Raw genomic sequence first — 60948 nt, forward strand, 5'->3', positions numbered from 1 at the left:
CCCCCTGTTCCCAACCTTGTCGGGAAGAGCTGACCTTACCCCTAAGAACAGGAATCCCCAGGAGTGAGGTGGTTGCACCCGTCCTGAGGCTTGATCTGAACACCAGAGTCTCCCCAGACCAGGGACCTGCATCCTCAGACACACAAGGCCAGCCTGACCTTTAAAATCCCTTCCACTCCAGCCTCTGCATCTATGGCCAGAAACAGCCAGGATGCCTCAAGTGCAGCCCTCCCCAGGGCAGGCAGGACTGGGCTTGGTAAGGCTGGACAGATCATGATTTCTGTCAGAAGGTGTCTGCTACAAAAAAGATTTTTCATAAGTTTCCAGTAGATGCCAGGCTGCTTGCTCACCTTACCTCTTTTGAACTTCTTCATCATCCTGTGAGATATCCCCACAATGGTGTAGATAGCCATGTGTTTACAGACACCCCCCAAAATCTATAGATAAGGACCGTGTCTCATCCATCTTTGTATCTCACAAACCGCACCCAGGGTCTGGCCTGTAAAATCTGCTCAATAAATACTGCTGAGTAGACTCCAGTAGCAGAGTCGGACTCCAAACTCAGTCTGAGGTCAGAGCTCAGGCGTTCCCCAAGCTGCTTCTTCATGTGCTTCTTTCTCTGCCCTACTTGGTCAGCTGAGAAGTGATGTATCATCTTCTCCTCTCATATAATTGAACTTTATTGCTGGACCATCTCTCCCACTTCACTGACCCCAACCTTCTCTTTGGTTAAGCATCTTTACCACAGAGTGAACTGGACAAAATTCAGGATGGTCCCAGACATTTTGACCAGAGGCAACAGTCCCTTTTCTCTTGGAGCTCTGGGGAAATCGAGGCAGAAGCCCAAGGCTTGTTGGCCTCCACCAGTGCTGCCCTGACTGAGGTTTTGCCTGTATCCCTCCCCACCCTGCTAACAGGGCAGCCTGGGCACAGCCCAGCCAAAGGCTCCATGGTAAGGACCCTTCACCTCCAGCCTAGAACTTGAATCAGTCGTCCTTACCCTCAGGTGTGGAATCAGAGCCACAGACTTCAGTCAGGGTGGAAGTAGGAGGCGATGGCGCAGCCTCAGCAGCTCGGTACTCATGGGGACAAGCAGCCCCCGCCCCACCGCCGTCCCTTCCCATTGGCCAGCACAGTGAGAGCCAGAGACCAATGGGTAGACACGTGCCCCTGGCAGCTCCTTTGGCTTGCCACCCCAGGGAACCTGGTGCAACCCAATTCGGGCTTGGGATGCCAAGTAGAGCTGCAGTCATCATACTTATGTCTCCAGGCTTTGGCCTTTATCTTTGCCTCTTACAACAGCGACAGAAGACGGGACCAAGGGTCAAGATCAGAAGCAGGAAAACAAAGTATTTCTTCATGTAAAATGAATTGCCTGGTGGTCTGGGGCACCAGTTACCACCATCAGCTCCCACTCGCTCTACATGACAGGGAACTGCAGTATAGCAAGAAATACAATACATCCTTTCCTCTCTGGCCTGAACCCCAGACTGGGGAAAGATTTTGCATGCTAATTTTGAGGACTGAGGTGAGGGAACATTTCTGGGGTGGTGTGAGGCAGAGCCAGATTAAGATTATTAAAGGCCTTGGGTTCCAAATGATTTTGAAGCTCCAACCTGTATGTGATTCAAATTCAATATATCAGAAAATAAACACTAACTAGGAGAGATTGGGCTTCTCAGGTGGTACAAGTGGTATAGAACCACTTTATGCCAATACAGAAGACACAAGAGACGTGGGCTCAATCCCTGGGTCAGGAAGATCTCCAGGAGGAGGGCATGGCAATTCACCCCATTATTCTTGACAGTAGAATCCCACAGACAGAAGAGCCTGGTGGGCTACAGTTCATAGGGTCGCGAAGAGTACGACACAACTGAAGCAATTTAGCACATACAGAGGATGCTAAATTGCTAAAGATTTAATTAGCAATTAATTTAAATTAAATTAATTTAATCACTAAAGATTGCTTTAGCTTTAATATGCTAAAGATGCACATATACATGCATCTTTCATGGATTTTCTGGTTCCAAAATTCTGGGTAAGCTTTTGAAAACTAACTTTTCACATGCGTGTGAGTCCCCATTTTGCCAGAGCCTGAGCCTGTACCCACCTAACTGGGGAACCCTCCCCTGGGTTAGGAGCAGCCTGGAGTGGTGCTAAGGCACACAGGTATTCCTAGAAGGCTTAGATTTAAAGTGGCAGTGTTCATCACCTTGAACTCTGTCTTGGCAAAGCCACATTCTGTTTTTGAAGGACAGGATCAGCGCCACTTCCTGCAAGCCACAAATTCTGATACATTAAATTCCGACCCCAGCAAGGGCTCAGGATCCCAGCAATAATTTCTGCAGACATTCAGAAACAGAATGTCCTCAGGCAGAGGGTGGGCAAGTATTTGCCTGCCCCTAAATACCACCTCTGCTGACCACTCAGAGCCTAAAAGCCCCCAGCAAAGTAAAATAAAAGTCGGATCTAAGTCTTGTGCTGTGTTGTGCTCAGTCACTTCAGTTCAGTTCAGTTCAGTCGCTCAGTCATGTTCGACTCTTTGCGGCCTCATGAACTGCAGCACCCAAGGCCTCCCTGTCCATCACCGTCTCCTGGAGTTCACTCAGACTCACATCCATCGAGTCAGTGATGCCATCCAGCCATCTCATCCTCTGTTGTCCCCTTCTCCTCCTGCCCCCAATCCCTCCTAGCATCAGAGTCTTTTCCAATGAGTCAACTCTTTGCATGAGGTGGCCAAAGTACTGGAGTCTCAGCTTTAGCATCATTCCTTCCAAAGAAATCCCAGGGCTGATCTCCTTCAGAATGGACTGGTTGGATCTCCTTTCAGTCCAAGGGACTCTCAAGAGTCTTCTACCTCACCACAGTTCAAAAGCATCAATTCTTCAGCGCTCAGCTTTCTTCACAGTCCAACTCTCACATCCATACATGACTACTGGAAAAACCATAGCCTTGACTAGACGGACCTTTGTTGGCAAAGTAATGTCTCTGCTTTTCAATATGCTGTCTAGGTTGGTCATAACTTTTCTTCTAAGGAGTAAGTGTCTTTTAATTTCATGGCTGCAGTCACCATCTGCAGTGATTTTGGAGCCCAGAAAAATAAAGTCTGACACTGTTTCCACTGTTTCCCTATCTATTTCCCATGAAGTGATGGGACCAGATGCCATGATCTTAGTTTTCTGAATGTTGAGCTTTAAGCCAACTTGTTCACTCTCCTCTTTCATCTTCATCAAGAGGCTTTTTAGTTCCTCTTCACTTTCTGCCATAAGGGTGGTATCATGTGCATATCTGAGGTTATTCATATTTCTCCCGGCAATCTTGATTCCAGTTTGTGCTTCTTCCAGCCCAGCGTTTCTCATGATGTACTCTGCATATAAGTTAAATAAGCAGGGTGACAATATACAGCCTTGACGTATTCCTTTTCCTATTTGGAACCAGTCTGTTGTTCCATGTACAGTTCTAACTGTTGCTTCCTGACCTGCATACAAATTTCTCAAGAAGCAGTCTGGCATTCCCACCTCTTTAAGAATTTTCCAGTTTGTGGTGATCCACACAGTCAAAGGCTTTGGCGTAGTCAATAAAGCAGGAATAGATGTTTTTCTGGAACTCTCTTGCTTTTTGACCTAAATCAAATCCCTTATGATTATACAGTGGAAGTGAGAAATAGATTTAAGGGACTAGATCTGATAGATAGAGTGCCTGATGAACTATGGACTGAGGTTCGTGACATTGTACAGGACACAGGGATCAAGACCATCCCCATGGAAAAGAAATGCAAAAAAGCAAAATGGCTGTCTGGGGAGGCCTTACAAATAGCTGTGAAAAGAAGAGAAGCGAAAAGCAAAGGGGAAAAGGAAAGATATAAGCATCTGAATGCAGAGTTCCAAAGAATAGCAAGAAGAGATAAGAAAGCCTTCCTCAGCGATCAATGCAAAGAAATAGAGGAAAACAACAGAATGGGAAAGACTAGAGATCTCTTCAAGAAAATTAGAGATACCAAGGGAACATTTCATGCAAAGATGGGCTCGATAAAGGACAGAAATGGTATGGACCTAACAGAAGAAGAAGATATTAAGAAGAGGTGGCAAGAATACACAGAAGAACTGTACAAAAAAGATCTTCATGACCAAGATAATAACGATGGTATGATCACTCACCTAGAGCCAGACATCCTGGAATGTGAAGTCAAGTGGGCCTTAGAAAGCATCACTGTGAACAAAGCTAGTGGAGGTTTCCAGTTGAGCTATTTCAAATCCTGAAAGATGATGCTGTGAAAGTGCTGCAGTCAATATGCCAGCAAATTTGGAAAACTCAGCAGTGGCCACAGGACTGGAAAAGGTCAGTTTTCATTCCAATCCCAAAGAAAGGCAATGCCAAAGAATGCTCAAACTACCGCACAATTGCACTCATCTCACAGGCTAGTAAGGCAATGGCACCCCACTCCAGTATTCTTGCCTGGAAAATCCCATGGACGGAGGGCCCGTTGGGCTGTAGTCCATGGGGCCGCTAAGAGTCGGACATGACTGGGCGACTTCACTTTCACTTTTCACTTTCATGCATTGGAGAAGGAAATGGCAACCCACTCCAGTATTCTTGCCTGGAGAATCCCAGAGATGGGGGAGCCTTGTGGGTTGCCGTCTATGGGGTTGCACAGAGTCAGACATGACTGAAGCGACTTAGCAGCAGCAGCAGCACACGCTAGTAAAGTAATGCTCAAAATTCTCCAAGCCAGGCTTCAGCAGTACGTGAACTGTGAACTTCCAGATGTTCAAGCTGGTTTTAGAAAAGGCAGAGGAACCAGAGATCCAATTGCCAACATCAGCTGTATCTAAAGCCTAGCCTCCTACTAATATGCAAATATTTTGAGAGGAGTCACATCGGGCCTTTGAGATTAGAGTCATGAGTGTCTCTCCCCAAAGGCCTACTGGCTTAGGTAAGAGGCTTATGAAAATGAGGTTCCAGTTTACTTGAGAAGCAGGACTGAGGAGAAAACATAGAACAACTGCAGCAACGCTCAATTACGCCAATATTTTATTTTTATTGTGGCATCTCTGATTTATTTTGGGTTTGTATGACTATCTGTCTCTCCATACTAGACTGTAGACTTCATGAAAGCAGCTGCCTTGCCTGTTCAATGTTTTACCCTCAAACTCCAAGAATAAGACCTGGTATAAGATGGGCAATGATAAATGCTGAATGGAAAATCAGGGAATGATTCTATTTAATCTTCCCCTTGGAGATAACTCTGTCTCCTAGTTTACAAATCAAGTGTCTGCAGTTCAGTGAGTTTAAGCGATTTGTCCAGATTTGTACTATCTTGGACAGATCCAAGACTGGAACTCAGTCTATCTGGCTTCAAAACTCATATGCTTTCCAGGACCTGCTCTCACTCCTCCTGATGGACTATACGATACTAAGACTCATGCACTTACTTCAGGGTAGCTTTGAGTTTGGCATAAAAAATACTTTCTTCCAATCTTATGGGAATACAGCTGTTTACAGCAAGGTTAAATGATTGCACAACATGGAATGCGACGTGGAATGACTTTAGTCCCCAAATCGCATGGCTACTGTGCTTACCTGGCTGTCAGACAGGAACATTGTGCAAGCCTATCTTTTGAGGCCTCAGGGAAATCTGCCATTCACTACACAAGGGCCAACATGTGGAAAGACACAATTCTGTGGCATACTGGTTTAGAGACTGAGACTGAAAAACATTCAGTCAGAGATGCCTCAAGGCTAGCCTTTTTCCCAGGATTGAACTGTTACTACTAAAGTAAAATAATCAAATACATGTGAGCCTTTCCTCCAGCGTGTGTCATGGTTATCATTCAGTCCCCTGTCAGCGTGGGGACTAGGGTATTGAAAATAGCAGGTCATGTGATCTCTCTCTCCCATAAGTATGTTTAAGTATTGTATATATTTTTGCTTAATTGTGATTTTTTAAAAAATAATCTTAATTAAAATAAGTCAGTATAATCAAGACACAAAAGAAACACACCCTGTGGCCTTCCTCCCACTCCATCCCCCAATTCCTAGAAATGACCAAAAAAAGTTTTCATTCCTTTATCTCTTCCAAAGACTTGACTACAATTGCACTTTATCCAAGACAAACTCAGATACAAATATAAGACTCTTGTTTTGTCATTCATTCTTTGGACTAACAGCAACCTACTTTTACCAGCAAGGAGGCCAGTTCAAATAAGCAACCCTCGGTTCATATGTTTGAGAGCCTGTATCCTTGGACCACTCCTCACACCAAAATTCTCTGTTAGTTGAAAGGAGGATGAAGTCCTAAGACAGTCCTTGGTGAGAGTTCTTTTAGGGTGAGATTTTCTAGTTCTGGCAGGGTGAGATTTTCGAGAGTTGGGGAAACTTTCTGATTGACTTTCAAGTACATCTGGCAGTCTCTAACTGGTCCATTATTTACGTGTACATAGTGGGGGCTTTCCAGGCTGAGCAGGGTCATATGGGTTATCTTGCTTCATCTGAAAGAAAAACTGATGCTCAGCTTCAGAGTACTGCATTAGCAACTCATGTTTTAAAAAATAAGGTAAAATCTAGCTTTTTTTTTTTGCATTCTTAGTGTACCCGGCACCCATTTTAATACATATTTGTCTTTTACATTCTAATGTTAAATGTTTTTTTTTTTTTCATATAGTCAGTTTTCAAATGCATGGAGGGGATATTTCAGGATTCTCTGTACTGATCATTGTGTGTGTTTATTCTTCATCAGGAGAAAGTATCCTCTTGGCCAATGAAAATAGCATGATGCAAAGCTCTAAGATATAAGTATTAAGGTCATATCTGAAAGTTTATCTACTTATAAAGCTTGATATTTGAGTAAACATGTAATTGGGAGATTTTATTTAAAAAAACTTTCCAACCCCATATTCTGACATGGAACTCGGCATACAAGAGGACTCCATATACGTTGGCTGAGTCCAGAATTGCTACTGTGGCAATGAGGACTCTGGACCTGGAGTTGGGAAACCTGAATTCCAGTCTCTGCTTCACTACAGGCTGGTTGGATGACCATGCTATGTATTAATGGCCTAGTAGCTGGGAAATGGCCTCCATTATTAGGGACTATAATTCCTGTTGCTGCTGCTGCTAAGTCGCTTCAGTCATGTCCGACTCTGTGCGACCCCATAAACGGCAGCCCACCAGGCTCCCCCGTCCCTGGGATTCTCCAGGCAAGAACACTGGAGTGGGTTTCCATTTCCTTCTCCAATGCATGAAAGTGAAAAAATAAAGTGAAGTCGCTCAGTTGTGTCCGACTCCTACTATAATTCCTACTACCTCTTAAAGCTAGGAGTTAGCCTATGACAAAATTTTCACCCATAGTATATTAGAGACTCAGCTACTCCTGGCTGAATCTTAAAATATTACATCTGTGATTCTTCAATTTCTTCACTAACAGTGAACAGGAGTGCAGATATGCCTGTGACCCAGTTTTTTGAGGGTTTGTTTGTTTTTTTTAGAATTACCTATCACTTTTCCCCCAAGTTTATTGAGGAATTATTGAAAAATATGATCATATATATTTAAAGTATACAATCTGATGATTTGATATATGTATGCACTGTGAAATGGTTATCAAGATAATTAACACCTCATTCACCAGAGTTAACTATTTTTTTGTGTGCCTGGTGAAAATGTTTAAGACCTACTCTCAGCAACTTCCAAGTACACAACACGTATTATTAACTAGAGGCCCATGACCCAGTTTTGATCATACAGGCAAAGATGATGTTCTAGGGGATGGTGGAAAAACCAGAGGAAAGAAACCTGGGAGTCCCGAATGACCGTGTGGAACAGAATAGTCTTCCTACCTGCCCTGGACTGTTACCTGAGATAGAAATAAACCTATCAAGTCATTATATTGTTGGGTTGTTGTTGCAGCAGCTTACTATTCTACTTGGCCTATGATATCGCACAAAGAAAACTGTTTGCAAAGAGTCTGGGAAATAAAGGGTGTACTAAAAGTATGCAGGTTTCCCTTCTATAGGACTTCTCTGCACCTGGATAAACGTTTCCTTTTCTCCTGTATACTGCAACTTGAGCAAAAAAACTGCTGATCTCTTGTATTCTCTTACTGTTTCTGAAAAACACATCTGGAAAATGCTGACTTAGATGATTTCTATTTCCTCTAAATATTGCGTGTTAGTAGGAATTCAGAACACTACCAAATTTTCCAGAATCAAGGCTGCCTTTAGTCTAACTACTTTAGTCAGGGTATGTTATCTCTAGGGACAACAGGAAACATTATAAAATCATAAAGAATATTAATAATTTTTTCAACAGCTTTAGGGGAAAAAAAGGTTTAGGAGATTTTGATCTCATTGTTCTGTAATCTTTCTTACCTAATCAAATGGAAAGATGACAGAAGTTTTACCCGCAGAGGAGTATCTTTTTTGTTGTTGTGTTTGGTCTTACTTTCAAAGGGCTTGAAAAAGGTTCTGCAACCAATTCATTCAGTAGCCTGGGTGACCTGGAAGGCTACTGTGTATAAGCCCCTGGAAAAGAGTACGCAGGGCGCATGGGGATCAGTGGGAGGACAGAATGGCCCTGTTCCAGAGCACCTGAGGGCAGCATCCTGGGGACGTCAGCAGTGGTGATGGGATTGAAACGGTTCCTCTGGCAGCCGGTCTGGGACAGATTTGTGGAGAGGGTCTTCCTGAAAGGACTGGGAGGTTTGAGCACTTTGCATTCTTCCAGTGCCATCAAGTGTGGCCATTTTTGTAGATTCATAAAACGGCTGAGGTCCAAATGAGAGTTTCGGGCTGTTTCCATAGTGGGCAACTAGCCAACAGACGGTCGAAAGTTTTTCAGGGAATCCAAGTGATGTGTTTGGGCTTCCCAGGTGGCTCAGTGGCAAAGAATCTGCGGGCCAGTACAAGAGACACAGGAGACGCGGGTTTGATGCCTGGGTCAGGAAGATCCCCTGGAGGATGAAACGGCAACCCACTCCAGTATTCATGCCTGGGAAACCCCATGGACAAGAGGAGCTTGGGGGGCTACAGTCCATGGTGTCAGAAAGAGTCAGACACAACTGAGAGACCGAGCATGCATGCATGCAAGCAATGTGTTTTCTGAGGCTAGTAGTCAGAATCCTGAGGATTCCTCCGTCCAAATGTAGTTCTTACATATTCTTACTGAGAAATGTATTAGTGTGATTGACAAGATAATTGGAGAGACGAAAGCAGAGAAGTCCGCTGGGAAATCTGTATATTCAAGACTGACTATGTGAATGTATGTTATAAAAAATGTGAAAATATGCCATTGTAGATTATGCTAGACTACACTTTCTTTTGGCCTGGTAGATTGACTTGGTAGCTTATACATGTCCAATGTTGTTAATGCAGCAATGGGCTCTGACTGCTTAGAAAAACCCCAATCTGTTGACCCACAAACTTGAATTGGATCTAAAACAGGTTTTTCCCCCTCCCTTTAGGGAAGGAATCTGCGCAACCTTTCAAGGGTTTCTGAATGCAGGTGGAGGATGTTAGGATTGGTTTGCCAAGATCCCACTCCCATCACCTTGGTCTGCAGAACTCCCCTGAGAAATCCAGCTGCAGAGTTCCTTTGCTCTGCTCTGCTTCCTCTCCAACTTCACAGCTGGCTGGCCTAACCATCCTTCTTCCCTGAAGTTTACAAAGCAGCAATCAGAAGGTGGAGGGGGAAGGACTCACCTCCAAGGGTTAAGTAGGAAGGAGTGAAAGGATCAGGGACACAGCCAGGAAGAGGCTGGAGAATTCCAGACATGGCAAGTCAGATGGTCTTCTAAACCGTGGTTGGAACAGTCATGTCAGGAAGAGCACTGACTGCTGGTGTTGCTTCCTAGCTTCATGCACACTGGCTGTGGGGACCAAAGGAGGCCATGTCTGTCAAGCACCAGGGCCAGCCTTTAATGGCAGTGCCTTTCTGAACCCTATGGCCCAATGGTCTCGGCCAATACATCCTCCCTGCTGTGTATACATTGCTCCTCTGTGCCTGTGCACAGATGTCCTTCTCTTTCCTCTCCACTTGGAGAAAATGCTTACTCCAGAAGACCCAGCTCACCCCTTCCCTGACTGCATCAGGAAGAGGAAGTAGCAAGGTTCTGTGCCCCTACAGTATTTGTCACACCATGTCACGATGATCTGTTTCCACATCCATCTCCCCCAACCAGACTGAGAGTTTCTCACTCGTCCTCATCCCTCCCTGGTCTCTCCTGGTTGCCAGCTCCTTTCTTAGGATGGGGGTACCCAGGAAATAGGCATTGAATTAAATGCGTGAATACATACGTAAATAAATAAATATTCTTATGGTCAAAATGGAACAATGTGGGTTGGGAAATAATGCAAATAGAAGGAAATAAAATTTCCCAAATTTTATTTGGGGCAGAACTTTGTTTTAGTGTGCAAATAATAAATATTGTATCCAACCAATTTGAAACACACTCTACTGAGACAGATACTTTGTTGTTAAGAAAGGGAGCATGAGAGGGTGAATTCACAATCATAGCTTAACATTCTGAAAAATTTCAAACACTCTGCTGAACAACTGTGCCTAGGAGCCTCTCTCTGACAGTCTGTCCCTTAGTTTCTGCCCTTTTTTGGCCACAGTCAAAGGGCTTCTTTGTGAACACACTATTTCTATTTTCTTGAATTCTACAGTGATGTTCCTGAGTCTCATGGGAGACACCCCCCAGCTGCCTCCTGAGCCAATCCATTCCAGGAACAAATCAGGCGACCAAAGACTCAGCCAGATCCCTCATCCAGTGAACAGAGAAAATCAAAACACCCTAACAATTCCCAAACTATTGATTACTAAATCCAAAACTACCTCTAAAACTAAACAACTCCAGAGTTCAGGATGCTGGTTAGAAGCCATGAACGCTCAGCTCTCCACCTACCCTCTGCTCTCTGCTTTGTGGTTGGGGCCATTCACCGCCTTTGCCAGCTGCTCCCAAGTCAGCCTCTGACAACAGTGCTGAGGAGCGGAGGCAGGCGGAGGGGAGACGGCTGGGTTCCTCCTCGGGTGCCTGGGTTCCCTTCAGTATTGCCCTAGCAACTGGCCTCCACCCGGAGAGCCCTAGACAGTTTCAGGACCTGAGGTTTACCATTTTCCCCAACACCTCACTAACCAGCCTCATCACACCCCATCCTCCAGCACCAGCTGGCAGTGCCCCTACCCCAGAGCTCTGAATCCAGTTTCCAGGCCTGTCTCCGAGTCCCTGGGGCCCCTGTTCAACTGGGCAGTGCTACCTCCTCAGAGGGCTACCCCCAGCTGTGTGGGGCCACCAACCTCTCCCCTGTTTTCCCTGAGCCTTTGGGCTGGTGGCTGCTTCTTGCAGTTAAATTTTCTACTATACTCCATTATTTTTTTGTTTTGCCTTTTTCATTTTCCAATAGCTGAGTAAAAATTCTTTATATTAAATGTATTAAATTTTTTCTGTTATAGCCAGAATGGAGTCTCTATCAGTTTGGACTCTGACAGTAACTCTAAAGCTAAATAATTTTTAAAATAAATAAATTTCAAGATCAATTAAGTAAAAATAAAGAACAGAGAGAATTTTAATTTAAAAAGTTAAGAAATTGACAATTAATAGCTCTGAAGATAACTTAAAACTAAATAAGTGAAAACATATGACAAAATTTTTGAGAAAATTTTAAAAAACTGAAATTAAGTCTAATAAAATTAAATTTATTTGAAAATAAATAATTCAAAAATAAATAACTAAAAACTAAATCATTCAAACATAAAACAAAATTACATGTCAAAAGTAAATAAAAATAGATTTAAAAAACTAAACATAACTCAAAATTACAATAAATGAAGAGAAACTGAAAAATAACTCAGACACTAAGTCTAAAAATTAATAATTTTAAGTATTAATAAATAATTGTCAAAGCTAATTCAAAAATAACTGAGGATAAGTAACTGAAAATGACCTCTGAAAAAAAGTAAGTTTGAAAATAAGATGAAAACTACAAAATCAAATAACTAGAAAGCTAAAGAACTAAATGGGCTTCCTAGGTGACTCAGTGGTAAAGAACCGGCCTGTCAATGCAGGAGATACCGGGTTTGATCCCTGCTGGAGAAAGGCATGGCAACCCACTCCAGTATTCTTACCTGGAGAATCCCATGGGCAGAGGAGCCTGGCGGGCTACAGTCCTGCCGCTGCTGCTGCTAAGTCACTTCAGTCGTGTCCGAATCTCTGCGACCCTGTAGATGGCAGCCCACCAGGCTCCCCAGTCCCTGGGATTCTCCAGGCATGAACACTGGAGTGGGTTGCCATTTCCTTCTCCAATGCGTGAAAATGAAGTCGCTCAGTCGTGTCCGACTCTTAGCGACCCCATGGACTGCAGCCTACCAGGCTCCTCGGTCCATGGGAGTTTCCAGGCAAGAGTACTGGAGTGGGGTGCCATTGCCTTCTCCGGGGCTACGGTCCATGGAGTCGCAAAAGAGTTGGACACGACTGAGCCACTAAACAACAACTACAACAAAGAACTAAATAGAAATGAAAAAAAAAAAAAAAAAGAAAACTGTCCCTCGGGCTGGTCTGCTGCCCCCCGGGTGCCAGTTCGGGTTCCTCCCAGGCTGGGCTGAGCCTCCCAGGAGGGCTGCGCCCCGCATTGAACTGGACCGCTCGCTCCTCAGGCTCCGGGAAGACGGTCCGGTCGCCCCCGCGCAGGACTGCGGATCTGCCGGCTCCCAGGCCCCTTTGCCGCTTCGGCTCCAGTGGGGGCCGGCCTTCGCACCCAAAGCAGCGGCTCCCCCTATGCAGGCGGGCCGGGGCGGCTGGGGGTCTGGAATGTGTGTCAGTTCTCAGCCTCAAGTCCCATTCCTGCGCCCGCACACCCTCTGCTGGAAAACCAGACAGCTTCACCTTGGCTGGTGGGGGTCTGTGATCTCCATTTTCCCTATTCCAACTCAGAATTCTTTCACAGAGAAGTGTCCACATGGTCCTCATAGCCCTACCTCCCTGTCCTCAGGAAAAAACTGTCTTTTTGCGCTTGATGATGTTCCTGCTGTCCCTCCTTCCCGCCCTCCTTCCCTCCATCTCTTCCCTGATGACTGCCCATTTCCCATCTCCTTGGCAGCCTCTGCTGCCAAGAGTCACTGCTCTCCCCTCAGTGGGAAAATCAGAGGGAGGAATACACCTTGCCTCTCTTGTCAAAGAACTGGCTAATTAACCAATTAGCCACACAACTGTGCACCTGTCCTGTGCCAGGGCTGTTGTTGTTAAAGACACAGCGGAGACAGCCACCCCCACCAAATACGAGCCTACTGTGTGCCTACTAGGATGTCAGCTGTTTGTCAAAAGTGAAGTCTCACACAGCTCTAAGGACCTTAGCCACATTTTACAGCTGAGAAGCTGAGATGAGAGAGGAATTATCACTTGGTCTAGTTCCCTTGGCCTGTAGTCACTGCAGCTGGAATCCACCCCACATTACATACATGGTGCAGGCTCCCAGATCAGGTAAGGGAGGCGAGCATCTGCAGAGAGAGCCCCAGGTTGAGCATCAGCTGAGTTCCAGATCCCTCAGGGATCTGAGTGCAGGAAAGAGTTTTTAGTTCAGGTGAGAATTCAGGGGGAGGGCTTTGGGGCAAGGCCCTCTTCTGGGCAGGGGACTGGCAGAGGAGAGGGAGTGTAAGGAGCCTGCAGTTGGGATGGGGTGGGGTGGGGCACAGCACCTCTGGGAGCAGGCAGCCAGCAAGTGGGAGCTCCCAGCCTACAGTCCGGAGGTCCCCCAAACTGTGTTCTGGGGCCCGGGGTCCTTCCCAGAGCAGGGCAGTGGAGGCTGTGCTAGCAACACGGGGAGCAGCAGGGAAGCCTCCAGAAACCCGGCCCAATGCAAGGGCACTGCTGCTGCTAAGTTACTTCAGTTGTGTCCGACTCTGTGCGACCCCATAGACGGAAACCCACCAGGCTCCCCCGTCCCTGGGATTCTCCAGGAAAGAACACTGGAGTGGGTTACCATTTCCTTCTCCAATGCACGAAAGTGAAAAGTGAAAGGGAAGTCGCTCAGTCGTGTCCGACTCGTAGCGACCCTATGGACTGCAGCCCACCAGGCTCCTCTGTCCATGGGATTTTCCAGGCAAGAGTACTGGAGTGGAGTGCCATTGCCTTCTCTGATGCAAGGGCACAGCCTGGTTTAATTCTGGCTCCTGGGAGGTGGTGGGGTGAGCAGAGGAGAACCTGGCTCTGCAAGGTGCCTCCCACTGCCCTCCTCCTGATGTGACTTTGGGGCATCCACATGAACCCCCAGAGATGCTTCTTTAGGGCAATCATCCAGCCTGGGTGCCTTAGACCAGGGGCAGACAGTGAGGACAGGATGGTGGTCTTGCTGGAAGGTTATTAGGGAGGAGCAGAGAAGCTGTGTTCTCGACCACCCCTGTGTGACCCGAAGAGCTGCGTCTCCAGGGCCGTAGCCTGAGTGCCCCAGACAATGCCGGGTGCCAGGGACCCTAGAGGTACCCGCTGGGGATGGGGCTGGGCCTCGATGCAAGGGCAGAGCCTGGTTTAATTCCAGCTCCAGGGAGGCTGGCTGCCCATGTTCCAGTGATAGAACATGGGAGGAAATATGGGAACTGAAAGTCCTGAGGACAAGTTCCAGCCATTCCTCAGGGTAAGCAGCTCCTGGGGTGACATGATGACCTGCTGGGGCTCCTTACCCATCTCTGCTGACAGCCCTACAGGATGCATGAGGGGTGGGGGTTTCACCTGAGCCCAGGGGCCCTCACACACTTGGCCCCGCACTGACTGCATTATTATAGGGTCATCTGGGCCATCCCTTGCCTCCATGTAAGGATTTTCCTGAGCTGATGACCAATCCTCCAAGCAATGTCAAGACCCAGATGCCACCTCCCTGCTGGGGACACAGGCTCCTTGGCTCCTGGTACCACAGGTGAGGGTAAGAGCTCCTGTTCTAGTCTAGAGCAGGGTTTTCCTAATGTCATAAAATATGTAAAGTTTGCATCTTGACACAGTGTACACACACATGCAGACAGACACACTGACATATTTCACATGATATTACCTTCACTGTGATTGATACCCTTTAATAGTTTGTATTGTGTTAATTCATTTTTATTAATGCTGGTCCAGACCCACTGAGTTGATTTTGTGGCCTACTAATGGGTTAAAACCCACTGTTAGAAAAACACCTTTCTAGGGCAAGGCAGAGGGAAAAAGAAAAGAAACAGGAGTTAGAAAGATGCAGTAAGGACACATGAAAGAAAGAACAGAGAAAGAAGACAAGGATAGAGTAGAGAAAGGGGTTCGGTGGGAGGTGGTGGAAGGTCACACAGACGCCTGCCGTGATGTCCTTTCAAAACCATCTGCTCTTACACTACATCCCACTCTGTGTGTGGCCTCAGCGCTTCATGGGGCCCTGGGCTACTTGGTGGCAGGGACAAAATCTTTTCACTTCTGAAACCCCCACAGCTCCTTGCAGAGGAGTTCTTAGAATCAGGCAAAATCTTAGAGAAGATCTCTTAGTCAAAGCTTCTCATTTTCCAGGGGAAGTAAACTGACTTGAAAGGGCCAACCAGCCAATCAGTGATTATTCACTGTAGTGAAGCCCTGGGCACAGTCAGGATTTGCTCATAGGAGGGCGGGGGGCGGGGGTGGTCACAAGCATCAGTTTTCATCCAAAGTGAAGATAGCAATATCTACTTTAGAGGTTTAGTGGACAGATTAGCATTATGTATATCTATCAAGAATGGTCCCTGACTCATCAAAGAAGCTCAACAAATAGCACCTGCTAATTCTAGTAACCAGAGTGAAAAAGAGTCTCAGAACATCATTGGCCACTTCAGGTAAGCTGCTGTCACTAACTTTGGGGGGCTTCCAGCGTCTTCATCCCAGTCAAAATGGAAATCCTCATGAACACCTAAGGAAATGACTTTAGAAATAAAAACAGAAAATGTATGCATTCATACACCAGCAAAAAAACTAATTTAAACACACAGGCCCTGACAAATATCCATCTTGGTTATACCAACATTTTATGTTGGTGGACATTTTTTACATGAATGGAATTATTGCCTCACTGATTTCACCCAGTACTGGGGAGAAGACATAACCCTCAGAGGCCCTGGGCTTCTCCCAGTCTGTGTGACAGAATAAATGCAGAGGGCTTTGCTGAAATGGATCATATAAATGGGAGGGATGGGCCAGAAAAATTCACAATAAGAACTTGAGAGCATTCTCTCCTTCCACAGACAATCTTCAGAACTCATAGCGTGTAAATATAAACATTTTGAGGAGTTTAGTTGTAGTGCTAAAAGTTTAGAACACTGGATTGTTATTGTGTATTTTAAAAGTTAAACTTATTAAAAGTGAGTTCAGAGTAGACTTTAATTATACTATTCAGAGAACACATTTTTTATTCTTCTACTTCTTAGCTGTATAATTTGGGGCAAGTTCCTTTACCTCTCTATTCCTCTTTTACCTAATTTCTAAAATAGGGACTAAATATGGAACTTATTTCATGAGTGAAGTGAGTGAGTGAAGTCGCTCAGTTGTGTCCGACTCTTTGCAACCCCATGGACTGTAGCCTAACCAGGTTCCTCTGTCCATGGGATTTTCCAGGCAAGAATACTGAAGTGGGTTGCCATTTCCTTCTCCAGGAGATCTTCCCAACCCAGGGATTGAACCCAGGTCTCCCACATTGCAGGTGGATTCTTTACCAGGTGAGCCACCCGGGAAGCCCCCATGGGGTAAATGAGGTAAATGTAATGACAGGCCAAATACCTATAAAATTTCAACATGACTCTGGCAGGATATAAACCTTTAATAATGTTTTATAGTTTTTTAAAAAAAGAGAACTCTTTCAGTAAATTTCAGATGTTGATAAACTTGAACAGCAATTATTTTGTTCTAAATGTCTCTTTTCCCTCTGTCCACTAGATGGCAGAATGGAACCACTCTGGATCCTGCTGGTTGGGCGGCAGCTCTTCCTGCACAGATTTTAAATGGTTAAACTGTATTTTTGTATTTTGTTTTGGTTCCAAAATTTTCTTTTGTCTAATGAAAAAGAGAGGTAAGCATTGTATATACAAAATTTAGGACAATTTCTAGTGTATCAACAGAGTCATTGGAGAAGGAAATGGCAACCCAGTATCCTTGCCTGGAGAATTCCACAGACAGAGGAGCCCAGCAGGCTACAGTCCATAGGATCGCAGAGTCAGACACGACTGGGCAACAACAACGAGTTATTTTTGATGGGGGGTGGGGGAAGGGGCCGTGGCTAGAGCTGCAGTAAAGAAGCCCCAGAACTTTCTCCCCTGTCTTTTAAGTATTGGATAAGTACCATTGCGCTAATGTGAATGTAAGCCCCTGAGCCAGGCGCTGTGTTAGGAGCTCCATCTCGCTGAATCCCCACAGGGAGACTGCAAGGTGTAACCTCCATTTGTAAAACTGGGAACTCAAACTGGGCTCTGTAATAACCTAGATGGGAGGGAAGATCAAGAGGGAGGGACATATGTATACCTCTGGCTGATTCATGTTGATGTTTGGCAGAAACCAACACAATTCTGTAAAGTAATTATCCCTCAATTAAAAAATAAATTAATTAAAAAAATTTTTTTAAAGATTAAGAATTTAAGACACATTGAGATTAGGTGACTTGTTCAAAGGAGCAGAGCTGGGCTTAGATTTCAGGAAAGGAGGGCTCTCGGGACTAGCATAGGTTACTAGGCTGGATCAGGACCTTTTGCAGAGTTTTGCTGTGTGAACCAGAGTTTACACCTATACATTTAGACTAGTAAATCTCTGAAGTGTGTATTTCCTTTTCAAACCAATCTAGAACCAAGAGAAATCAGAGTTACTAATAATCACTGAGAGGGGATTGGTACTGTTCTTATAAAAATCAAAAGTACCTTCCAGTGAGCTAAGATAATCAGTCATCAACATGAACTTTCAAAATATACTTCTTTTAAAGATAAAAATAAAATTTACTCAAGCCACAAATATTTTGCATGTTTCATGTAGAAACTGATTTCAGACTAAAAGAAAAAAATCAGCACTCAGATTGAAGCCTGTTTTATTTTATACACACACACTTGGGTCAGCAAATATTAAAAGGAATAAGGCCACCATACACACAAAACATTGTACCCATGTACTTAAATGTATATGAAAGTATTTATTTCAGCTTTTCTTGCTCTCATACATTCCGAAGACATTTTGCAGTCGGCTCACTTGGTCCTGGCACCCTCTCCCACCTCTCAGCCCACCTGCTGTGTTCCCTGCAGGCTTTGATTCTACGCCCACTTAAGTTGTGACAGTTGGCTCTGTTAATACTGAACTAAGCAATACCAGTGGGTCCACCATTCTCTATTCTTCCCTATGTGCACCAAAAGAGAATATCAGATCAGATCAGATCAGTCGCTCAGTCGTGTCCGACTCTTTGCGACCCCATGAATCACAGCACGCCAGGCCTCCCTGTCCATCACCTGAGAATATAGATGATCCCAAACTGTGTGTTGGTGGGGCAGACTTACATACCCCTGGGTCGGTGATCACACTCCATGTTCAGGTGTGATTCCAGCGTGTTGTCCCAGTGACCCCCGCCCCGCCCCTCCACCCAACCCCCTCCCCACCCACTGTCTTCACCTGTATTAAAGCCGAACTCCTCAGCCTGCTACTGGAGGCTTATCTCCCTCTCCCTTAACCTCATTTCCTTCCACTCTACCCAAGAACCTCTCAAGCCTGGCTCCAGGTCATCAATGAACGTGCTCCCTTGGAGGCAGCTCAGTAATTTTCAAAGGTTCCTGGGTCCACTTTCGTTACCCATGTGGTGGGCAGAAGTTGTCCAGGTGCTACGACGGGCCTGCAGCTTGGATTTCCTGCCTTGGGCTCAGGTCCCTGCCAGGACAGAGAGAGACTTTATACCAGGCACCATGCTGCCCCTGCAAAGCCATCTGCAGCCAGAGCCCCCACCCCCCCAGTGAGCCTGAACTTCTTCTGGTGTCCCCAGGCCTCCCGGTCACAGGGGTCAGGCCACAAGGGAAGTATATGTAGAAGTTGTCCCAAACCACAGTGCCCGCTGCCCTCCTTGACCTGTGCTGCTGGGTCACACTCTTCTCTTTCCAGCCCACAGCCTCTCCGACTGTAACTCCCTCTGGGTACAGGGCCCCTCCTGCCTGGCTCTCTCCAGAGGCCCTGTCTCCCATTCCTCAGTGGCTCCCAGTGCCCTTCCTATTGCCTTGTCGCTGGGGTCCCAGATGCCTCACCCAGAGCATGGCGTTATCATGCCCAGCAGTTCCCTGTGGTTAAATGGAGGGTGGCAGGATAGTGGAGGAATGAACTGGGGTAATAACACCACAGATGTAGCGCTGTGTAAAGTGCTGGACAGGGCTGAGGTCCTGATGTTCCTGATCTGACCACATTTGGAATCCCCCGCCCCTGATGCCTGATGCCCTGGAATCTGCGTTCTGTCTGGAGTCTCATCTCCTCTCAGGGACCAGCCCAAGGCCCTGCTCCTGTTCACTCAGCCACAGGGCGTGGAGGCCTCTCTGAATTCCTAGAACCCTTGCTGTTGGCATCACTTGCAGTGACATTTCATCAGAACTTCTTGGTAAGCCAAGCTCAGGGGACTTGGTTCTGCTGCTGGAAACTTGTGTGAAACTGACCCTCTGTTTGCCTGTCTGAAGAGGGAAGGGGCCCGGACCACTCCTCTGGGGCTGCCTTCCAATTCTGAGGTTTTATGTGTGCAGACTTCTTCCTTCTTATCTGAACTTTACGTTCTTCATGCCCATCACAACATGGAGCACAGTTCCAGGCTCACAGGGACCCTGTGTTTCTGAATTGGCAACTGAAAAATGGGTTTGTCCTACTAAGATGGTGAAGTGATTTTTCAATTTGATACTCCTAAGTTTATATTTTCTTTCCCCATCTCTTAACAACTGTTTTCTGGGGAAATTTTAATTAGGATACTGAATTGTGTTAAGGCCACTGACTAAGCCCTCCATATTCCACAGATTCCCAGGCACCAAATCTAGAGATTCAGTAGGTTGGTTGGTTGGGAAATCTTCACTAGTGACAAGCCCAAGTGATTCTGAAGGTCCTGAGAAACATTACTCTGGGGATAAAAGATATTCAGGACAATCTAGAGAGTAGGAATTTGTTTCTGTGATATTTTCTGTCTTTATGAGGAAAAGAGTGGTAGGTCTTCTTGAGAGATGGTGCCTGAGGGGAGAGGAGTGCTCACTGATTTCTGTAAACAGCAGGTTGGACTTTGAACAGTGCAGCTAGAATGGCGCATGCTACTGGACTCATGCGTAGCCTCCGTCTCTGGCACCACGGCCTCTGTTCATGAAACTGCTGCGCCAGCTATAGGATGGCCAAGGGCAGGGGCTGGCTGAGCACACCTCGAAGAGTCGTTCTGTTTGGTTGATAGTGCCTTTCCCAGGGGCTGCAAAGAGGTCAAACCAGTCAATCCTGAAGGAAATCAGTCCTGAATATTCACTGGAAGGACAGATGCTGAAGCTGAAACTCCAATACTTTGGCCACTCGATGTAAAGAACTGACTCATTGGAAAAGACCCTGATGCTGGGAAAGATTGAAGGTGGGAGAAGGGGATGACAGAGGATGAGATGGTTGGATGGCATCACAGACTGGATGGGTTTGAGTTTGAGCAAGCCCTGGGAGTTGGCGATGGATAAGGAAGCCTGGCGTGCTGCAGTCCATGGGGTCGCAAAGAGTCGGATACAACTGAGCGACTGAACTGAACTGAACCTCTCCCAGGGGAGATGCTCGCTACCGGGTGTTGACAGATGTTACAAAGATGTTCACACTCCATGCCCACTGCTTTGGTCCACATGCCACATACCCCTACCCCAGACACCTTCATCCCCAATTGCCCCGCCTTTCTCCTTTCAAGTCTCTGGCCAACCAGCCAAGTATGACCACTACCCACTACCTGGGCATCCTTGCCCAGGCCTCTTCCCTTTCTTCACAAAGTGGATGACCATATACACTGCCTGTTGCTGTCGTTAGAGGGGGATGCGCCTTCCTGCAGTCTCTAGGAGCCACCCCGAGTGAGGCGCAGAGCGGCTGTGGTCCATTTTGGTCTGTACTCACATACCAGGAGGCCTGTCCACGAACCAAGCTTAGCCTTTATCCTCCTCTGTCAGCTTGTCATTGGAATCCTCCATGCAGTCTGAGGCAGGCAGGTTGTAGAGTGGCCCCCATGAGCCCTGCGTCCTGGTGTTCCCTCTCTCAGGCAATCTCTTCAGTGTGGGAAAGTTCTGCAACTTGCTTCTCATCAGTGGAATAAAGCAAAGGCAATGGGACGTACAAGAGAATCCGTACATAATACATGACATGAGATAGCAAGGCCCCTGGGCTTCCCTGGTGGCTCACTGGTCATAAACCTGCCTGCCAATGCAGGGGACACAGGTTTGGTCCTTGATCTGGGAAGATCCCACGTGCCAAGCGACAAGAGAGTCGGTGCAGCACAACTACTGAAGCCCACATGCCTAGAGCCCACGTTCCACAACAAAATAAACCACAGTGAGAAGCCCATGCGCCACAGCAGGAGAGCAGCCCCTGCTCACTGCACCGAGAGAAACCCCACACGCAGCAATGAAGACCCAGTGGAGCCATCAGTAAATAAATCTTAAAAAAAAAAAATATGGTAAGACCCATCTTGCAAGGCATTCCTCATGACTCATTTGCTTTGAAGGAGCAAGTGACTATGTTATGAGCTGCCACATGGAAGGAACAGGTGACAAGGACCTAAAGGGGGCGTCTCTCCAACGGCCAATCAGAAACCAAGCCCCTCAAGGTGGCAGTGGGCAAGGAACTGGATTCTGACAAATAAGTACATGCAGCTGGGACTGAATCACCCTGGGGTTGATCCTCAGATAATAACAGCCTGTCCATGTCTCAATCAGTTTTGTGAGAACCTGAAGAGGGCCCAGCTAAGTCATGCTCAAGCTCTGACCCACAGAAACTATGAAATATTTAGTATCTACTAATGTAGGCTGCTAAGTTTATAATATAGTTAGGCAACAATAGAAAGCTAATCCACATTCATATGAGCTAGGACAGAGGCACTGGTACAAAGAATAGTTGACACAGGAACAGGGCCAGCTACTCATGCAGCTTGCTTATATTCCTGACTCATGGCTGTTCCCAGACCTACTCCCACCTGATGACGGAATGCTGCTGACCCCTCCCAGCCCTAAGGCTGGGTGAATGTGACAGAACTCAGCTCCTGGTGGCAAATCTGGATACTCAGTCACTTTACGTCCCAGGTTAGGTGTGTAATCTCTGCCAGGGCCCTTTAGCACAGGAGGGTCTCTTTTCTGAATGCTTCTCTGATGCAGATGGCATAGATTTGCACCTATGGCCAAGCCCCAGGGGCTTGTGCTGCAATCCTGCTCTCCTCCACATGGTATCTTTTCTCACCACAGACAACTCTAGTCCCATAGTGTCTACGTGGAGCCCACTGGCTGCACTGCCCATGAGCAAGGGATGCCTGTACCTCAGCCTCAATCTGCTACACAACCCGTTTCTGCTGTAAGTGTTCCTTGTCACCAAGGAAATAAATGAGAGCAGTATTTCTAAATATGGAATGTGCTGCCTCCAGAATCCAAAAGGCCTGCCATGCATCGTGCTTTCTTCCTAGTTGTGGGAGATGTCAGATAATAATTTGTCCTAATGCAGTGGAGATGGGAGGGCATGCCCCAAGCCACTGGACTTCTAAAAACTTCACTGATGTGGTAACCCCCTGAATTTTCATCTAGCCTTTATTCTGCCCTCTAGAATCCATGTGTTTTAGTCTTCCATGTATTTGTCACTTCTTACTCATTTGATCATTTAATGTAAGTGATGTGATCTTCTGCAGAATGTCCAAATGGCCCATGTTCTTAAAACTATATTATGGGGGCTTAACTGGCAGCTCAGTGGTAAAGAATGCACCTGTCAGTGCAAGACAGGTTCCATGCCTGGTCCAGGAAGATCCCACATGCTGAGGAGTAACTGAGCCCATGTGCCACGACTACTGAGCCTGTGCTCTAGAGCCCAGGAACCACAACTACTAAAGCCCAAGCGCCCTAGAGCCTGTGCTCCAGACAAGAAAGTCGCTTCAATGAGAAGGCTGCAACTGCACGTAGAATAGCCTCCGCTCTCCACAGCTAGAGAAAAGCCCAGGCAGCAACACAGACCTAGCAGAGCCAGAAATAAATAAATGAAAGACTGTATTATTGCAAAGGGCCATGGGGTTGCAGAAAGTGGGACACAATGGCAAAGGGCAAATTTAGCATAGCTTCAGGCTAACACTGCGAGTGTATACTGTGTCCTGTCCTATGTGGATGCGAGCTGCTTTGCTCCTCTGATAAGGAGGGAAACAAATACGCTTATCAGATTGATGGCTGTATACTGTATATCTAAGACCATCTTAATCTGATCTAGCAAGACAGCTCACATCTGTAATTGGGAAGGCTACTGCTTGGTTGAGCCTATGGTAACCCACTGCTATCCTCCAAGATAAATCTAGTTTTAATAGGGACCATACTGATGGATGGAAAAGGCGTGTGATAAAGACCACTATTCCTGCTTATTTCAGTTTGGGGGAGCACCATTATTTGCCACATACCTCATATAGTATTGTTTTTTAGTTACCATCTTGGCTGGGGAATGTAAGGTGGTTTTAGTCTAGTTGGTTTTCTCTACTAGCCCTTCCCACACAGGACAAGGAACCAGTGTGGTTATTGCCAGTACCTAAGCATGGCTGCTCCAGTTAGTCCTTTGAGAACCAGGGAAATGACCAGCCGGTGAGTTTGTGGAGCCAGAGACCTACCAAGAGCCAGAGCTGGGTCCAAACTCCATTTATTACCTGACACCTATCCATCCATTTCAACAAAGGAGTTATATGAGGATGCTTTGGGTCCCTAGATTGAGTACCTCAACTCACACCTTGTATCCAATAGTCCTTGAAAGGTTTTCGTGTCCTTTCCCTTATAGTTGCATGAATAAATCACTTTGGGCAAGGACTGAGGAAATCACTACTCATGTCGCCAAAATTCAGCCTCTGTGCACCAGTGCAGAAAGGCAAAGGGGGCCACGGTGGACCAATCAAGACCACGTGTCCTGCCATGAGGGGTTAGTGAGGAGTCTTCCAGTATTCAAGGAGCAGGGCATGATCAGCCTGTGGGCATTCTTCTGACTGGTTGGTGGTGAGGTATTTGGGAGTCAACATCCGATCTTTATCAACTTTATTTAGGTATAATTTACATAAAATAAAAATGTACAAACATTAAGTGTACATTTTGATGGTTTTGACAATGTAAACCAGTGACCAGATAGGTAACCTGTGTACTTTTTACACTGTCTGGAAGAAGCACAAGCAGGAATCGAGATTGCCAGGATAAATAATAACCTCAGATATGCAGATGACACCACCCTTATGGCAGAAAGTGAAGAGGAACTAAAAAGCCTCTTGATGAAAATGAAAGAGGAGAGTGAAAAAGTTGGCTTAAAACTCAACATTCAGAAAACTAAGAACATGGCATCTGGTCCCATCACTTCATGGGAAATAGATGGGGAAAGAGTGGAAACAGTGGCAGACTTTATTTTGGGGGGCTCCAAAATCACTGCAGATGGTGACTGCAGCCATGAAATTAAAAGACGCTTACTTCTTGGAAGGAAAGTTAGGACCAACCTAGACAGCATATTATAAAGCAGAGATATTACTTTGCCAACAAAGGTCCGTCTAGTCAAGGCTATGGTTTCTCCAGTGGTCATGTATGGATATGAGAATTGAACTGTGAAGAAAGCTGAGTGCTGAAGAATTGATGCTTTTGAACTGTGGTGTTGGAGAAGACTCTTGAGAGTCCCTTGGACTGCAAGGAGATCCGACCAGTCCATCCTAAAGGAGACCAGTCCTGGGTGTTCATTGGAAGGACTGATGCTGAGGCTGAAACGCCAATACTTTGGCCACCTCATGCGAAGAGCTGACTCACTGGAAAAAAACCCTGATGCTGGAAGGCACTGGGGGCAGGAGGAGAAGGGGACAACAGAGGATGAGATGGCTGGATGGCATCACCAACTGGATGGACATGAGTTTGAGTGAACTGCAGGAGTTGATGATGGACAGGGAGGCCTGGCCTGCTGCGATTCATGGGGTCACAGGGAGTCCTACAGGACTGAGCCATGACTGAACTGAGAGATTATATCAGGCCCTGCCTGTGAGAGTTACAAAGTAGCACAAAGCACCCTTACTGTGGTTAACCCCTTGATTAGGTTAGGCCTGGGATGTATGTACTCAGGGCCCCTACTTCCTCTGCATAACACAATGCACTGTCACTGTCCTAGGCTACCTGTAAAGCTACCTGAGGGCAGGATCCAGCTTGTTCTCTGTCGCATCCCCAGCACCCCTCAGCCTAAGGACACGCCATAAGCATTTGCTGAAAGACAAATGAATAAACATGTAGTTAAAAACGCGTGATAAGTTTATGCTGAAGAAAATATTCATCTGGAGAAGACCTAGATCAATCCTGCAGGTTAGAGTAATTAGAAAAAGGCCTGAAACTAAAGTAGTATTTCAAACGGGTTAAATTTCAGTAACATTTAGAAAAAATTCAAAGCTAAAACAAGCAATGGGCAAAGATAAAAAGGGTGGCCTCAAACACTTGCCTAGAGGACACATTGCCTGTACCCTGGTGGCGCACCACCAGGCTTCTGGGCAGGGCTCCAGGATTAGCTGACCATAGCTGCACGGCAATGTCCTCCCGCTCACCAACGGGCAGACACTAATAGAGATAATAAGCCACATGCACCCAAAATGGCAAGGAAAAGCATCTTCAGTCTACGCTCACGGTGAGCCTCGCGACGACCAAGCCGAAGGGTGAGGACAGGGATCTCCAGGGCGCCCTCTTCTGGCGAAGGAGAGACTCCATCCTCCCCTATTCTCGTCCTTTAAGGTAAAACAGGCTGCAGGCCGAATTGTGTCGCCGCAGAAATGTCAGTGACACTCCCCCATGACTGCCAAAGAATTAATAGTGCGGTACAGCTTCCGCAGGCTCGTCCCCACAAAGAAGGTGGACCTGCGGGATTCGAGGCCCCCGTATTCACCTCCCCAAGCACCCTTGCGGGTCGGCTCTCGGAGCCCTCCCTGACCCCAGCCGCTAAGCACCCGAGTTCGCGGCCCCAGCGTCTCCTCCAGAAGGCCGTGCTCAAGTTCACTTGCCTGCAGCCTCGAGTCGGAGGGGTGCGCGAGAGAAGGGTGGAGCTTTACTTACACCACCGCATTCATTCCCATCCCACCCACAGCGTACCCGAAGACCCGCGTGTCTCATCAGTTTGAACACTGCAGACTAGGAGGACGCGGCTCCCTTAAGGCTGGGCGCGCGCGGCGGACCGGAAGTGACGTGCCGTGCGGCGTATTCCCGCCCTGCCCTTCGCCGGCGGGAACTCAGGCTGCTGCTGAAGGCGGCAGCTGTTAAGTGTCCCCGCTCTGCGCTCGGGGGTTCCTGGGCCTGAGAGTCTCAGCTTGGGGGACGGAGCTAAGACTTCGTGACCACCTCGCCCTTTCCTTGTCCCGGAAATCTCAGGAACGAGCCGGCGGCGTCCTCGCTCTCCATACGAGCGACTGAAAGGCCCAGGCACTGCCGGGGAACACGCGCGGGGAACCGGGGAGAACAGGTGACCAGCCGGAGAAATTGCGAGGATTACCTTCGCCTTTCTCCATTCTTGCTCCCTCGATGCCCCTGTGATGTCTTCCACCCCTTGCGCACCCCTTGGTGTACGGGTAGCTCAGTCTTATCCTTCAAAGCCCTGCTTTGGATGATACTACAGCCTGTGGCAGGGATGGACTAATCCAACAACGTTGAAAACCTTAGTTTACAGATATTAACACTTTATTTTATTCATTGATTATATACTCCTAATGCTAAGCACAGAGCTATGTGTTTGCACAGTTCTTTTAACTCAGTTGCCTTATGAAATAGGTCTTTAGGTTCTTTTACAGAAGGGGAAACTGGGTCTGATAAATGGTAATTCAGTCACCAAATCTTATAGAGCATCTATCCTGTGCCAGGCCCTGGAAACACAACAGTGAAAAAAAAAATTGCACTTCCAAAAAAAAAAAAAAATTGCCACTAATGCTGGGGATTTTCAGGCAAACTATCCCTAAAAACAGCCTTGTGCTGCTTGGGTGAATGTTTACTTGAATGATAATACTTATCTTCTGGGTGAGATTTTGTAAATTCCTCATGCTTTTCTGCGTTGTTTCGATTTCTTCACATGAGCATGCAATCAGAAAAACAGCTATTTACATTTTAACATCAGTGTCTCCTCTCCCCCAAAAGCTTCTGAAAGCAAGCACAGGCTCTGCCAGTAAAATAGGCTCTTGAGTGGAGCTCTAGGCCCATGAGAAGCAGAGGGTTTTCATTTGTGGTCCTGGTACTCCTCCTAATTTTTGAGTCCATTCTAGGGTCTGAGCAAGAGCTAGGCCGATGACTGTTGAGACCCGTGTACAGTTTGGCCATTAATGCCATTGTACTTAACAAAAAGTTGGAAGGCCTTTTTTCTATAATTCACTCACTGTAAGTAGATTTTAAGTTCCTTTAGCACTTTGGCTTGTTGATGTCCCACTAGTGCTCAGTAGAATGCATTCAGAGGATGCTAGGTCACGGAGTGATGCCCTTCGCGTAGTATTTATTGAATGTCTATACGGGGTTAAGTGTGCTTTCAGGCTATACTTCTTCATAATGGTTTCAAAAGAGCTTTTCCCTTTCTGTCTTAGACCTGGTCAGGGTGAAGTAACCATGCAGGCGTTTCTAAAAGGCGCATCTATCAGCACTAAACCACCGCCGACTAAGGATCGAGGAGTAACTGCCACTGCCAGAAGTAGTGGAGAGAACAAGAAAGCCAAACCTGTTCCGTGGGTGGAAAAATAGTAAGAACACGTATTTTTGTTGAAATAATAAATTACTCTCAGACCAGTTTTGAGTCACTTTTTCTGTTTAACTTAAGAGGAGGATGACTTGCCTTGCTTGTGAAGTGAAGTTGCTCAGTCGCGTCTGACTCTGTGACCCCGTGGACTGTAGGCTACCAGGCTCCTCTGTCCATGGGATTTTCCAGGCAAGAATACTGTAGGGGGTTGCCATTTCCTTCTCTAGGAGATCTTCCGGACCCAGGGATAGAACCCAGGTCTCCCATATTGTAGGCAGGCGCTTTACCATCTGAGCCATGAGGGAAGTCCTTGCCTTGCTTTAGTTCAGTTCAGTCACTCAGTTGTGTCTGACTCTTTGCAACCCCATGAACTGCAGCACGCCAGGCCTCTCTGTCCATCATCAACTCCCTCAGTGCACTCAAACTCACGTCCATCGAGTCGGTGATGCCATCCAACCATCTCATCCTCTGTCGTCCCCTTCTCCTCCTGCCCCCAATCCCTCCCAGCATCAGTCTTTTCCAGTGAGTCAACTCTTCGCATGAGGTGGCCAAAGTACCGGAGTTTCAGCTTTAGCATCATTCCTTCCAAAGAAATCCCAGGACTGGTCTCCTTTAGAATGGACTGGTTGGATCTCCTTGCAGTCCAGGGGACTCTTGAAGAGTCTTCTCCAACACCACAGTTCAAAAGCATCAATTCTTTGGTGCTCAGCTTTCTTCACAGTCCAACTCTCACATCCATACATGACTACTGGAAAAACCATAGCCTTGACTAGACAGACCTTTGTTGGCAAAGTAATATCTCTGCTTTTGAATATGCTATCTAGGTTGGTCATAACTTTCCTTCCAAGGAGTAAGCGTCTTTTAACTTCATGGCTGCAGTCACCATCTGCAGTGATTTTGGAGCCCCAAAAAATAAAACACTGTTTCCACTGTTTTCCCCATCTATTTGCCATGAAGTGATGGGACCAGATGCCATGATCTTAGTTTTTTGAATGTTGAGCTTTAAACCAACTTTTTCACTCTCCTCTTTCACTTTCATCAAGAGGCTTTTTAGTTCCTCTTCAGTTTCTGCCATAAAGGTGGTGTCATCTGCATATCTGAGGTTATTGATATTTCTCCTGGCAACCTTGATTCCAGCTTGTGCTTCTTCCAGTCCAGCGTTTCTCATGATGTACTCTGCATATAAGTTAAATTAAGCAGGGTAACAATATACAGCCTTGACGTACTCCTTTTCCTATTTGGAACCAGTCTGTTGTTCCATGTCCAGTTCTAACTGTTGCTTCCTGACCTGCACACAGGTTTCTCAAGAGGCAGGGTTGCCAATCAGGACTTCCCTAGTGGTCCAGTGGCTCAGACTCCGTCCTCCCAATGCAGAGGGCCCAGGTTCTATCCCTGGTGGGGGAACTAGATCCTAAGAGCTCACATGCCAGAGCAAAAATCAAAGATCCTGTATGCTGTGGCTAAGACCTGGCACAGCCAAATAAACAAATACTATTTTTTTTTTTAAAAATCATCTTTAAAAGAAAATCACCCAATTGTATAAGTCATAGAACCTTGGAACTGAAATGTACTTTAGAATACTCTAGCTCAATTCACTTATTTTCTGCATGAACTACAGCCTTCTCTGTTACTGAGGTCTGTAGTTTTGGGGGCTGAGATACAGCAGTGAAGAAAACAAAGTTTCTATAAGCTGATCATAAGCTCTTAGGAGTTTTGCTTAAGTCCACATAATCTGTTCCTCTTTTCATTACTGGTAACTGGAAATTGTTGAGCTTTTGTTTATACATTTTTGGCAAAAACAACACGATGGGGCTATTAAATTTCAGTCAGTTAAGTGATATTATAACAAGTAGTTGTAACCCCTAGTGTACCCTCAGTTATTACCAAAGAATTGCAGATTACTTAAAGCAAAGTAAGGCCTTCATAAGTTTTGTTTGGCATCAATAATGGTTTTAAAAGTTGGAAATTTCACATAAAAGTCTAGAATCTTTTCATTAAATAAATTACACAAAGGTTAAAATCTAGATTTTCAGCTTCTCAGGAGATTATGCAGCACTGTATTCAGGTTCTCACCTGAAAACACTTAAATGGAATACTGCTCATTCTGGAAAGGTAGTATGTTCCTCACTTCACCATAGTCCCTACTAGTGTCTCTTGTCTTAAACTTGCATTTTTCACTCTTGTTATCTGCCTGGACTCTGCAGGTATTTGAATATGAAACCCTGGTTTATAATACATACTGGTTTTCTAAGGTAACATCTGACATAAATTCTTTCTGGCGTTGGCCTGATTACTTAGAAAAGTATAAATAGAAAAGAGCTTTTGATTAGTTAACTAAGCACTAAAGCCTAACTTTAGTGTTGGATAACTTAGGTTAACATCATTAGTTATGTAAGACAAAAGTTATACTTCATATTGATTAAGCTTATTTTGTTAGTGCTCAAGTGAATAGGTATGTGAATAGGTATGCATTTTTTGTGCACTTAGGTGATAAAAGAAATTGGTTTTAACCAATTAACAACACAGTAACATATATGTAACTGTATTAGCCATAATTGTTATCTATTTTGAGGTTGCTAAATAGGTCTCTTTTCAGCTTAGGTGCAACGAAACATGTTACTTACTAGGCAAGTGTTAACTTTACATTTTGAACCAGTTGGCATTTGTGATGTTATAAAATAAAATCATATTGCATAATTTTTGTAAGCACAACAGATGGAAACAGTGCATCTGGAACAGTGAGGAGTCACTTAATTTCACTCCTAAGTATGTATTTGCCTGAAGTGAATACAGACAGGGTTTCCATATCCAGTTATGAAAGTTTCTCATTTCATTACTGATATGAGAGAATTATCATTGGTATTTTAGCAAAAGGAAAGACTTCTGTGGCTACTGTAATATACTAAATAAGTTTTTTTTTTCCCGCCCACAGTCGACCAAAATGTGTGGATGAAGTTGCTTTCCAGGAAGAAGTGGTTGCAGTCCTTAAAAAGTCTTTAGAAGGAGCTGATGTGAGTAGCATATGCTGTCTGGAGTCCTAAAGTCATTGGGAGATTTGAGAATTCATTCACTCTCTTCCTTCCTTTATAGCTTCCAGTCCCTTTTAAATACTATTCTGTATATACATAGTAGGCCCTTTATTACTATTTGTACAGTGGAGGAGTAGTTCAACAAATATTTGTTGAGCATCTCTTCTATCCTATGGTGGCATGGTTATATGGTACACAAGTAGAGATCATTAAGCAAGATAGACTGGGTCCCTTTGCTCATGAGCTTTCATTTTGGTGGGGAGATAGAATAAACATGTAAGCACAATAAATAAGAGAATTCTGTCCTAGAGGAAATCAACCCTGAATATTCATTGGAAGGACTGATGCTGAAACTGAAGCTCTAATATTTTGGCCATCTGATGTGAAGAGCCTCATTGGAAAAGACCCTGATGCTGGGAAAGATTGAGGGCAAGAGGAGAAGGGAGTGACAGAGGATGAGATGGTTGGATGGCATCACCAACTCAATGGGCATGAGTTTGAGCAAACTCCAGGAGACAGTGAAGGACAGGGAAGTTTGGCGTGCTACAGTCCATGGTTTGCAAAGAGTCAAAAACAACAGCGACTGAACAACAATAGGTACTATGAGGAAGAGTAAAAGATTCTTTGAAACTATGATTGCTCACCTAATTTTAGGATTTGAACTCTCAATACAATACCAAAAAAAAAGTGTTCTGTTTACAGCATCATGTTACCTGCTGTGATATAGGATAAAATGTCCTTGAGTGAGTCTACAGCATCATGTCACCTGCTGTGACATAGGATAAAATGTCCTTGAGTGAGTTGCATTTTCGATTAATTCAGAGACAAGATAAACCCATGTGAAGAATTAGGAGTTTAAAATTGTATAAGGCAAAGTGTTATAAGAGCTTAGTGGAGGAAGGGAAACAGTTGCAGAGGATAGTGTGATGTGGTTTTTGCTGTATTCTGACAGTTTTCTTCCTTCCTTTCAACCTGGCTGTTTTGAATTAGAGATTCTTTAGGTTTTGATGCCATTGTTCTCTTCCTAGAATTACACTGCAACAGTATATATTTGAAAGAAGTTATATTTATAAAACTGTTGAATCTTCTTCACTAGTATTTGTCTTAATTTGATCCACATACCTTTAGCTTTTAATTTTATAATGACATACAATTTAAATTGCATGCTAATATTTACACAGATTGCAGGACATGATGTTTTTTAATTGCTATGATTCATCAACTCCTTAAAAAAATGAAGTGGGATTATGATCCAGTTCTTGACTTTATGGCATCTAATTTACAAGGCTGAATTAAGAATTTTCTTCTTTAACCGCTTGTTCAATAATTTGTGTTTCTTTTCAGATTTAAGTTTTTTGAAACTTAGAGTTGAAGTAATTTTGTAAAGGAAATTAAAATGGATAACCTGTATAGCACAGGGAATTCTGCTTAATATTATATGGCAGCCTGGATGGGAGGGGAGTTTGGGAGAGAATGGATAATTGTATATGTATGATTGAGTCCCTTACCTGTCCATCTGAAACTGTCACAACATTGTTAATCAGCTATATTCCAATACAAATAAATTTTTTTTAAAAAAAGACTAAAGCAAAATAATTCATTCCTTCATTTACACTAAAGAATATTAAAGTAGAATTATAAGAGACTTTTTTTCAGAAATCAATTTTTAGAACTGATATTGCATGTACAGTCCTTGAATGCTCTTTATGTATATATTATCAGACTATTACATAATGTAAGGCTTCATAATTTTACTGTATTTTAAAGAATTTAAAGTATTGTATGTAGTAGTTGACTGGATGAATCATTACAACTACTGAAGTAGTTGGAGCAAAGTAAAAATGAAGTCTTAAAAATGAAGATGGCTGGGAGATTTTGTTTTTGTTTTTAAATAGGGAATCTCATAGTTTGTATCTTAAACTGTATGTTACCAGTGTAACAGTAATAGTTTTTTAATATATTTATGTATTGGTTTATTTACTTCGCACATACTGAGTACTGCAGGAGATACTGAGAACATAGATGTGAGTAGAACAAATAAGATTCAAGCTTTCCATATAGTGAGGTGAACAGGTATTTTAAGTTAAACCCAACAGCTAAATAAATAACAATAAATAATTGCAAATTACATCAAGTGCAACAGAGACCAATGGGAGAATAACAGAAGAGACCCTCCTTAGATTGGGTGGTCAGGGGAGGCGTCTGACTTGTAGTATGGGAGGAGTTGATAAACAGAAGAACGGAGTCAGACTTCAGCTCATGGGGAAGTATATGTGCAAGCCAGAAAGTGCTTAGCTGTTGGAGGCCATTGTGAGTTGGAATCTGGGAGAGAGAGGTGGTGAGAAAATCATGGACATCCTTGTAGGTTATAGTAAGCAAGTTGATTTGGGGATGTGTTTTGCTTTTCTCAGTAGAGTTTGAACATGGTGAATAGCTTTAAGTAGCAAGTAGCGTGGCATCTGATTTGAGTGAGGAATGAATGGATGGGAAGAGGGAGGACGGGGCAAGAGTGGAAGCAAATAAACCTCACTGCTTAGTTTCCTATGTGCAGTGGTTGCCGTACAGGAAAGGACATACTGAAGACTGTAGTTTCACAGAGAAAGACAAATATCATATGATACAGCTTATGTACAGCAATTAAAAAAATATATACAAATAAACTTACTTACAAAACAGAAACAGAGTCACAGACTTAGTACACAAACATATCCTTACCAGAGAGGGGAAGGGTTAGTAGGTAGATGGGGAGTTTGGGATTGACATGTACACACTGCTATATCTAAAATAGAAAGCCAACAAGGACCTACTGTATAGCACAGGGAACTCTGCTTAATATTCTGTAATAACCTAAATGGGGAAAGAATTTGAAAAAAAAAGACACATGCCTATATATAACTGAATCACTCTGCTGTACACCTGAAACTACCAATTATATTCCAATATAAAATCAAAAAAATTTTTAAAGTATACAGTTTCATAACAGTACTTGTTAGAATTTAGTACATTTGTTAATCTGTACCACAGATGAGTTGACTGTTTGATAGGAGCCAAGCCAGCTAGATTTAAGGTTTATAAGAATTAGTTATTTAATCTTATCCTATCTTCTACTGGTGAAATATATGCAGACATCCCTACAGGCGGGGTACATAATCATGATGTGGACTACTGTGTGACAATAGATGCTTTTTATTTTTAATGTTTCTATTCTTGGAACTTTAGCTCATGGAAAGCCCCAGTATGCCATTTTCATTCCTTTTTCCTTGATATTGGCCAAATCCAATTTGGTCAGTGTCCCTTTTGAACCAACTGACATCTTTATAAAATATAAAATCTTGCCCGGTCATGAGTTCAGATGTGAGATAAGGAACTGACAGAAGCTCAGGATTTCATTCACAAATAGGAGGTTTTTAATTCCAGCTTTGAAAATCCCACCTAAGTATTAGATTAGATATAGAACAATTGTAAGTATTGATTCAGTTTAAGATACTAGAAAGACATCTTTGGGAAAAATGATAGTGTTTGTGAAAAAGCAGGATTTAGTACTATTATTACTGTAATACCAGTTATATTAAGAAATCTTTGTTTTCAGACATATATGCGCTATTAAGGAAGTCATTGTACTCTTCCATAGACATTTTCAGTCACTTTTAACCTGGGTGCATCAGAATATAATTTTTTTAAAAATAAAATCTTAACTTCTGCAGCTCCCTAATCTCTTGTTTTACGGGCCACCTGGAACTGGAAAAACATCAACTATTTTGGCAGCAGCTAGGGAACTCTTCGGGTAAGTTGAAATCTCTCTCTTTCTCTTTTAAGACTTGACACTAAGAACCTCTGGTACTGCTTTTCTTTCTCTAAAACTTTGCACTTGGTTTTTCTGTGAGTTTGTTGTTGGGTTGTTGTTCAAGCGTTTGAATGTACAAGGAGCCTTGTGATTTTTTTTCATCACTTTAAAACTCATTGTCATTTTGGAGACTAGAGAACCCTATCTGCAGTCATGCTGATAATTTCATTACTCTTAATGGTCATGTTCATGTCTGTGTCATAGAATTTGCTGTTTTGATGCTACTGATGTGGACCACCCCTTCTTGAGTTCTTTCTTGCTCTGGACTTCCCAGGGCCTGCCTCTAAAGTGGCTGGGCCAGCTTCATGCCCTCAAGTATCCTAAGTGTAAGCAGAGTGTCCTAGTTGATGCAGTATGATTCCAGGTACAGCAGAAAATCTCTGTGAGCCACCTTCTTAGAGTCCTCTTCCTAGACTGACTGTGTTTAGCTTAGCCAGCTGTTACAGTAGCGGGGGCCGGAGCCCTGTATTTAAAGTTAAAAGATATATTTCAGCCCCTATATGGTATCCATGCAACATGCACCAACATAACAGCAGCTATCTTTAATTTGTCCAGGATTTTAATATCAGGCATATGGCCTAAGGGTACATTTGAAATCCTGCACATGAAAATAATTAGATGCCTCTGAAACCACCAAATACGTAAGGATAATCAGTTCTGTTGAGATGTCAAGGAAGACAAAAGGGGAAGCTGCTCTGAACCTAGTATTTTGACAGCAACATTTGTTTTCTCAAGAAAATTTTAAAGGAGCTTTTTTGATTAATTCCACAACTCAGATCCAGTCTGAACCATCCTTAGCAATGCAGTCATAAAGAAGCTGTTAAGTATAGTTTACTATTAGTTGTTCTAGAGTAAGTTTTATATATTTTTATATATATATATGTATGTTATGTGTATATATATACACACACATAGAAAAATAACTAGAAGGAAGTATTAAAACAGTGGTTTAGCAGGATATGCCAGGTGTTTTTATTTTCTTCTAAATTCTCAGATTTTCCTACAAGAGCTAATTTTAATAATTTTTAAAAAGAACTAAAAAGTAAATAAATAAACTTCATATTTGGATCCAGTAGTTTTCCTTATAGCAAGATACTTTTTGGAAAGAATTCAAAATATGCTACATTGCACCTTCATTTTAAATTGTAACATATTTAAAACTAAATGTTTAACACTGGAAGGATGTTACCAGTCTTAGGTTAGAAAGTCACAGCTATTAAAATGGTTTTTACAGTGTTTATCATGATATGGCAAGATGTTTATGAACAGTACAAAGCGGAAAATTGATTTAAAATTTAGCACAGTATGTGGTATCATCTACCTTTTTTTTTAATGTATCAGAAAAAAGCTAGAATGTTTAAAAAAAAAAAAGAAAAAAGCTAGAATGTTAACTGTATGACTTTGCAAAAGAGAAAATACAGGACTGTGTGCCTTATATCCATATTGTTAACTAGGTGTATTTTAAACTATTGAAAAATGTACAGATGTTAAAATATGGTTTAAACCTGGTTTACTTATGTGCTCTATGATGTTTCTCTTTTTTTTATTTTGACATAGGCCTGAACTTTTTCGATTAAGAGTTCTTGAGTTAAATGCATCTGATGAACGTGGAATACAAGTAGTTAGAGAGAAAGTTAAGAATTTTGCCCAATTAACTGTGTCAGGAAGCCGTTCAGAGTAAGTAAGCTCACCTTCCCTTTTTTATACCGTGTCTTTTTATTTGTTTAAAATACATTTCTGCCAAAATTTCAACTTTTTTCATATTAGATCATATTATTTAAAATTAGAAATGACTTTTCCATTAGTAACTAATTTTAAGTTATTTAGCTATCAGGGGTTTTTAGTTGATATTTTGTCTAAGGAGTATTCATTAGTCAAATATGGTTTGGTGGTACACTCAAATAAAAATCCTGATTTTTAATAATAATTCAATAGGGATGTTTAGTCAACTACATATACTCCTTAGGTGGCAAAGTTCAAAGGTTGAATTTTTGGTACCTGGCATATATTTAATTTTATATGAGAGCACACTTGAGAATTTATAGAAAGTGAATGACAGTTTTTGATATCTACCTTGGATTGACAATATATATATATCATGTACTTGATAAGGGACTTAGATCAAGAATAAAGAATTCTTACAACTCAGTAATAAAAAGACAACCCAATTTAAAAATGGGCAAAGGATGTGAATAGGCATTACTCCAAGGAAGATGTTGCTGTTGTTGAGTTGCTAAGTCATGTCCAACTCTTTTGAAACCCCATGGACTGTAGCCCACCAGGCTCCTCTATCCATGAGGTTTCCCAGGTAAGAATATTGGAGTGGATTGCCATTTCCTCCTCCAAGGGATCTTCCCAACCCAGGGATTGAACCTGAGTCTTCTGCATTAGCCAACAGGTTCTTTACCACTGAGCCACCAAGGAAGCCCAGGGATGATAAACAAATGGTCAATAAGCATATCTAAACATGCTCATCAACATCATGAGCCATTCAGTTCAGTTCAGTCACTCAGTCGTGTCCGACTCTATGCGACCCCATGAATCACAGCACGCCAGGCCTCCCTGTCCATCACCATCTCCTGGAGTTCACTCAGACTCACATCCATCGAGTCAGTGATGCCATCCAGCCATCTCATCCTCTGTCGTCCCCTTTTCCCCCTGCCCCCAATCCCTCCCAGCATCAGAGTCTTTTCCATGAGTCAACTCTTCGCATGAGGTGGCCAAAGTACTGGAGTTTCAGCTTTAGCATCATTCCTTCCAAGGAATACCCAGGGCTGATCTCCTGTAGAATGGACTGGTTGGATCTCCTTTTCCAAGGGACTCTCAAGAGTCTTTTCCAACACCACAGTTCAAAAGCATCAGTTCTTTGGTGCTCAGCTTTCTTCACAGTCCAACTTTCCCATCCATACATGACTGCTGGAAAAACCATAGCCTTGACTAGATGGGAGAAATGCAAATCAAAACCATGTTGAAATACCATTTACACCCATGTAGAATGGCTATATGGAGAAGGCAGTGGCACCCCACTCCAGTACTCTTGCCTGGAAAATCCCATGGATGGAGGAGCCTGGTAGGCTGCAGTCCATGGGGTCACAAAGCGTCAGACACGACTGAGCGACTTCACTTTCATGCATTGGAGAAGGAAATGGCAACCCACTCCAGTGTTCTTGCCTGGAGAATCCCAGGGATGGCAGAGCCTGGTGGGCTGCCGTCTATGGGGTCGCACAGAGTCGGACACAACTGAAGTGACTTACAGCAGCAGCAGCAGAATGGCTATAATCAAAAAGACAGAAAACAACTGGTATTACAAAGGATGTGGAGAAATCAGAACTCTTGTACATTGCTGGTTGTAATGTAAAATGGCACAGCCACTTTGAAAACAGTTGGCAGTTCCTCTAAAAGTTAAATATGACCCAGCAATTCCAGCCCTACAATATGTACTGACAGGATATGAAAATATATACACATGTACACAAATGTTTATAGCTGCAGCTTTCATAATAGTCAGAACATGGGGAAAACCCAATATCCATCAGCTAAAGAATGGACGAATGAAAGATAGTATGTTCATCCATTTGGCAATAAAAGGAATTGAAATATGAGTTACAACATGGTTGAACCTTAAAAAACATTACATTAAGCGAAAGAAGCCAGTCACAAAAGACAGCATATTATGTTGACAATATGATTCCATTTGTGTTAAATGTCCAGAATAGGCAAACCTGTGGAAACAGAAGGTAGAGATTCCTGATTGCCTATGGCTGGAAAAGATGGGAGAGAAGAGAAATGACTCCTGATGGGCACAGGGTTTCCTTTTGGAGTGATGAGAACATTCTAAAGTAGATTGTGATAATGATGTGTGAATTAACTCCTGTGTATTTCTCTGAATCAGTGGAAAGCCATGTCCTCCTTTTAAAATTGTGATTCTGGATGAAGCAGATTCTATGACCTCAGCTGCTCAGGCAGCTTTAAGACGTACCATGGAGAAAGAGTCTAAAACCACCCGATTCTGTCTCATCTGTAACTATGTCAGCCGGTATGTATATTGCCCTAAAGATAGATACCAGGGAGCCTTACTTTGATAGCCCCTAACAGAGGAAAAAAATGTTTCAAGGTTACCCTTAGTTTCCCCTTCATCAAATCTTGTTCTTAATTATTTGGGGGAGTTTTTGTAGACAATGACTTGTTTTTTTCCAATGTTTTACAGAATAATTGAACCTCTGACCTCTAGATGTTCTAAATTCCGCTTCAAACCTCTGTCAGATAAAATTCAGCAGCAGCGGTTACTAGACATTGCTGATAAAGAACATGTCAAAATTAGCAATGAGGTAATTACTGTTACTGTTACAGCTACTGTAAATTAGTAATGCCTTTGATGAATGCCTATGAAGAGGCCCTTTCTGAAAAGTCAATTTTGTATTGCTTCAATTTGTGATGCCAGTTGCTCAACCAAAGGTAAATGAATAGCTGGAATGTCTAGGAATTACAGGTTCAGCCTTACTGTTGCTATTAGAAATTTATTGTCTGTCAATATTGCAGACTCAAAGCTGAGGCAGATTTCATACAGACTACAAATTCTTCAACAGCAAACCTCTGCATAGTCATTACTAATACTTCTGTGCAAGAATTAGGTATGATGCAATTCTGGTAGTGATAGAATATATACACCCCTTATTCATTGTAACAGAATTCAACCATAATTTATGTAATCAAGGCTGTCTCCATTAATCCTGCCACTACAGAATTGACATTCTTTATTAAATTCATCCTTAATTGGCCATTACAGATTAAGAACAACTTTTTTCTCTTTAGGGAATAGCTTATCTTGTTCAAGTGTCAGAAGGAGACTTAAGAAAAGCCATTACATTTCTTCAAAGTGCTACTCGACTAACTGGTGGAAAGGAAGTCACAAAAAAAGTGATCACAGATATTGCTGGGGTAAGAGCACTGGGTATCCTGAAATTATTGTAGTTGACTTTTTTGTGACTTGACTTTACTTCAGCAAGTAAGAGTGCTTATTATGTGCTGTCTATTCAAGCTGCTTCAACAAATGCCATAGACTGGTATATAAACAGAATTCTCAGTTCTAAAGGCTGGGAATTAAAGTGCCCACAGAGCCAGTGTTGAGGACATACTTCCTAATTCAGACCCATTGATACCTCCCTGCATCCTTCTATGGTAAAGGAATATTTCCTAAGGGCATAAATTCAATTTTCGAGAGCTGCACTCATGACTGTAATCACCTCCCAGTGGTGTCACCTCCAAATACTATCATGTTTAGTCTGTAGCTTATAGTAGTAGCTAGGGAGTATCAGAATGCAGGCAGGGATGTGGCAGTTAAATTTTAAAGGGTGGGCCCTATCCAAGGGGTAAGTGACTAAAGGAATTCTCTTGTGCCACACCCTTGTTTTCAGATAGTACTTTCCAAACATAGCTCAACTGATCAACTAGCTCTGTATTGACATCTTGGAGAAAGGATTTTGTAAATGCCTTCCTCTGGTTATATGGCAGTGCCTGATCTTTATGCATTGGTATATATATATATATATTTAATCAAGGCTGGACCTACCTATCCAGCTACAAAACATGTGCTGCCTGAAGCATTTAACAGGGAGTAGGTACAAGACTGGTAAGAGAAGTCAACTGTCTTCACCCAGAAACTAATTCTTTTAGGTAGTACCAGCTAAGACAATTGATGGAGTATTTGCTGCCTGTCAGAGTGGCTCTTTCGACAAACTAGAAGCTGTGGTAAAGGTAAAGTGACTTTACTAGCCTTGGGGAAGGGTGAAGGGATAATAATGCTAAAATATATGTGTTTTGGTTATAGGACTTAATAAATGAGGGTCATGCAGCAACTCAACTTGTAAATCAACTCCATGATGTGGTGGTAGAAAATGATAACCTTTCTGATAAACAGAAGTCTATTATTACAGAAAAACTTGCTGTAAGTAGGCATTTTCTACATTTCAGCACAACATACACACCACACCCACAAAAGGGCAGTTTTACTTACAATGTTTCATTTTCTTGTAGGAAGTTGATAAATGCTTAGCAGACGGTGCTGATGAACATCTGCAGCTGATCAGCCTCTGTGCTACTGTGATGCAGCAGTTAACTCAGAATTGCTAGAACTATGTTCAGTATGTATTTCATAAACAATTTATAATAAAAATAACCAAAGCACCTTTAAAGTGAATATACAATTTATTTAACATTCAAACTTCATTAAGACATGTGCAATATGGCAATTTTACTGGGGGTTTAACCCTACCTAGGATGATTGCTTGCTGGGGCTTAGCAACAGGGTCCAGTTCACACTTAGCACTAATTAAATACTTTATTGAATAAATATAATACCAAACAAAATGCATTCAAATGCTAAAAAAAAATCAATTTTAAAGGCCTTTCTATTCAGGCTAATGACAAACACAATAAAGGCAGATATGCTAGTTTAACATAATTGGCTGATTTTATACAGCACTTATATCTTTTAGTCCACAAGTATATTATTAAATGATAGAGAACATCTAATACAACCATTTCTACAGAACTAGGAAATAAATTTCTAAGAAAGAAAGATTTTACAGACCCCATCTTTTATACCCACCCCAACAGTCTAACTCTAAAGAGGATAAAGCCAATGACTTTCCTCACAAGAGCTCACGACTAATGTCGCTTTGCTATCAAAATCTGTATTTCTGATCCGTTATGAGCATTGAGACAAGATTCAAATATTCCCAACGAAAGAAGCACAATGCACGTTGTGATCGCCTATTCAGCAACAGCGAGCACTGCATTCAAAACTATCTCATCCCAGGAATTAAATAAGGTCGGCCACATTCATTGGCATTTCCTCCACTGTAGTATTGTAGAAAGTCTCAATGTCACGAAGAATCCTCTTGTCTTCTTCAGTAACAAAGTTTATAGCCACACCTTTCCTCCCAAATCGACCCCCTCTGCCAATTCTGTGTGAGGAAAAGAAATCAGTCATTAGAATACATTACTTCTCACATGCTGCATGAACTACTGAACATGATGATCCACTTGTTAACCATCAGCTGCTGTTTACTTATCAAGGTTATAGTTCGTGCTTCTAATTGGAGCACTAGCTGCTCATCAATATCTAGAGAAAAAAATCTTCCTCTGCAGTTAGTGCCAAAAGGATTCAAGGCTTGTCTGGCTGCAAAATGAGATTTCATCAGGTGTTTTGAGCATTACTTTTTTTTTTTAAAGCAGATGACAGTATTGTGTTTGGGGTAGTGAATTTAAAGCCCATACCAAAGTGGGCCAGCCAAGAGCAGATGTCGGCCTGGGACAGATGTAAAACACCAGGGATAAAACAAAGAAGTTATGTAATCCATTTCGACGCACTCCTGGAACTGTAAACTGCAAATACAAATGCTTTAAGGTTAACTATTGTCTGAAACCTAACAACTTTTTCCAGTGGGAAAACAAGTATTTGGTATGGTAACCCAAACTTATCACTGCTTTTTTGCTCAGTTTCACACGTTGTAACTCAAATTACTCAAACGTGTTACCTCCAAAACATCTCTCTAACCTTCCTGATAGAAACCAGACAATACAAACCACCTAACAGGCTAATATACAAAATGCCTTAGCTGGAGCATGTTAAAATATCAAATAATCATGACAAAAAAAAAACAAGTATAAATACCGACTCGCTCTTTATTCAAACAGTGTGCTGTTTCGCTTATGATTCCACGTCCTAAATTACGTCAACGCCGTTTCTGAGTGCCATCTCGTCATCAACTGCTGCTATCGACTCCTGTATTTTTTAAAAAGTCTTTTTTTACATCATATAACAAAGTACAATTCAATTTACTTAGGGATAAAGCCACTATAACTAAACCAGGGACTGCTCAAATTGCTACCAGACAACACCAAGAAAATCCCAACTATAGAGGAATCACCAAGAAATCACATGGACACAAGAGCATCACTAAAAATAAAGCTCCAAAGTAAGACCAACAGATCTAAAACAACCTGATCTGTATACTGTGGAGTCCACGATTTGGGCAACATTCACAACTGTTTTCCCACTGTGTACAATCTTCCCAAGTACAGTTTTGATTATATCCTACCAAGTCACTGTCTTAATACTTAATTCCCTGATTTGAAGTTACCTTTCAGACAATTTAGTCAGTAGAAAAGCAATGAGTTACACCAATACATTACTAAGTCAAGATGCCATCTACTCACCTGTGAATATAATTTTCACGATTGGTAGGTAGATCATAGTTTATAACCAATGACACTTGTTGCACATCAATTCCACGAGCCTGAAATACAGTGATAATGATGTTCAAATTCTATGTAATATAGGGGCTTCCCTGGTGGCTCAGCAGTAAAAATCTGCCTGCAGTGAATGAAGGAGATGTGGGTTCAATTCCTGAGGTCCCCTGGGGAAGGAAATGACAACCCACTCCTATATTCTTGCTAGGGAAATTCCATGAGCAGACGAGCCTGGTGGGCTACAGTCCGTGCGATGTAGGCCACAAAATAGTAATGAACTATATACTAAGTAGTATAGCTCACTGTGGAGCGTGGCCTTCTTTATTCTCCCAAATAGCCTGAAGTTGGTAAAGGCCATTAAAAACCTTCCCCCAATAACAAACTTTTGGTGGACTAAAAAGAGCATTAAGAGACTTACCAACAGGTCAGTAGTGATCAGAACACGGCTTGACCCTGATCGAAATTCCCTCATGATAACATCTCTTTCTTTCTGGTCCATGTCACCATGCTGCAAAGTAACAAACCTATTAATTCAAGAATCACCAATCAAATCAGTAACTTAAAACTTTATCAACATGTATGAGACCAAGCGTCCCTGGCTGCTACTGAAGCATAGCAGACAGGTATAGTAAAGAAACAACTTTATTTTTAGCAGGGGGAACGACAACACAGCACTTAGCAGCTATATTGTAGTCTAAATCCTGCTTTAGTAGAGGCTTCAATTACCAGTACTAGGTTAGAATACCTCTTACCAGGGCAGAAACTGTGAAGTCCCTGGCATGCATTTTCTCTGTGAGCCAGTCCACCTTGCGCCTTGTATTGAGAAAAATAACAGCCTGGGTAATTGTCAGTGTCTCGTACAAGTCACAAAGTGTATCCAACTTCCATTCCTACAGTATTTCAAAGAGAAAGTAACAGTCATGAACTTTCCAACTTACATTCTTTAAAAACTCATTTATTACATTGGTCTAATGACATATTGCACCAAATCTTAAGACAAAGGACACTGGACATTAAGAAAGAGGTCCACCCCAGTCTTTACAATCTAGTGCAGTTCCTCTTCTTCTTGTGTAATACTCTGCTAGCATTATTACAAAAACCAAGGCTATCTTGGTTTCTGTAATTTTAGCACAGTGCTTATACAAGAAGGTAAAAACCTAACTTTTTATTTTAACAATTACAAAAATTACCTCTCTTTCAACATTAATATAAAACTGTTTGATTCCTTCAAGGGTCAATTCTTCCTTTTTCACCAAAATTCGAATTGGATCTCTCATGAATTTTTTGGTCACTTCCAACACATCCGTTGGCATTGTGGCAGAAAGCAACACCACCTTAAAAAGATTTGTCACACGTCGTTAGCACAACTTCCACAATACTCAAGGGAAAACATTTTAAAGTCAAGCACCCCTGAACGTGGAATTATGCCAGACTAAAGTAAGTTATGCATCAGTCGCTGTTAAGTAGGGGGAATGACACAGAACACTTCAACTGTAATAGTGCCTGTGTTTAATCTCCAGCAATTTTAGGAGACTGAAACAAAGCTCACCTGAATACTAGTATTTAATTTTTGGAAAATCTCATAGATTTGATCCTTAAACCCTCGGCTCAGCATTTCATCTGCTTCATCCAAAACGAACATTTTGATCCATTTTGGAGCTGTTAAAAAATACAGTCATGCCATCATATCTAAATTCTCAGGCATACTATTTGCTTTATTATAATAAAAACTTTACTCATCAGCAATACTTACAGAGATATCTTCTGTTTAACATATCAAACACTCTCCCTGGTGTTCCAACAACAATATGTGGTGCTTCAGCCTGCAGTTTTTGCATTTCATTTCGAACATTTGTTCCACCAATGCAGGCATGACAAGTTGCTCCCATATAATCTCCAAGTGCCAGAATTACCTTTTGGATCTGAAAGCCAAAAGCCTTAATTATTATCCTGCAGAATTACAGGCTTGTGACTAAACTTCAAAAGCATAATGGCAAATATCTGGTCTGCAAATAGCTTTAATTGCATGCACAGCACTTAACTACTTCCAAGCTTAAAATGCAGACCAATCTAACTACCTCAAAATAGACTTCTGTGAAAACATCTTGTGCCTCAAACTTTGAATCCTAATGCCCCAGGTATCAGCTAGGTAAAATACTTCCTGCACTATCCTCCACTGTGTAGCAAAGTGTAAGTAGTGATAAAAAAGTAGCAGATTTAGCTGGAAGTTAATATTTATCCCTGAAGGATACTGCGACTTAATAATCTTGGCCTTAATAAAGCCTACAGGTATATTAGCAAGGCTTTACTTCAAAGCCAATAGAGCAGTGAGCTTTGAAAACGCAGCATGCAACAGATGTACCACAAACTACTAAGACTGTCAAAGGAGATTTTATCACTGCAGTTTTCATGTTGCACAACTGCAAACTTAAAAATGAAAACGGGTCTAGTCCACCCTGAACAGAAACCTCCAGTTTCTCAATCTGTTACACAACCCTGCAAACCATACCTGCACACCCAGTTCCTGTCTAGCTTTCAACAAAACTCCCTGCATGCATGGACAGTTAAAAGGAGGGCTCTATAGGACAAATTTATACTAAGCTTTAAATTCTTCACAGTTGTGAAACCTGAAACCTATGCAACACGCAAGCAGTTTTTTCAACTACACTATCAATACCTGTTGAGCCAGTTCTCTGGTGGGGGCCAATACTAGTGCTTGGGTCTCCTTGAACTCAATCTCCAACTGTTGCAGGATGGAAATAGCAAATGTGGCTGTCTTGCCAGTACCTGACTGAGCTTGAGCAATCACATCATACCCTAAAAAAAGTAGGATACATATTTACCGATCCCACATCAAACCGTTACTTCTAGTTCACACCATGTATTCCCTTTGGAACATGAATTATGCCCAAACAATAAAAGTGATCAGCAATGAGTATTCTCTTCATTTCAGGTCAGTCCCGAAAGATGATTGCCATCATTTCACTTTAAGGAATACATATAAGTGCTAGTTTCCCAAAAGGTAATTTTCCCATATTAGAGGGGAAAAGATCCAGGTCTATGTTGAACAGTTAACTCGTTTTTAAGAAGTGTCAACACGTTCTTTTACCTTTAATACATGGAATAATAGCTCTCTGCTGAATAGCTGATGGCTTCTCAAAACCATAAGCATAGATGCCCCGAAGAAGAGACTCCTTTAAGTTCATATCATCAAAGTTATCAACAATCTCATTCCAGTTGCTCTGCAAGTTAAAAAAAAAAAAATAAAGGAATAAATGGGATGAACCAACCCACCTTTCCAAAGTTCCAAATTCCACATCTATTTCTTACCTCGATGACACCATCGGGGTCCATTCCCTCTGGGCCGCCATGTTCTCTGCTGACAAAAATACTGCAGTTAGAGAACTCCCTTCCCCATAACCCCAAAACTGCACATTCAGGGCGATAAAAGCCTTTTCATAACCGGTCTCACCCGGTCGCCCTCCCCGGCACGTGTAAACTTTCCAAACGATCAAAGGAAGATGGTGCCGCAGGGCACAAGACGTACAGCGCGCCCACTCAAAGGTTAGCAACCAGGGACGCCCTGAAACCCTACGGACGCAGGCCCTTCCCCCCAGGCCCGAGCGCTCCCCTCTCGGCCACGGACCATCTCGCGAGAGCTCCACGCGCCGAGCTCCGCCCCTAACACTGCGCAAGCCGGGGTGATTGACGCGGGCCAAGGCCCGGCAAGGCCTTGCCAACGGTTCGCCGGGAACGTGTGGCCCACCCAGCCCGGCCTCTAGCCGCCGCCGTCCTACCCCTACCCACACCTATCGTCTAGCGCTCCCAAACCGCGCGGCTGGCCGCGAATAAAGCTTCGGGCCCCAGTTATACTATACCGACTGCGGACTGCGCCACGGCTTCCACTAAACGCCGGGCTCCGCAGAGGCAGGGGAAACGGCCGCGATTTCAAGGCGTATTTGGGAAAACACACTCTTTTACCACCCCGTTTTCATACTTTTACCCCACAACCTAAGCCCTACCCACCATGGAAGCTTCTCGAAGGACACTGGGGTACTGTACCCCAAGGCAATGCCTAAAACCCAGAATTCCCTGCCTCCTGACCACCTATTACAACCTCCACCGGCGCCTTAGGACCTATACCACAGAGCACCACCGAGGAACCGCCATACCTGTTATAATCCGCGGAGCCACCAGACATGATCCGAAGAACCACTCAGTGCCGGACTGAAAAGACAGCCGGGCCGCGCCACCCGTTTTTTATAGGCTCGCGGCCGGAACCCGTTTTCTGCGGAGGAATTTTCCTTCGCGCTTCGGCAGCCACAAAATTGAGACCCTAAAGTGCTTATCTCAGAAAATATCCTAAGCAAATCGGTGTTAAAGCCCAAATTAGGTTATTTGCCGATATTACAGGGCTGCTGAGAATCCCAGGACCTTGGGGAAGGTTGGAACTCTTTGCTCTGCAGCGGAAGAATATTGCAGCAAGCGGTGGGCCGACCTCGTTCCAGGCCCGCCCTGTTCCTACGGGGTTTCCGCATCCCCGAAGCAGAGGCAGCTGGGGCTCTGGACAGGACCGAGAGAAGGAAAGCTGGGGCGCCCGGGGCTCTGGGTTCCCCCGGCTTCCCCTCCGGTTAGTGGGGCCAAGCTCGCCAATCCCGCGGCGCTCCGTGCCGGAGGGGCAGGCAAGTCTCTACGCTGCGCTGGAGGGGACTCGGGTTATTCCGCCTGTTCCCACCAATACCTGACTTGAAGATGAAGAGCCTCCTGGCCTTTCGCCGGAGCATTTAACATCCTGCAGACCCTGACTATGTGAAATTACTGCTTCGGAAAATGTCGGCCACCCAACATGTCCTGGAAGGTCCCGTTTACCGTGTATTGTGCAAGGCGAGAAGAAATTGTGTGCTCTGCACATATCTCTGGGGTAGCCAGCTCTATTCTTCTCATGTTGCCTCTGGTCTTTTCTTAATTTCTCTTTAATACAATGCTTATAATATTTTAACAGGCGTGAGAAATGGCAGATAAAATCATTGTAAACTTTTGCAAATATAGGGGTGATATTCCTTGAAACGCCAGAATTTAAATGGATACTTCCTCGCCAGGTACAGCTCCATGCTGCTTTGGAATTACATAGGTTTTGGTTCTGGTCTTTTTTTTTTTTTTTTCCCCCTAAAGGTTTTTTGAATTGTAACTGCTTGTATATAATGAATGTTGATTTATTGAAACTGAGAGCAATATAATCCTTGCTGTTTAATTAAGCTCCATGATTCGTAAAGCTCTAGAGGTTTTCCAACTGTAGCCCTAAGCCAGACTCGTTAATAAAAACAAAGAGAATAGTATGTTTAGTCATCTAACTTTAAAATACAGTCCCACTCATACCGCAAGATAGCACGAATACTCAAGAAAATATTTTCTCATTAATTCAGAAGGACGGCCTAAAGTATGATAACTAGAAAAAAAATGACTCAACTTTGTACATTTGTGTATTATATTCAACATAGTTGGTTCTAAATACCTCTTTTTTTTCTTAAAACAATTATTTTTCATAAAGTTATCATGATGGAAATTCTGACCAAAAGTTATACCCAGATGACAAAGTATACTTGGCCCTCCATCCAGGGATTTCGCTCCCAATCCATCCCTTTATAATGTTCAAATCCAGATTTGAAATAATGCCAGACATTTTCTGAGAATGGAGATCAGAGGTCCTTGTTGGCTCATCCAAAACCTACTAAAAATCTGGGATCCAGGAAACTGAAGAAAATACTTAATTAGAAATGTGGCCAACAGTTAAGTCTCACTTGAGTCTTTACCATGAATCAGTCAACCATGGGGGAAATCAATCAACAATTAACACCTAATTGTTGAGTGATTTCCTTAGGTTTAGCACTACTGTTAAATGCTGTGGAGGATTTCCAGAGTATCTTAACAGGAAATAATCAAGGACTAAAACTCTGGTTTTAGGTCACAGTTGCTCAAGGGGTTTCAAGGTAAGAAAGCTCCTTAATCTAAAATTCAGCAAAAATCCAGACCCACGTACCCTGCAAGTCTAAAATGTATTTCAAATAAATGCTGTGTTTACTACATTTTCAAGTGCTTACTCAATAACATTAATAAAAAATGAGATAAAGACACAAACAAAAGACACTTTAACAAAGTTTTGCATATCAACACAGAGCATACTGTTAAACTTTTTTACTTACCCAAGATCTAAAATTAGATGGCCGTCTCTAAGTCAACTACAAACTGCTTCTTTGCTAAGCTGGAACGTAGGAGGCTATTTGTACTGCAAATATACTAAAACTAGGCTTCTATCCCTTTGTGAGCCACAATTGTAAATCTATCTAGCAATTTTAAGTCAATGTTCAGCAGAGGAATCAAGGAATTAGTATGGGTTTGTCAGTATGACATGAAAAAACAGTAACAAAACATTAAAAGAGTATGCTTTATGTCGGGTGATGTCACCCTATAGAAAGGACCAAGTATTCTCATGATTCAACAACATTCAACAACTACATTGTGTGCCTTCTTGCCAATCTAACATTGGTTTAAGGCCTCAGTTGATTTTTAAGTAACAGCTATGCATTTAAAGCAATGTCTTGGTAAACTATTGATACACAAAAGTTTGTTAAGGTGTGTTTGGATCTTTTGGACTGGCTTCTCTGGTGGCTCAGGTAGTAAAGCATCTGCCTACAGGAGAGTTGGGTTTGATCCCTGGGTCAGTAGAATCCCTTGGAGAAGGGAATGGCTACCCACTCCAGTATTCTTGCCTGGATAAGTCCATGGACAGAGGGGCCTGGCAGGCTATCCAGGGGGTCACAAAGAATCAGGCATAACAGAATAACTTTCACTTTGGATCTTTAATTCATTTATTACTTATTAATGTTGTCTATTATTTAGTAAATACATAAGATAATACATCCATCTATAAGTGTTTAGAAAGAATTGCCTTGAACTGGTCAGGAACAGTGCCTCTTTATTATTCAGTTACTGGAGGAAATTAAGAGGCTAGATTCTGCTTGAATGACGGCAATGTCCACGGAAGCAGTTTGGACAGTGGCACTCACTGCCGCATTCTTCACAATAACTTTTTTTTCCTTTGCTGCTTGGCTTATGGGATCTTAGTTCCCTAATCATAGATTGAACCTGGGCCTTTGGCACTGAAATTACTGAGTCCTAACCACAGGACCACAGTGAGAAAGTTGGCTTAAAGCTCAACCTTCAGAAAACGAAGATCATGGCATCCGGTTCCATCACTTCATGGGAAATAGATGGGGAAACAGGGGAAACAGTTCAGACTTTATTTTTTGGGGCTCCAAAATCACTGCAGATGGTGACTGCAGCCATGAAATTAAAAGACACTTAATCCTTGGAAGGAAAGTTATGATCAACCTAGATAGCATATTCAAAAGCAGAGACATTACTTTGCCAACAAAGGTTCGTCTAGTCAAGGCTATGGTTTTTCCAGTGGTCATGTATGGATGTGAGAGTTGGCCTGTGAAGAAGGCTGAGCGTCAAAGAATTGATGCTTTTGAACTGTGGTGTTGGAGAAGACTCTTGAGAGTCCCTTGGACTGCAAGGAGATCCAACCAGTCCATTCTGAAGGAGATCAGCCCTGGGATTTCTTTGGAGGGAATGATGCTGAAGCTGAAACTCCAGTAACTTGGGCCACCTCAGGCGAAGAGTTGACTCATTGAAAAAGACTTTGATGCTGGGAGGGATTGGGGGCAGAAGGAGAAGGGGACGACAGAGGATGAGATGCTGGATGGCATCACTGACTCGATGGACGTGAGTCTGAGTGAACTCCGGGAGTTGGTGATGGACAGCGAGGCCTGGCATGCTGCGATTCATGGGGTCACAAAGAGTCAGACATGACTGAGCGACTGAACTGAACTGAACCACAGGACCACCAGGGAATTGTCCTTCACAATGACTTTTAAAACCATCTATGTGAAGATAGGTAAAGATATTAATAGAGTTGAAAAAATGCAAAAAATTGAGGAGGACCATGGAATGGGGTGTTGAACAAGGACAAGTTTATACTCATTAATCCAGGGTTATTAAGTTCTATTGTGTAATCAAGATATGGAGGTTTTTCTAGCTCTACCCTTATAAAAACTGAAATAAAGATACATTGTTGTACTTCAAATCAATACATCTTAAACCATGGTATGGGTAAAAATCAATAGGAAGAGCTATCTGAAATGCAGATTACGTGGGACTCCACCCTCCCAACCCAGATCCAGTAGATCTAATCTGAGGTGGGGCCAGCTTTTTATTTTGGAAAATTCTAAACCTAAAGACCAACCTAGATAGCATATTCAAAAGCAGAGACATTACTTTGCCAACAAAGGTTCTTCTAGTCAAGACTATGGTTTTTCCAGTGGTCATGTATGGATGTGAGAGTTGGACTGTGAAGAAGGCTGAGCGCCGAAGAATTGATGCTTTTGAACTGTGGTGTTGGAGAAGACTCTTGAGAGTCCCTTGGACTGCAAGGAGATCCAACCAGTCCATTCTGAAGGAGATCAGCCCTGGGATTTCTTTGGAAGGAATGATGCTAAAGCTGAAACTCCAGTACTATGGCCACCTCATGTGAAGAGTTGATTCATTGGAAAAGACCCTGATGCTGGGAGGGATTGGGGGCAGGAGGAGAAGGGGACGACAGAGGATGAGATGGCTGGATGGCATCACTGACTCGATGGACGTGAGTCTGAGTGAACTCTGGGAGTTGGTGATGGACCGGGAGGCCTGGCGTGCTGTGATTCATGGGGTCGCAGGGAGTCGGACACGACTGAGCAACTGATCTGATCTGAAACCTAAAGAAAAGTTGCAAGAAAATTCAACAAATGCCAAATGTTTGAAACACCGATTATTAACAGTTCACTACATTTGTTTTCTCTCATATTTATCCGTGACTCTTTCTTAACTTCTGAAAGTCACAGACATAGTAGTGACTGTTCAGTTCTAATGCTTCAGCACTACATCCTAAAAACAATGATACTCTTTTCATAAAAGGACAAACTTTTTTTCTTTCTCCACATTCCTTAGGATTATATAACAATAATGTATCCTGCCTAAGGACAGTCTTTGGATTCAACCTTCTGTTATCTTAAAATGTAAATTATGGGAGTAGACCTGGTCTTTACAAGGATGTATCTTGCCTAAGGACAGTGTTATCTTAAAACGTAAATTATGGGAGTAGGTCTGATGAGGTCTTTACAACCTCCAGACATTCTTTGGATTATATAACCTCATTATTAACGCTAGCAAGGGGGTACTCTTTCTACCCCCTTCTGATGGCTGTGTCAGAAGCTTTCTCTATCTCCTTCATACTTTAATAAAACTTTATTACACACACACACACACACAAAGCACAAAGTATCATTATACTCCCAAATTTACTATTGATGTAATAATTATAAAACTATCTATATTCAACATTTCTCAAATGTCCCAGCAATTTACTTTGTGACCTTAAAAACAAAAATCTAGGATTTTATCATCAGAAATTCTATTACATATATGTGTGTATACATTGTATGTGTGTGTAGTGTATGCTTGTGTGTCTTATGACCTCGTAAATCTGGTTTGGGTGTTTTTCTTGTCTGTCATAACACTGACATCTTTGAAGATTCCAGACCAGTTTGTTTTGTTTCTTTGTTTTAGAATGTCCCTCACTTTGAATTTCTCTGATCATTCCCTCATTATAGATTCGTCTTCAATATTCTTGCCAAGAATATTACATATAAGTGGCAAAGCATCTTCCCCAATCCTTCAGGTTAGGAGGTGTTAGAATTACCCATTACCCCTGTGCGATTTTGATTCAGGTTAGTCTGTAGACAGCACGGTTTCCCAGGTGACTCAGTAGTAACGAATCCTCCTGCCAAGCAGATGTGGCTCTGATCCCTGAGTCAGGAAGATCCCCAGGGGGAAGAAATGGCAGGCTACTCCAGTATTCTTTCCTGGAAAAACCGCACGGACAGAGGAGCCTAGCAGGCTCAGTCCATGGGGTTGCAAGAGTCGGGCACAACAACTAAACAATGATAGACAACACTTTAACAGAAACCCGCCTTTAAAAATTTGAAAATTTATGTTTTATTTGAAGAAATAAAACTTGGTCAGAGTTCTGTATTATCAGCTCAAATCCTTTATTTAAACTGCTAAAAGCATTCAGTTCATTTCATTTCAGTCACTCAGTCGTGTCCGACTCTGTGACCCCATGGACTGCAGCATGCCGGGCTTCCCTGTCCATCACCAACTCCCAGAGCTTACTCAAACTCATGTCCATTGAGTCGGTGATACCATCCAACCATCTCATCCTCTATCGTCCCCTTCTCCTCCAGCCTCAGTCTTTCCTAGCATCAGGGTCCTTTCAAATGAGTCAGTTCTTTGCATCAGGTGGCCAAAGTATTGGAGTTCCAGCTTTAGCATCAGTCCTTCCAAAGAATATTCAGGACTGATTTCCTTTAGGATTGACTGGTTGTATCTCCTTGCGGTCCAAGGGACTCTCAAGAGTCTTCTCCAACACCACAGTTCAAAAGCATCAGTTCTTTGGCACTCAGCTTTCTTTATGGCCCAACTCTCATATTCATATATGACTACTGGAAAAACCATAGCTTTGACTAGACAGACCTTTGTTGGCAAAGTAGTGTCTCTGCTCTTTCATATGCTGTGTAGGTTGGTCATAGCTTTTCTTCCAAGGAGCAAGTGGCTTTTAATTTCATGGCTACCATAACCATCTTCAGTGATTTTGGAGTCCAAGAAAATAGTCTGTCATTGTTTCCATTGTTTCCAGTCTATTTGCCACGAAGTGATGGGACTGGATGCCCTGATCTTAGTTTTCTGAATGTTAAGTTTAAACCAACTTTTTCACTCTCCTCTTTCATTTTCATCAAGAGGCTCTTTAATTCTTCTTTGCTTTCTGCCATAAGGGTGGGATCATCTGCATATCTGAGGTTATTGATATTTCTCCCCGATAAAAGCATTAACAACAAATAACTAGTATGGTATAGTGCTGGGTCCTTGCAGACACCAAGAAAATTAAAGGGGGCACAATTCTTGCTTTGGATCCAATTGCGAAAGTAAAATAGCACATACAAACAAGAGAACAATTTTCCATCAGGTGATTAAAGATTACAAAACTTTATAAGACTTGGTGAGAAAACATACTCTTATATTGTTGGGAGTTAAGTGTAATATTTTTGAGACTATTTTAGCAGTATGAAGAATTAGATTGCATATGTCCTTTGACCCAACAACTCCAGTTAAGAGTTTTAGGCTGGGCATGTAATAGTACAAGAACCCAAAACTCTGTCCCTCTTGCCCACCTGTCTTCCCGTCCCCACCCCCACTCCCCTCAGTGCACATTCCTTTCCTCATTATTTTGAGACAACTTAAATGCCTGCCAAAATTAGATTGGTTAATAAGTTATATGCCATGCGCATTAGTTAGTCTCTTCTAGGAAGAGAGAATAGACACGCTTTCCCTATTTCTCCCACTTAGTACAACTCAAACCTCTGCATGTTATGTATACAGCAAACCCAAGAACACTGAGAGGTAGAGAAACTAGGAACTTGGAGATGGACTTCGTGGTAAGTTCCCTGGGTTTTCCTCTTGCATCATAGATCCCCAGTTGGAAATGAAGAAGTCGGCAACCCACATAAGCTAACAGGCAACAGATCAAAAACAAGGTCCAGCAAAAAGTCTGCTCCTTCTAGCCAGAAGCTGAAGAAAAGGGGCATCCTGGGAAGACAGAAAAGCTTCAGACAATAAACTATTCCAGCCAAATACCAGAGAAGAAACTAAACTGTGGTCCTACTCACAACCCCACCAGCAAAGGCCAAGGGGGAAGCCTATGATTCCACCCCAAGACTCATGGGGCACCTTGGTATTCCCATCACCACCACTGTGGTGTCACAGAGATCTCAGGGAAGCCTACACTTCCGTACCCAGCAGGCAATAACCAAGGCACTGTTTTCTCCTCACCTGGGGTGGTGGCAATTCAGAACATCAGGAAGCTCACCATCTCACAGTGGCAACAAGGCCACTTGTCACTGTGCTGGTGGAGAGCATCCGGGAGCTGGAATTCCCAGCCCTGCCCAACAGTAACAAGGGGCACCTCCCTCAGCTGTCCCGAGGCTAGTAGGGAATGTGGACTTTCACCTCCTCCTGGCAATAGAGAGGTGGTGCCAGAGCAGTGTCAGAGAAAGCCAGCTAAAACAAAAGATTTAAGACCTAATAACCATGTGAAAAAATGCTCATTATCACTGATCACTAGAGAAATGCAATCAAAAGCACGAGGAGATGGCACTTCACAGCCATTAGAATAGCCACGATTTAAAAAAACAGCAACAGCACAGAAAAGAACAAGTGCTGGCAAGGCTTGGGAGAAATTGAAACCCTTGTACATTGCCACTTACGGTGACTCTTCAAAAAGTAAACTCAGTGAGAATTCCCTGGCAGTCCTAAAATCAAGTTGTCAGAAAAGCTGTCTCTGGTCCTTCTGGAGGTCTTAGGGAAAAATCTGTTTTTTCCTTTTCCACCTTCTAGAGGCTGCCCATATTCCTTGGCTCCTGGCCACATCCCTCTGCTTCCATTATTGTCACATCTGTTCTAACTCTGACCTTCTTCCTTTCCTCATATAAGGACTTGTGGTTCCAGTGGGTCCACCTGGATAATCCAGAATAATCCCTCCACCTTGGGACCTTTAACTTAATCACACCTGAACAGTCCCTTTTGCCATGTAAGATAACACAGTCACAGGTTTGGGGGATTAGGATGTAGACATATATGGGGGACATTATTCTGCCTGCCACAATGACCAATCAGCTTTGTTGAATAGTGTATAAAATAAGAACCAAGAGGAGACAGTAAAGACATTATTAGAATAAAGTTGAAAAGTTTCTAAGAAGTTGTGCATTTTAGTCCAAAAATGGCAAAATTATTATTTTTTGCTTCTTCTATTCTTAGGTTAAACAAACCAATGACCAGTGATGGAAAGTGTTTGTTTGTTTTTCACTGCTGGCAGTAATTCCTTACACATATAGTAAGCACTTAAGTATTTTTGAATGAATGAGTGAAAACTATAAGAATAAATAGTAGAACTACAAAGATCAAGGCATATTATCTATTTCATATAGTGATTTGTAATGTTGATATGCTGTTTAAATTACTCTTTAAAATTTCTTTTAAAGATTAAAACTACTCCTGCTATTCATATTCAAAAAGGATATATCCTGATGTCTGTCCCCTTTAGCTTATATGACCATTTCTGTCCTCTGGATTTGTAGGCCTGCATTTATCTACTAAAATGATGATTTACATAAAGGTGCTTTTTAAAAAAAATATTTATTTTTATTTATTTGCACCAGGTCTTAGTTGCTGCACAGCTGCAGTATGTAGGATCTTTAGTTGCACCTGTGTGATCTACTTCCCTGACCAGGGATCTAAGCCAGGCCCCATGCATTAAAAGCATGGAGTCTTAGCCACCAGACAACCAGGTAAGTCATTACATAAGAGTGCTTTTAATAAGAAGCTGTTTTAAACTATCTGGACTATAAAACAAACTGAGTTCTACTTGCAATTTTTTATCTTACTTTTTTGGTTGCACAAGCAATAATTTAAAAACAATAAAGGGCATTTTAAAAATAAAATTTCTCCTAACCCTACTACGTTAAGGAACAAAGCTCAGCATTTTCCTCCTATTCACTGCTCCATCCAATACCACCACTGCTTTGGCATTGTTACTTCTGCTGATGTTGTTTGTGAATTTTGTATGGTGAATTTGCCCACATTTAAAAGTGGGCCTAGAGCATGGGCTGGATAGTGGTGGTCCTTAGGTCCAATCTGTGCATCTGAAGCTGGGGTGCAGTAGACATAGAAGTGAAGTGGCAGTTTAAAGACTTCATTTACTTGGAATAATTCCAGCCATTCTTCAACTATTCAGACTTCATGATTTTTAACATACTTGAGTACCATCTGAATTATTTACCTATTTTTTATATAAGTCAACTTATATTTACTTTTCTTGAGTTAAATCACAGGTTTAATTTGTTGTATCTTCTAATACTGATTAAAATAATTACCTGTGGGGACTTGCCTGGTGATCCAGTGGTTAAGACTCTGTACTCCCAATGCAGGGGGTCCCCAGGTTCAATCCCTGGTCAGGGAACTAGATCCCACATGCCACAGCTAAGACCTGATGTGGCCAAATGAATGAACATTAAATAAAATAATTACCTAAAAAATCAAAATAAATACTGTGAATCAATATAGTTCATCTGAACTTTTCTGTTTGGTATACACTGTTTCAGATGGATTGTAGATCTATGAAATCTGTAGTCATTAGCCAGACCATGGCAGAGGGAAATTAGATCTTGGTTTCCAGTTTTGAATTCTGAATGAAAGGCCAGCTAAAATCAGTGACTAGCCAGATAAATATTAATCATCAGTTGTTTCTGATGAAAGCCTTTTTTATTATATTAATAAGACTTAAAAAAAGGGGGGACCACTCTGCCATCTTCCTGACTCCCATAGAGAGGCTGAGGTGATGTATAACTAGCTGGTGTTCCCTGACCTAGTTACACTAGCTGTTTGGGAAGGCCTTTGAGTCTGAAATGAGAAGGTGGTCAAGGCATTGTGCCCTTTGCTTGCTAGAAGCTTCTATTTTTCTTTTCCTTCAAAATCCTTTTGAAAAGTAACTTTAAATTTTTATACTTACAGTTGATCCAAAGAAAAGAAATTATATAGGCTGTAGTGTCATTGAATAAGCTTTGGAAAACGGGGTGCAGTCAAGAAACCTATTATGTTAAATACTTGAAATTTTCAGAGTATTAGGCTGACCATCATCCTCTTCATTAACAAGGCAAGAACTAGAAATATGTATAATCTAGTGATATCATGAATAAGCAGACCAGAGCATCGGAGGAAAAGTCTTGCTTAAGTGTAGTTTATAAGGCTCTGTCTCTTGTTACATTCAATAAGAAATACCAAAAATTGTCCTAATATGTCCACTGCTACTTAACTGTTTTTCCTGAGCTGATCATTCATGTTTAAACACCCTTCTATTGCAAAACAAACACTTTGCAGTGTTTCCTTAATCTACAGAATATGTTTGCAGTAGAAAATAGAATTTGTTCTCTTAAATCGTTGTTGAACTTTAATAGCCTTCATTTAATATGACCTATCTTTCTCTATAACCTGATGTCTCTTCAGTTCAGTTGATGAAAAACCCCAGACCCTGTGTTTAGCTGTCTTTTTGTTCACTGTACAAGTTTGGAGAAAAAAAAAAAAAAAGATGATTCTAATAGATTTAACTCTAAATACACCTCAAAACTGCTCTGGGGACTTCCCTGGTGGTCCAGTGGTTAATAATCCATCTGCACATGCAGGGAACGTGAGTTAATCCCTGGTCTGGGAATATCCCCGGCTTGCCTGGAGCCCGTGCTTCGCTACAAGAGAAGCCACGGCAATGAGAAGCCGGCGCACCACACCTAGCGAGTAACCCCACTCGCTACAACAGAGAAAAGCCCTCACACAACAAGGAAGATCCAGCGCAGCCCAAAATAAAGAAATTAAAAACAACAAACAAAAAACTGCTTGGACTGAACTCCCTGTCCGGCCCAAGAAGGGGAAAAGCAGAAACTCTGGGGCCTTCAGTGGAATGCTTCCTGTTTTTCTTGCTCTGATTCAGGATTAGCTGCTCAACCTGTTGGACTCACTGAAAGGAAAATCTATCAAATGAACTAAAAAATGAGATGCTGAGGTTAAAAAGTAGAGTCAGGGAATGCATTCTTACATAAATTTAGGTTAATCTGCGCAAAGGTATTTGATAAGATAGAGGGATACTTGTAGACAGTAGGAATCACTGAGGGGATAGACTCTCAACAAAGTACAGATTGAGGAGTAATTACTACATTTTCCTTGTCCTTCAGTCACTCAGTCAGGTCCAACTTCTTGCAACCCCATGGACTGCAGCACACCAGGCTTCTGTCCACCATCTCCTGGATCTTGCTCAAACTCATGTCCGTTGAGTTGGTGATGCCGACCTGTCATCTTATCCTCTGTCGTCCCCTTCTCCTGCCTTCAATCTTTCCCAACATCAAGGTCTTTTCCAATGAATCAGTTCTTCATATCAGGTGGCCAAAGTATTAGAGCTTCAGCATCAGTCCTTCCAATCAATCAGTTCAGTTCAGTCGCTCAGTCATGTCCAACTCTTTCCAATGAATATTCAGGACTGATTTCCTTTAGGATGGACTGATTTGATCTCCTTGAAGTCCAAGGGACTCTCAAGAGTCTTCTCCAACACTACAGTTCAAAAGCATCAATTCTTCGATGCTCAGCTTTCTTTATGGTCCAACTCTCACATCCATACATGACTACTGGAAAAATCATAGCTTTGACTAGACAGACCTTTGTCAGTAAAGTAATATCTCTGCTTTTTAATAGGCTATCTAGGTTGGTCATAGCTTTTCTTCCAAGGAGCAAGCATCTTTTAATTTCATGGCTGTAGTCACCAATTTGGGTTGCCTTAGGCTTACCTGGTGGCTCAGAGGGTAAAGCATCTGCCTGCAATGCAGGAGACCCGGGTTCAATCCCTGGGTCGGGAAGATCCCCTAGAGAAGGAAATGGCAACCCACTCCAGTATTCTTGCCTGGAGAATCCCATGGACAGAGGAGCCTGGTGGGCTACAGTCCATGGAGTCACAAAGAGTCAGACACGACTGAGTGACTTCACTTTCACTTTCCTTCTTTGACCCTGATTCCTAGAGGCAAAAAAACTGTGGAGAGATTGGAAGGTACAGAGATTAGAGAGATTAAATGATTTACTTCAAAATGCTTGCATTTGAATGCATTCCTTGAGAGAATAGTGATCAGAAGTCCCCCTGGGCGATCCCTTAGGCTAACTAGTGGGAACTGAGGTTTCAACTCAGGCAACTGCTAAATAGTTTGTGGATCTAGATAGATTGTTAGGCTCCTAAGGGTATCAGTGGCCCCAACTTTCCTCCACCCCACCCTCCTCCTTCAAATGGGGACCTATATTATTTAAGTCTTGATTTTTGGTTAAAGTTAGAAGGCTGGTAGTTAACCTCTGCCATCTCTTGAAAACTCATTAAAATAATGGTAAAAATCTTGTTGAAAAGACTTAAACACTCAAGAAAATGGGAAAAGAGACAACAGCCCACTAAACTTAAAAAACAAGTGGGAAAATCATGAGACAATTAGCAGATGGGAGAGAGCTTAGTCCTAAATTCAGAGTGGGGGAAAGTTGATAAGCAACTTCATTTATATTGCAGAGCAATCAAAAGACTAAGAAATTGGCAGGGCCGTGTTCTTGTGGGGATGTGAGATTAAAACATGAACACTGGTTGAAAGTCTGTTGAAAACACAGAAAGTGCGAAAGCAGAGAGAAGCAAGCACATTTCTACCCTCAATCACCTCCAGGCTCTGTGGATTCCAGGAGCCCAGAATAAGTGCCTATGCTGCCAAACCCAGGTTTGTGTGCATGAACCTGGAGGTTCATGTTTGGCCTCACTAGGTCAAACAAACTGAAAGGTCAGGGTTCGGAGCAGAGAAAGGTTTACTGCAAGGGCCAAGCAAGCAGTACAGGCAGTGGCTCATGCTCAAAAGACCCTGGACACCAGCTCTTTCTTTGCTGACCCTGGATTAGAACTCTGTGGCTGCAGAGAAAACTCAGGAATAAAAATAGAGAAAGTGACCCTTTAGGCTGAAATCACTGGCAACCCCACAAGAAGTAAAGGAGGAAAAATAAACCCAGGGATCAGAAAAGCCAACAGACCAGTTAATAAAACCTTACAGTGATTGTTAAATTGAAGTTTCCTAGAACAATGGGAATTCCCAGAATGTGAAGTGGTCCGAGGAAGACTCAGGTGTGACCAAAAGCAATTGCCCAGGGTCTCAAGCCCA

The 60948-nt window shown here is 42.8% G+C and overlaps 3 protein-coding genes and 4 non-coding genes across 11 annotated transcripts in view; 1 reads left to right on the forward strand and 6 right to left on the reverse strand.

The window, feature by feature from the left end:
• ADIPOQ (adiponectin, C1Q and collagen domain containing) overlaps positions 1–1102 on the reverse strand; it is a 13171-nt gene extending 12069 nt beyond the window's left edge. Inside the window, exon 1 of the mRNA XM_005910767.3 lies at positions 1001–1102. The gene's annotated coding sequence lies outside the window, so the exon portion shown is untranslated. The remainder of the gene's footprint in view (positions 1–1000) is intronic.
• A 25294-nt stretch (positions 1103–26396) lies between these two features.
• On the forward strand, positions 26397–40957 carry RFC4 (replication factor C subunit 4). 2 transcript variants are annotated; one of them, XM_014483327.2, is made up of 11 exons: positions 26397–26650; positions 27753–27905; positions 30834–30912; positions 34635–34714; positions 36332–36451; positions 38667–38810; positions 38982–39102; positions 39587–39712; positions 40448–40528; positions 40602–40718; positions 40808–40957. In XM_014483327.2, the coding sequence occupies exons 2-11, from the start codon at positions 27775–27777 to the stop codon at positions 40901–40903; spliced, it is 1095 nt and encodes a 364-aa protein (XP_014338813.2). In that variant the 5' UTR covers positions 26397–26650; positions 27753–27774; the 3' UTR covers positions 40904–40957. The 2 variants fall into 2 exon arrangements, with proteins under 2 accessions (XP_014338813.2, XP_005910828.2); XM_005910766.3 differs by lacking the exon at positions 40448–40528.
• A 140-nt stretch (positions 40958–41097) lies between these two features.
• EIF4A2 (eukaryotic translation initiation factor 4A2) lies at positions 41098–47293 on the reverse strand. 4 transcript variants are annotated; one of them, XR_011464443.1, is made up of 12 exons: positions 47200–47293; positions 46358–46406; positions 46137–46269; positions 45705–45844; positions 44781–44949; positions 44577–44686; positions 44218–44361; positions 43780–43917; positions 43446–43535; positions 42995–43074; positions 42450–42560; positions 41599–41739 (listed from the first exon to the last, which is right to left on the reverse strand). XR_011464443.1 is itself a non-coding variant. In XM_070371898.1 (11 exons), the coding sequence occupies exons 1-11, from the start codon at positions 47226–47228 to the stop codon at positions 41595–41597; spliced, it is 1227 nt and encodes a 408-aa protein (XP_070227999.1). In that variant the 5' UTR covers positions 47229–47293; the 3' UTR covers positions 41098–41594. The 4 variants fall into 4 exon arrangements, 2 of the variants coding, with proteins under 2 accessions (XP_070227999.1, XP_014338812.2); XR_011464444.1 differs by having other exon boundaries at positions 41680–41739; positions 42454–42560; XM_070371898.1 differs by lacking the exon at positions 42450–42560 and having other exon boundaries at positions 41098–41739.
• Positions 43280–43419, reverse strand: LOC138989486 (small nucleolar RNA SNORA4). Its single transcript, XR_011465788.1, has one exon. It is a non-coding gene; the product is annotated as a small nucleolar RNA SNORA4 (small nucleolar RNA).
• Positions 43603–43734, reverse strand: LOC138989459 (small nucleolar RNA SNORA63). Its single transcript, XR_011465768.1, has one exon. It is a non-coding gene; the product is annotated as a small nucleolar RNA SNORA63 (small nucleolar RNA).
• Positions 44002–44178, reverse strand: LOC138989522 (small nucleolar RNA SNORA81). Its single transcript, XR_011465814.1, has one exon. It is a non-coding gene; the product is annotated as a small nucleolar RNA SNORA81 (small nucleolar RNA).
• Positions 45947–46015, reverse strand: LOC138989532 (small nucleolar RNA SNORD2). The gene has a single exon (XR_011465823.1). It is a non-coding gene; the product is annotated as a small nucleolar RNA SNORD2 (small nucleolar RNA).
• Positions 47294–60948: the final 13655 nt, after the last annotated feature.

Source organism: Bos mutus, chromosome 1, assembly GCF_027580195.1.
Source record: "Bos mutus isolate GX-2022 chromosome 1, NWIPB_WYAK_1.1, whole genome shotgun sequence".
NCBI classification, from domain to species: domain Eukaryota; kingdom Metazoa; phylum Chordata; class Mammalia; order Artiodactyla; family Bovidae; genus Bos; species Bos mutus.

Bases quoted from the DNA above. Each gene is read 5' to 3' on its own strand.
- EIF4A2 (XM_070371898.1), bottom strand. From the start codon at position 47,228: ATGTCTGGTGGCTCCGCGGATTATAACAG. The intron at 44,950-45,704 runs GTATTGATAGTG...TTTGGCTTTCAG, and splicing joins CCAGAGAACTGGCTCAACAG to ATCCAAAAGGTAATTCTGGC. The intron at 41,740-42,994 runs GTGAGTAGATGG...TTCCTCACACAG, and splicing joins CGTGAAAATTATATTCACAG to AATTGGCAGAGGGGGTCGAT.
- RFC4 (XM_014483327.2), top strand. From the start codon at position 27,775: ATGCAGGCGTTTCTAAAAGGCGCATCTATCAGCACTAAACCACCGCCG. The intron at 39,103-39,586 runs GTAATTACTGTT...TTTTCTCTTTAG, and splicing joins ATGTCAAAATTAGCAATGAG to GGAATAGCTTATCTTGTTCA. The intron at 39,713-40,447 runs GTAAGAGCACTG...TAATTCTTTTAG, and splicing joins TGATCACAGATATTGCTGGG to GTAGTACCAGCTAAGACAAT.